The sequence below is a fragment of the Candoia aspera genome, chromosome 1 (assembly GCF_035149785.1).
Source record: "Candoia aspera isolate rCanAsp1 chromosome 1, rCanAsp1.hap2, whole genome shotgun sequence".
Taxonomy (NCBI): domain Eukaryota; kingdom Metazoa; phylum Chordata; class Lepidosauria; order Squamata; family Boidae; genus Candoia; species Candoia aspera.
This window is the reverse complement of record NC_086153.1, coordinates 342058160-342113345: the sequence shown is the minus strand read 5'-3', so window position 1 is coordinate 342113345 and position 55186 is coordinate 342058160. Positions and strand designations below refer to the sequence as shown.

The following is a 55186-nucleotide window of genomic DNA, read 5'->3' as shown; positions in this document are numbered from 1 at the left end:
TCCTCGCGCCAAAATGCGCGCCAACCGCCGGCTCCGCCCCGCGCCGCCCTCCTCCCCCCCGCCTCTCGATGCCGTCCGCGGCCGCCCAATCGGAGCGAGCCAAAGGGCCCGCCTGGAGGGCGTGGCCGCGCACGTCACGCGGCAGGCTAGCAACAGTTGCCTCGAAACCCCGCGCGAGGAGGCGCCATAGTGACCGTAGCCCTGGAGACGGTTACTTGCCAACGGGAGCCGCCGCCGGCGCCTCACGCACCCCCGGCCGCCGGAGCGCAGCGCAGCCCCGCGGGGAGCCCGGGAGCTCCGGGGAGGCCAGGTAAGCCGGGGGACGGGCGGGCTCCCTCCGGAGTCACTCCGCGTCCGGAACCGGAGTCACTCCGGGCCGCCGTGGTCGGGACGCCTGCGGGGTGCGGGCCGCTGTCCAGACAGGAGTTCCGGGGGTGGCGGGAGGCGCGCCGCGTCGATCCGGAGTGAGACCGGGGTAAGTTCCCCAGGAGGAGCCCCGGGAGGCGAGGCGAGGCGAGGCGAGGCGCAACAGGTGGCGGGGCGCTTCGCCGGAGTAAGAGCGCTGCTCGCGAGTCAGGCCCGGCGGGGCGGGAGGCGGCCCGCGGTGACCCCCTCGCCCGCCCCCCCTTGTTTACCTGCTCCCCCTTCGAGCTGTTATTGCCCCCTCCCCCTCCCTGTGACCTCAGTGCGAGGAGAGGTCAGAGGAAGCCCATCTGGGGCCGAGTTTGGGGTTTGGATCGCAGCCACGGTGGGGCAAGGGCCGGGTGGTTTCCATGGCAATGAGACTGAGATCGGTGGTCACCTAAAACAGTGTTTCTCAACCTCAGCAACTTTAAGTCGGTGGACTCCAACTCCCAGAATTCCCCAGCCAGCAAAATTTGCAAGGCTGGCTGAGGAATTCTGGGAGTTGAAGTCCACCATCTTAAAGTTGCTGAGGTTGAGAAACTCTAAAAGGTGTAATTGTGGTTCTCCGTCTGGGACCGACAGGAAACCTGTTTTTCCAAACTCGCTGGTGCTGTGGCCAAAACACCCCCTTGGGCTCCGTGAGCCTGTTGGCTTCAGTGGTTGGGCTTCTCCTCTTCCCTGCCCCCTTCCGGCCTCCACACCTTGGGACGGGTGGCAAAGGGGTTGGCAGCCTAGGTGGCATCCTTGCAATGTGAGCAGCTGCTGCTTGAGTCCTGTTGCTGTTGGCAGGGAAATGGCAAATCCTGGTTAAATTTGCAAGCTGTAAAAGTAAAATTATGCCATGTTGAAGGATTTCCCTACTTTTGTGCTAGGGCTGAACTCTGGGTGCATTGCGTGGAAGCCCAAACCTCCATCTGTTTTGTCTGTATATGTGTGAGTGACAGAGAAAGTAAATCCTCTGGCATCTTTGCATTGCTGTTTGTTGGGGGCTGGGGGCTCTTTCCTCACTTGGATTTATCATCTTGGAGCTCTTGAAGGGAGTGTGGAGAAACAGGACTGAAGTTGGGTGCTGTGCAGAGCCTGGCGTGATTCCTTCCTGGGCAGCCAAGGGGTCTTGGCCAGAGCTGCCGAGATCTATTTAAAACATCCCCTCCCCTTTCGAGACTCAAATGCCAGCACTGTTAAAGTCTGGCTGACATTCCTGCTGGAGCTGACTTCTGTCTGGTTGGCGTGCCAGGACTTGCTGCGGGGGAGCAGAGCCTCCTCCCTTGATTCAGTGTTTTAGAGATTAGGTTTCCGATAAGCAAAACCGGGCCTTCCTTTTCAATTTCATGCTGGGCTGCTTGAGACTGTCTGCAGCTCTCTAAAGCTTCGGGCAAAATTAACCCTAGAGAAGCAGGACTGCTCTCTGCAAAAGGGTGGGCCTGGTTGGCATCAGGTTTTGGGTAAGGGATGAGCTATAGATGAGTTTCAGGCCACTTTGGAAATGTTTGGACATGAACTTAGTGACACGGTGCAGATCTAAGTCATGCAAGGAGAAGAATGAGAATAAAGCCTGATGGTTTTAGTGTGCATTTACTGATAATGCCACTCTCAGTTGTGTGAAAAATAGAGTGTTTATGAAAGTGGAGCTTGTTTATCTGTTTACAAGACATTTCCACAGTCCCTACAGCAGATGGTCAAACTGAAGCTTAGATAACAGTCCTTTTTGCTGAATCTTCACTTCCCTAGAAAGTAGTAAATTGTAGTTCTTTTTCATCTGGACGGGGAAACTCTCACACATTGGGAGCAATCTGAAGGACAGACAAAGTTGAAGCCTAAACAGGCAGTTTTCCTGTGTGGGCATAAGGCTCGCTCCTATCTCAGCTTTTTGAGCCAAGATACAATTGGCCAGACACAACTGATTAGGGGTACCATTCTCAGCATGCAATAAGGAGGCCAATGGACGAGAGTTAAGAACAGACGTCCTAAAAATGGCAGCAAGTTAGCACCCACTTCAAAACCAGTAAGGGAAGTGTTGGATAAGTCGATTAAGTCTAAAGAGGACAGGAGAAAAGCACGGAAACTTCTTGATGCCCCACTGAAAAGTCAGCCCCCTCGCTATCACTCTTCTTTGCCTGGCCCCGCCTTATCCGGACCGCTGCTCACTTCCTGGCAGCTCTCCCTTCCCTTAAATGTCCAGTGCCCTCATTTCATAGCAGTGCCAGCTCAGCTCTTCCCTTCCTCCTTCGGCTGGCTGTCCGTGGCAAGCCTCTTCTGTGCAAAATGAGGAAGTGCCGTGGGGTTGCAACAGGAGTCCTCTTCTCCCTCCCTTGCTTTCTATAGTAAAGTTTCTTTCCAGGGCGTCAGGAAGTGTGTTCACTTCCCTAGACGGCCTGGAGGGCTAGCCTCTTCTAGCCCTCCTCGAACGGTTATCTTTATGCTTCCTGGCGGGTGGAGGTGCTGCATTTACTTTCACTTTGGAAAGCTCTGCCTGAACTGCGTCGGGATTGGAGCGCCAGGCCAGACCTCGAGGGCTGCAAGTTCAGACCCCACTCAGCCAGGAAGGTCCCTGGCTGGACTTTGGCTATTCACCCCATTCCCTCTTGGTCAAGCTACCTTGCAGGCTTCTTGGGGCGATAAAAGGGGCACCCGGCTGCACTGCCTTGAGGCTGCCTGTGAAGAAAAACATGCTAGGAGAAGATCTAAGTATACTCGGGAGGGTGGATTTCTGGAGCTCAGGGAATGGAGGCAGGGTGAACTACAGAGCTGGGCAAATAGATGAAGAGCGCGTTTCTGACCTCAGCTCTTCCCAGGCCTTTGGATGCCGGGGGAAAGGGGAGTTTGGCAAGAGCTCAGTCAACCTTCTGCAGGTTTTACATCAATCCTCCCTTTTTCCCATTAACTTTGCTGAGCCCCACCTGGAAACGTGTCCACAGCAGGGGGCACAGGAGGCACTGATAAAGTGCCGCTTTGGGTGGGCTTTGTTGCAAGTCCCTCTCACCCGCTCAGCGTGAGCGTCCCCAGGCCCTTTGCCGCAGCGCTGCAGGGGTGAGCCAGGTGGGGTCTTTTGGCACCTGCAGCCAGTGGCGTCAGCCCTCGAGGCGGGGCTTTTCTTCTAAACTGGGACGGTTCTCTTCTTTTCACTCCAGGGCATCTACCCAGAGCAAGCTATCGAATTTCTGTTGTTGTTTACCGATATAAGAAGTAAAATAGATACCGTACGCTTCCAAGAGAACCCAAATCTTTGTCTCTGCTCTCCCCAGCATGGCTCTGGGGCTGTCAGAGACCAAATCCTTATTGCCACGTCAGCAACCCAGGGCAGGGGTCCAGTCCTCACACTTCTGAACAGTGGGATGATTTCCGAGGAGCGCAAAATGTTCCTTCAGCACATTGGTTCTTGATCAGCACTGGCTGTCCAGGAGGTCCTGCAAAAGCCCGTCCTGCTCTCCCCTGGAGATGCTGTGCTATAAAAGCAAGCTCAACCGCTCACCTGGCGTGGTGCCAATGATGAAGCATCTCAAAGGCTGCCTCAGAAAGGCTGCTGAGTCAAAATCCCTTTTTTCTGCTGTTTTTCCCCCCCTCTGCTTGCATACATAGAGGTGAAAGGCTCTCCATCCCTACAACCAAGGCACTCATTCTTTCCGGTTTCTGTGTTTCGGTTTTCCGTTTCCCGTAACAGCCTTTGGAAACATCAACCAGTTGCTGTTAAGCGAGATTGGGAGTGATCCCCGTCTTGCCAACGCTGGATTCCAAGGGTCACTCTGACAGGGTTTATTCCTTCACTGATAGGCATCAGGTTTGCACTGCGCATTTTGCAGCCTTAAGGGTTAATAATGTTTATCGCTAAGAATGATTAAGAAACCCAGGCACACACCTGCCGCAGCCTAGTTCCATCAAAAGAGGAGTGCACTTTGTTTTAGGCCAATAGACCTTTGAGCTTGAATTTTATTACAGCTAAATTAACTAACTAAGCAAGTTAGTACATGGCACAAGGAGTGATCATATTAAATTATAATTATTTAATTATACTTCAATAATTATAGTTTAATAGGATCACTTCTCGTGCCATGTACTAACTTTTTCTTGTCTGTCATAGCAAACATTACAATCTGATGGCAGCATTTTAGGAAGCAGGCCTTGGGTTCTGCCTCTCTGCGTTCAAAAAAGTTGAGTACTTGAGGTTCCCTGCTTATACAAGAGCTGACTCTGTGCTTATCTCGCTTCCCAGTAGGTAGGTAGGTAGGTAGGTAGGTAGATGATAGACAGACAGACAGACAGATAGATTTTTCCTCCATATTAATTTCTTTTGAGCCAAACCTGCCGATGTACATCCAGACTCATACCCTGTGAAGAAGGCCTGAACACAGTCGTATAAATGGCAAACAAACATTTGCTTGGATCAGTTCTTCTCCCCTGAAAAGAAACTTGCCAGGTGAGGAGGAACAGGATTCAACTTGTTCCACCATCAACTTCTGAAGAGTCTCAGCACTTCAACAAAAATGCAAACCAAATGCCCAAAGGAGGTTAAGTTAAACCCCAAGTATTGCAAATACTTAAAAGAGCAAAGAGATCGGGGCCCTCAAATCTCCCGGATGGCATTCCTCCAGCACAGACTCAGGCAGCCCGGGGCATCTTAAGCAAACCCGTTCTGATTAACTGGGAGGAAAGAGAAAGTCATAACACAATCTGTGGGAGGAGAAGCTGTTATGTAACACATAGTGTGTGGCCAAGATGGTTGTAGATACCCAGTATCCTTTGAGTTATATTCTTTATTTTTATCACGATCAGTCCCTTTGAGTGATGTTCTGAGAGAAATGCTGCCCAATTGACCCTCCAGGTCCAGAGGCAGTCTCTACCTGAAAGACCAAGGCCCTTGGTGGGGGGCGTTGCCTTGGCCTCTTTTGGCTGTAAAAGGTGATACGTTTTTAAAAAGCAACAACCCAGTGGTGTCTTGAATTAGTTGCACAGGTGAAGATGCAACAGTTGCTCCTTGAAAGAACCCTCTCTTGATAAGCAAGGAGGAAAAGCTTTGTTTCTTTGTTTTTAGATAAGGCGCTTCTGGGCGAAGGCTGAAGCATCTCAGAAGGGGCCTTCCTATCCTTCCCTGTCCTGCTGTTCCAGTGCTTTGATTGCCAATAATTAACAATTAAGTCTGGGGCTAATGGCTGCTGGGAAGGAGGCAGCAGGTGGGCTCTTGGTTAGATACAGCCAATCTCTTCTGGGGAAAGTTTCCAGCCCCAGCATCTGCTTGGAAACAGTTTTGGAAAGATCTGGATTCTCTCTCAATTGCGTGAAGTTTTGATTGCTTTCTCTCTCTGCCTCTCTCTGAAAAGGATATGGAAAAATTAAAATGGGAAAAACAACATACCCTTACTGTTTGCTTTTATGCCGATGAAATCTTTCTGGCCTGAAAGCAACTCTTAATAGGTTCTTCAGTCTCGGGCCATAAAGCCTAAAATGTGGGTGTGCCCAAGCAGTTGCATTCCTCTAAGCTCACTTGGACATGGCTTCCTGGGGATGCACTTAGCACAATGTCTCACTGTAACCTTCTCTGTAATAACTTTGTGCCCTGCTCTGAATGAGTGTGGTTTCTTTCTGGCCAAGGTCTGGACTCTAAACAGAAGCAAGCCTGGACTGAAGACTACATTTGATTTAATTTCAGTGTAATTGATTGGAATCTATTTAAAGGCAGTTGATGGGATTGTTCCCCAAATATTTCTTTCCTCTTTTGTCACAATAAAATGTACAGTTTGGGGGTAACTTTTGGAAGTAGTCTGGAGGTTTTGAAGGGACAGGTGGTTGCTCATCCCTGGTCTGGAACCCCATAAAACCTAGCTGATGTGGAAAGCAGGAGATAAGCATGGCATCCTGTTTTTGGAGACTTAGCTCAAATTGTTTATAGAACATCTGTGGTTAAACCTTTCCTTCACCTTTCCAATTTATCAAGATCCTTATTAATTATTTAACAAGTAGCCCACCTTTTTCTAAGTTAAAACCAGAAGGGTCTGTAATGTTAAAATGCATCACAAAGGCTGCCATTAAAATTTCCCCAACAATCTCATTGCATTTCTCCACCCCCAGAGGACAAAACCTTAGCAGGGCTCAAAGATATACTATACTGATCTGGCCTCAGGGGTGCGCTCAGACCCATCTGCGAGCCCCTGGGGGTGGGGTGTTGTTCCTCTCCAGGGTTCAGCTTGCAGACCAGCTAGCACAGCAGCTGCAGTTGCTGTTTAGAGATTCACTGCCTCCTGGCAATGTTGGAAAGTTTACAAACAGGAGACAGAAGTGCCTCCCTGAATTCTAGCCACAGAGGTCAGTGTCCCGTGTCTTGTCTCCAAGATCTCCACCCTATAAACAGAAACCAATGCTTACTTTCTTGCTTGCTGGTTTTGTGGGTGTTGTCATCACCACCACAATCCTGCTTAGTCAGACTGCGACACTCAATGGAATAAAAGCAGTGTTTGGATCACTTCAGCGGAGCTGCAGGCAAGGCCAGTGAAAGTTATTTCTAGAGAGGAAACTTGGCATGCTTCTTCGAGTGTGTGAGACCCCGACGCCTGCTCATTTCACTGTTTGTCAGCAGGAGTGAGAATTAGCTGGAATAATCATGTGCGGTGATTTGAAAACATTAGTTTAGGTGGTACATGGAACTTTAGCTCTCTAGCCTAGAAGCTAAAAAACTAGTATTTCTGATGCAGGTAACACCAGAGTTGATATTATTTCCATTTAATTACAGGGAATTCTTGGGATGAAGGGTTTGTGCCAAATATTTCATGCAGAAAGCACTTCCCCTCCCCAGGAGAGGCTTCTGTCAGATGTGAAAACTCTGTGCCGTTTTAAAATTAGTCCCACCTGAAGCCATTCTTAAGAACTGGAGAAATGACATCCTGAACCCCATTGTGATTGTCTGCAGGGTGAAAAACTTATCCATGGCGATAAATAAGTGACTAGGGCCTGCTTGTTTAATTGTCTTTACTTTGCAGCCCCTTTATCTGTGTGTGTGTGGGGGGGGGCAAACGGTGGCAGTGTGCCTAAATGAGAGTTTTGAGTGTTGGTGTTGAGAATTGCCTTGTTCTTTCCAGGTAAGGTGCTCAAACACCCTTTTGGCCTGGTGACAAAGTGGCGTGGGGGGCGGTTATATCTTTCGCCTCCTGGGCACGAAAACTCTTGAGGAGGAAGAAGCTTTAAATTGTGATATTTAGCCTTAGCAGGAGAAGCCAAGACTCTAATGTAGGTTTTTTGAAGCCAAATCCCCACCCGGAAGCCTTTTCACTGAGGAAGACATTGAACCCAGTCCAACGGCACTTTGAGCCCTGAATTGGAATGCTTGAAAAAGTCAGCCTTTGGGAATTTTATGGCCAGTTTATCCAGTAATCATTTTTCCAGGCAATGTGTGGATTGGAGCATCCCAGTTTGCTGGAATGTGTAGGTCACCAGACTTGGTGACCTAGTTCTCAGCAGTTTGAATATGGCACGTTTCTCAGTAAAATACATGATCTTAGTGGGGAAATGTAAAGACATATCAAAAAGTGAAATGTTGTAGGATAGTAACAAAACAATGGCAGAGCATGGATTTATAGGGGGAAATGTGCAAAAGTCACAGCTTCGCAGTGTGATGCAAAAAACGAAAGGCAACCATAGGCGCCATCAACAGAAAGTCAAGATGAAGTCATCGTTCCTCTCCATTCAGTGCTGTTTGGACCACAGCACAGGTGGCCCAAATTTTGGGAAGGACATTGACAAATTGGAGCATGTCCAGAGTAGAGCGACCAATATACTAATGGGTTTGGAAGAAAAAGCTTATGAGGCTTGACTGGAGAAGAGAAGCTTGTGGGAAGATCTGACACCTGTCTCCAAGGATCTGATGGGGCAGAATGGTTCCAGAAGGCAGGGCTAGAAACCAGGGGTTTAAATTCCAAGGAAGTAGGTTTCAGTTGGACATCAAAAAAAAATTTCTATCTGTGAGAGCAATCAGATTGTCTTGGAAGATCATAAATCACTTCACTGGAGGTGTTCAAACAGAGACTGAATGGTCATCTTTCGGGGATGCTGTAGTCTTGGATTCTGGCCCTGGGCAGTGGGGTAGGACTAGATGGTCTCCAAGGTCCCTTCTAAGTTAATTCTGTGATTCTACCATTCTGATTCAAGCCCCAGCAGCTTCTCAAATACTGTGCATCCTGCCCACATTTTAACATCTTTTTGAAAGTGTTTTGTCAAAAGAAAGTAGCAGTAGCCTAGCTTACCTTGGTTCATTATGGAAAAGCTTAGCAGGTCAGATCTGTTAAGTCCTTGGAAGGGAGACCACCAGGAAATCCAAGGCTGCTGGCTAGACTGAGAAATCGAAAAGTGTCCTACAAGAAAGCAAGGAATACCCACTTTTGCACTCTTGCCAAAACAAAACAAAACCCTAGATGGCCATGTCCCTGATGTCAGCAGGATCTAAGTTCAATTTATGTACATGCTTTATGCTTCTCCTGTCTTTTCAAGGCCTGCACCAGACAAAACCAACCATTGTGCTTGACAGTGAAGCCTGGCCAGCAGGGGCTCACACACACACACACTCCTCTTAATGATGCTCCGTGAAAGGCCTGCTTGAACAAACTAGCTTTCTCTCCTTTCTTGAAATATATTATTTTAATTGCTATAGTTGTAATCGAAATTATTCAACCCCCATTGCAAATCAGGTTGATCGTCAAAATGTACAGACTTTCAGCTGCTTGCAGTGAACAAATCAAACAAAAGCAATTGAAATAGCTCAGCACAACCAATGCTTCAAGTGGTGTCCCCAAATTCAACTGAAAATGCAACTTATAATGACTTCTCCAGTCTCAAATTTATTCAACCCCCTGAGTAGAATCCGTCACAACAGCACACATACAGGATGCAAAACCGGTGTTGTCTCAAGCACACCTTGAGACAACTAATCTAGGGCTTCATTAGCTGCACCAGGTGTGCTTGAGCTGGAACACTCGAAATACCTAAAGTGGCTAGGGGTTGGGTGAGTGTCACGTTTGACTGCATGTTAGAAATAACAGTCTGGCTAAGTCAAAAGAATGGCCCAAAAAGGTAAGAGAAGAGATCATCGCCCTTCACAAACAAGGAGCAGGATACAAAGAGATAGCGAAGGCACTGAGTGTTTCTAGACACACTGTTGGAAGCATAGTTCGCAAGTTCAGAGTTAAAGGAACATGGTTACACTACCTGGACGGGGCAGAAAAAGGAAGCTGTCAATGGCTGCAAGCAGATTTCTGAGAAGGCTGGTGGAGAGGAACCCTCAAGTGACTGCAGAAGACCTGCAGCAAGACTTGGAGGCAGCAGGCACTGAGGTTTCAGTGAGCACAGTAAGGCATGTACTGAACACAGAAGGTTCCCATGCCAGGACTCCAAGACGTACACCACAACTGAACCAAAAGCACAAGAAAAGTCGGCTCCAATATGCTCAAAATCATATAAGCAAGCCACAGAAGTTTTGGGATTCTGTTCTGTGGAGCGATGAAACAAAACTGGAACTTTTCCGCCCGGTGTATCAGCGGTACGTCTGGAGGAAGAAGAATGAAGCATACGCTGAAAAGAACACTCTGCTACAGTTAAAGTGTGGTGGCTTGGTGATGCTCTGGGGCTGCTTTGCATCCTCTGGCAGTGGAAACCTGCAGCATGTGGACGGCGAGATAGATTCATTGAAGTATCAGGAAATCCTAGGAGAAAACGTCATGCCGTTTGTAAGGAAGCTGAAGCTTGGGCGTCATTGGACCTTCCAACAGGACAATGATCCCAAGCATACCTCAAATTCCAATAAGGCTTGGATGCAGAAGAAGTCCTGGCCTCCTGTGGCCATCACAGTCACCTGACTTGAACCCCACAGAAAATCCCACAGATTTGAAGAAGGCGGTTGCAGCACGCAAACCCAAGAATATTACTGAACTGGAGGCCATTGCTCATGAGGAATGGGCTAAGATTCCTCAGGAACGCTGCCAGAAGCTGGTGTCCGGCTATGCATCTCGTTTGAAGCAGGTCACAACAGCAAAAGGGTGCTCTGCTAAGTACTGAAGATGCTTGCCATGAAGGGGTTGAAAAACTTTGAGACTGGCGAAGTCATTGTAAGTTGCATTTTCAATTGACTTTGGGGACACCACTTGAAGCATTGGTTGTGTTGAGCTATTTCAATTGCTTTTGTTTGATTTGTTCACTGCAAGCAGCTGAAAGTCTGTACATTTTTGCAATCAACCTGATTCGCAATGGGGGTTGAATAATTTCGATCACAACTGTATATTCCAAATCTGCCCAATAACTAAAAATGTCTGGCTGCATTACAGAGTTATTAAAAATGTTATTCTGGAAGAAACAGTAAAGCAATGAAAAAATCAATAAGCAATCAATAAATAGAAGATATTTCAAAGCTACCATCTGTGTGTACAGTGGGGACACTCTAAGTGAGGGTGAGGAGGGATATCTTAGTCCAGTGCTGGGTCCTTCACTGGGGTGTCCAGAGAGTGTGGTAAAAAAAGTCAAAGTGGCAGCCACAACAGTACAATTGAAGCTCCACAACAGGCTCCCTTCCAAGAAGGCCCTCCTGCTGTAGCCCCTTGGGTTATTTCATTGGTCGGACCACCTAGAGCATGCTGGCTGGGGAATTCTGGGAGTTGAAGTCCACATGCCTTAAAGCTGCCAAGGATGAAAAACACTGGCCTAGAGGGAATACGACTGAAGGATCCTTGGAAGAAGGGCTGTTCAGCCATTCATCAGTTCAAGCATCAGCACCAAGATTTTGACTGGGGCCGCAAACGGCCCAGCAGCTGTAGGATCATCACTGCTCACCCTGGTTCAAAACTTTGCAGTTCTGATTCAGACTCCTTGAACTTTCTAAAGCAGCTTAAAAACAGTGAACCCTGTGTACTGCTCATTCCTATCATCCAGCCCAAAGTCTCTCAGAACATGGATTTCTGATGCCAGGCCATGTCTGCCAGGCCATGTCTGTCCATCCAAGTTGCAAAGTTCCCCTTAGTCCCCAAAGCCCAGCTCTTGAGGCGCCCCAGACAGGGCACCCTTCTCTCCAGGAGACTGCGACTTTGCATAACCTGTCAAGCACCTGTGCAGTGGACAACCCACCCATCTTCCTCCATCTTAGCTGGACGGAGTTTTGATCAAATGACTATTGTCCAGGCCCTATGCAAGACTGCCACTTTCTCACCTGAAAGATGAAAAGGGGAAGAAAGGTGGGATGTCATCTGAATATTGGTGGCATCTCGGTTTATATTTGTGGATAATCCCCTCCTGTGGTGATGCTCTTCGGATCTTAAGTGGTAACGAGGGTAAAACTCAGTCCTCAGGAACTGGCCCGGAGCAGAACCATAATCCTCAAGACTACTTTCTGGAAATTTGCCACTTGAGTAAGCGTGGAGCCACTATAAATATTGTTCCTGCAACTTCCACTTCAGAAGGACACCTCAATCAACGCTCCTGAAAGCCACTGAGTATCCAAGGGCATCATTGGGGTTGCTTGTGTGCCCCGTTTCTCTCTCTTGGCCAAGATTGCCCCAAAGGCTGACTGAGGGAGGTTATGTCTTGAAAGTGGGACTGAAGCTGGATTGCAGTGCATCTGCAAAATGAGTATCTTCCCCAAGGGCAGCCTCTCATTCAAGCATCCCTAATGGGGCAGGATTCAAGGCTCATGTGAGCAAGAATCCCCCACCCCACCCCACAGCACAAGCAGAGGGGAGTCTGCAAGGAAGTAGCCCTCCGGGGTGCTGAAGAACAGTTGGCTATCAACTCCCTGCCCTTTACTGCTACGGGTGTTGCCACTCTGCATATGCTCAGAGGAGTGTTTCCCAACCTTGGCCACGTTCAAGATGCGAGGACTTCAACTCCCAGAATTCCCCAGCCAGCCTGCCTGCTCTGGCTGTTGAAGTCCACAGGGCTGGCTGGGAAATTCTGGGAGTTGAAGTCCTCGCATCTTGAACGTGGCCAAGGTTGGGAAGCTGTGGCACAGAGGCATCGTTTTAATTAGCGTTACTTATCCCTTAAGGCGTAGCACTGAAGGTGACGTCTTGTGCATTATAATATTCCCAGAAATGCCTCTGGAAGACTCCGGAGGACTTCTGCGACCCCCTGCACGCCCTTCCCTCCTCGAGAGATCGCCCGGCACAGCAGGGCCCTTCTTCCAAGGAGCTCATCCCCGTCGAGGTCGCCGAGGTCCGCGGGTCTCGCTTGGTGGGGCGGGGGCGCAAGAGGGCGAGGCGGGGCTGGGATTCCCTCTCCTTCGGCGGCCCCGCTCGGGGGCGATCCGGGCAGCGGGAAACTTTTGGGGGCCGATGAGCGGAGCAGTTGCACGCGAGCTGCCCTGCCCTGCCCTGCCCTGCTCCCCTGCTCGATCTTGCCGGGGATTACCGGGCCCTCCTGGAACCTCCCCGCGCCCCCACCCGGCGCAACTTTTGCGCTCCAGGACGGGACCGGGCTGCCCTCGGTTTGCGCAGCGGCGAAAAGCACCACCTCCGACCCGCTCGGGGCCGGCTCGGTCTCCCTCCGGTGCCGTCGTGGCCTGCGGGGGGGCTGGGAGGAAGGGGGCGGCAGGAGCGAGGCCTGCAGATGTGCAATTAATCCCGGGAGCCCGCCGGCTTCGGCGGCTGCCTGTGCGCCGGCCCGCGTTGTTGATGGGGCAACAACGGTTGCCCCGGGCGACGCGGTCAGCTCCCGGTTGGTTCCAGGCGCTGGTTGCCCCGGCGACGGGGAGAAAGCTTCCCAAACTAAACAATGCCGTTCCGTTCCCCTCCCTTCGCCCCCCTCCCGGCGGCTCCCCTGAAGCGGGGTGGAAGCCGGGCTGTTCTGCCAGGCCTTCCCGGGCGGTGGAGAGGCAGGGAGGCGGGCGGGGGGCGCGGAAGCCGGGCGCTCCTTCGGTCTGCTTATCGAGAAGCGCCGGGCACCTTGCAGTACCCGCCCCTGTCCAGCCCGTCTTGCTGGAAACGAAAGCGGGAGGGCGATGTTTCTGTTCTCTCCAAACTAAGGACGAAATGATTTGCACTTTTTGGAGCCAAGAACAGCTGCTCTGCAAGGGACTGCACCCCCCCCCCCTTTGCCTTTGCACCGCGCTAAGTGACATTTCTTCGCAGAGGCTGCTGTCTTCGCAGAGGGGGGGGCGTGTTCCGCACGCCAAAACGGCCTTCTGGAATGGGGTGCGAGGCTTTCAGAGTGGTTTGAAATGAAATGTCTTTCATAATAGCGGAAGGCCTGGCTGTTTTTTTTAGCGCGTCTGGTTTTGTAAAAGCTGTACATCGTTTTCCACATAACCCAAGCTGTGAAAAAGTCCGAAAATGTGCTCAGCCGGAGGAAATTATATAATAACAGCAACAGATGTTCCAGATGCTTGGGAAATTTGAACTGGTTGTAATCTTTGCTACAGGCTTGTCAGGTGACCTGGTACTGAATCTCCAAATCACAGATGGAGAAGTTGAGGCTTCCTCCAGGCAGAAATAGGATTCAAACAGTGAAAAAAACAACCCAGTTTTCAGGATTCCTCTACCTGGGTTCTTGACGAATTTAAACTATAATTAATTTTTATTTGCTCTCTTTGAGCCACTGGTTGCCAGGTGCTTGTGAACTAAAAGTGCAGTTGCCTCAATTAGCCCCATTGGCTGGGTTCACACAACCGAACCAAATGAGCCTCAGTCAACTCCCCCACAGGCTGGCTGGGGGATTCTGGAAGGCCACTTCTCTTAAAGTCACCAAGGCCGAGAAACACTGGCCTGACTTAACTCTGCTTGGCCGCCCATGGCCCCCCCTCGCTGGCTTGAGGCAGCCAGGCCAACTGGTTTTTTTCTCATTTCGCCTTGCAGGGAGGGAGGGATGGTGACTCACCGAAATCTCTGTCGCGGCCACCCAGCAATGGCGGGCAGGGGAGGGGAGTTTTTAGCACCGCTGCCTGATGTGGCGCTTTCTCTCTGCCTGGTCATCCCACATCCTTCCTGGCACAGGCACAGGCCCAAGCACAAGCACGCACCCCAGCGGCCAGAGCCGAAGGACCGTGGCTGGAAAGCTTGGGCTGAGGGCTTTGTGAAATTAGCCGACCAAGGCCTCCCTTGCCCTTGGACCACAGGCTCCTTGCCAGCTTTAAGGCTTTTGGGGAAACCAGGTTTCCTTTAGCTTGACCGAACAAACAGGGAGGAATTTATTCCTCTCCCTCGGCTTGCAGAGTTCTTCAGAAAGTTGGCTGTGTTCATTTCCAGTGAGGTGAGAGCAACTCCTGCTTTGGCCCCCTGGGACTTCTCGAGTCAGAGGTGCCCCGGGGTGGGCCGAGACAACTCCGGCAAGCGGCTTGGACTTCCTGCGGTTCCCTGCTGCCACCAGCTCTGCAAACCAAACCGTTGCTGGCTTTAGAAGCGCTTTGTGGAAAAAACAGCAGCTGCTCTGAAGGGTCAGCCCCACCTCTGTGGAGTGGCCGGTAGGGCTGGTCTGCCCCCAGTTGGTCCCTGATGTGGGTTTAGTTTACTGCAGTGTTTGAGGAAATGAAGCAGAGATCCAATCTCAGAAAAAGGAGGAATTTCCAGGCAGGGAGAGGAATGAAGTAGAGGAACGGCTGCCTCCTGGGCATCGTGGGGGCTCCATCACGGGCCGTTTTCAAGCCAAGGTGGGACAGCCATTTGTCTGGGTGGTCTGAGGATTCCTCCTCTGGGTGGGGGGTGGGGTGGACTAGAAGACCTCCAAGGCCCCTTCCAGCTCCTGATTCTAAGATTCCTTCTAAGGACAGACCATCCCCACTTCCATCTGCATCTCCACATACATTTTCTTGCCTGAAACCTGTTGCCTGCTGTGAACATCCAAGGCTGTGTTTGGCCTGACACAAAGCAACTCCCAACGTTTCTATCTAAATCAGAACCAGGAGGGCTAAAATAAGGCGTCATTTTTAGAGAAAGGGTGGAGCTCTACTTCCAACCTGCTGCTCTCTTAAACTGCCTGCATTTTCCTCCCCTTTCCTGAGGATCTCTAAGTGCAAAGGGAAAACCCGCTCCTGAGTGTAACAGCTGCAGTCATTTTATTTGGTTTTATTTTAAACACGGGTAGGCCGACTTTCCAAAAAGAAAAGTTTAGTCTCAAAAGAGCCACTTCCTACCACAGCTAAGGACTGCAGCAATTTAAAAACTATTTTTATTGGACAGAAAGGTGCCACGGCTTTGCCTTTCGTTCACATTTTTAAAAGGTGGTCTATTTTTAATATAAGCCCATATAAAGATATCCAGCATCATGGATGGGTTAGTGGTAGGAGTGTTGAATCAAGACCGAAGAGTTGCAGATTCAAAGCAGCCCCCCCCCCCCCCCGATGCTGGCTGGCTGATTATGGGCCCATCTCTCAGCCCAGCCTACCTTGCAGGGTTGTTGTGAGGATAAAATGAGGAGGGAGAGCCAAGCACCCCATCTGGAGTGCATGGAGGAAAGGTGGGAAGTTGGTGTGATAAATAAAGGTCCAAACTGCAGGCAGGGAGGGAGGGAGGGAGAGAGGGGGCTCCTCTTCTAAGGAACTTTGCCAGTTTCTCATTGGCTGTTTGGACGGGCCCAGCAGCAAGGCTGGCTTGTGGTTCTTGTATGGACTCAGCTCGTTGGGCTAATTGCTGACATGTTGTGGGAAGCCAGTCCCTGCTTGCTGGAACGCTTGTGGCCAGACTCTCCTTCCTGTCCACCACTCAAAATAAAGGTTTAGGCTTTGATCCTAATCTCCAGTCTGCTCTGCTTTTCTCCCCTTTAATAATAAATAACGCCGCAGTGCCATCACCCCCGCAGGAACAGACCTTAGACCCACTGCCGTTTGCGACTTTGCCGTGGGATCCTCTTGGTTCAGAGGCATTAGAGATCCCAAACGCAGCGTGGAAAGGGGAGAAGAGAAGCCATTTCCTTTCCTGTCTTGTCTTTTTGTCTCTTTTTTAAGGAAGGGCTTCATTTTCCTGTTGCACGCTCTCTGCTTGGAAACCGAGCCAGTTCATGGTAAACAGAGACCGTTTCCAGGGACTCCATCTGTCCCACGCGCCTCGGCTTGTCAGGGTTTGCCTGGCGTCGTGAGGCGAGCGGCAGGGGTGGCTCACGGCTCTTCTTTCAGCCAGCTCTCCAGCTTACGAAGCCCCACTGTGCACGTCACCCCTGGACCTGCCCAGAAGGGCAGGAAAGGGGGCTTTTGAAAAGGGGCAGGGGCAGGGGTGGTGTTTCTGGCCACAAAGGTAACCCGGCTTGGCCTATGCAGAAAGCCCATCAGCTGGGCTGTTTCCCACAGCTCGGGTGGTGCAAGCCAAGCCCCACGCGGACCTCCAGGCCTCACCTGTGAAACGGGAGAGGGGTCCAAGCTGTAAAGGTAAAGTATAGAGAAGATTGTCCCAGCCTTTGCCAATGGGAAGGTTCTGGGTGGATAAATAAAAGTGCATAAGCAGCTTTTCAAATTTCCATTTCAGTTTTGAAAAGCCTCCCTTCCCCCTCAGCCTGCGTTCTGTGGTCCCCATGAATGGTCCTGCTCGAGGGGTCTGCCAAGTCCACTTTGGCCCCGCCACTCTCTGTTGTCACTGCCACCACAGTGAAGGGCAAAACTCACCCCCTTTTCACCTTCAATTTTTTTATTTTTGGGGGGTTCCTTGAGTCAGTCCTGGATCCTGGCAACTGCCTGGACAAACCCCTGTAGCATTCATGGCGGGATTTCGGAAGTGGCTTGCCATTGCCTCCTTCCTAGGGCTGAGAGAGGATGACTGGCCCAAGGTCACCCAGCTGGCTTTGTGCCTAAGGTGGGACGATCTCATGGTCTCCCGGTTTCTAGCCTGGTACCTTAACCGTGACACCAGACTGGCTCTCAGTTATTGATTTACCTATCGTATTTTAAAACACAAATACTTGGTCCTGGGGAAAAAATCCCTCCCCTTGAACCTGCACCTCCTTGGTCACCGGATACCACAGGGCATTGATCATTCTGGGCAGTTTGGCAAGGGTAAAGAGCCCAGGGGCCCTGCAGCTGGACCTGCCCAACCTCCTGGTTCCCCAGATGTCCACCCACAGGACAGAGGGGCAGGGAAGAGCCCTCAAGAGGCTGGAGGCAAACACCCCTGAAGAGAGAGGTTGCCCTGCCAGCCAGGCCCATGCCCACTTGGCTCTCTGCAACTGGGCCAGTAGCCAACCCAAGTCCAAAGGTGGTGCCTGGCCAACACTCACTCTCTATCATCCATCCATCCATCCATCCATCCATCATCTGTCTGTATTGTGTTTCTAATCCACTGCAATCAAACAACTTTTGGGGGATTGCAGTCTAAATTTTTAATAGAACAGTACACAGCATTCACAGCACAGCTGACATAAAGGAAAAAAAAAACAGGGAGTCATTTCAGTTAGCACATCCAGCTAACTGGTTAACAAAGTAAAACGCCTTCCCCTTCCCTGCCTTTAACTTCTTCCAGATCAAATGTCCTTTTGGATGCAAGGAAATGCAATTTGGAGGGGGCACCCATGCTTTGCTGGCAGCAGGGCCAGGCGGGACCCCTGCAGCCCCTCCAGGGAGGTCTGGGGGAAATGCGAGGAGCCGCTGCTGCCTCAGCCAGGGCCTTCCTCGGCAGGGCGGTCTGAGTTGATGGGAGTCCTTCTGCAGGGCCCGGGCAGGAAGGAAAGGCTGCTTCTGGGTTTGTGCCAGTCTGACAACATCCGGGATCCGTTGGGGAGACCCACTGAAAAGGAGGGAGGGTTTTGAGCTTTTCTCCCTGGGTGGCTGAGTATTGGACCAGGGAGGGGCATTATTATTTCCTTTCATTTTCACAAAAATAATTCTCACAGCATTCTTAGTTGTGTCACTGGTTCTTTTTTAAAAAGAATTGTGGATTAATAGTTCACATTTGCCAAGGAACACTCTGCATTATTGCGTTTCTTTGCATTTTTAAAGGTTTTAGTTTTCACATACTGTAGTTGTATATGTATATGTAACAATTGAACTAATGATTGCTTCAAATGGTTGGCTGGTGAGTTTCCCAAAAAACTAATTTCAGACTTTTGAACCTGGCTTGCCTGTGATGCCCACCCACCCGCAGCTCCAGGCCAAGCACCGTCTTTGGAGGCTGCTGTTCTGGAAGATGGTGAAATTAGCTTTGGCAGTGAATGAGGAGTTCTCTCTCTCCCCCCCTCCCCCCGCAATCCCCATTTTCCTCTCCCAGAGCCAAGCATGCAGGCTTCAGAGGAGGGCTCCAATCCTGCCACCCCTGTGGCACTGCGCACATCGGCCTCAGTCCAAGCCCCGGTGGTTCAGCCTGTGCCAGCATCCCAGCAGGTAAGGCCTCCACTCCTATGGCCAGAGAAAATCCACCTGCTTCCCTGAACTTCCTCCTTTGTGAGAAATTGTGTGCCCAGCGCTTGTCTTCTCGTGTCCTTTTCAAGGTGGCGGCTTGGGCTCCTGGGTTTTCAGTTCCCCCCAAATCAGGCGTAAAATCGCCAAACTGCTGAGTTGGAAGGGGCAACCAGGTTCATCAAGGTCAACCCTCTGCAGCAATTGTCAGAGGAGAGCCATGCTAGTCTATGGCAGCAAAAAGCCAGAAGGCACCTGGGAGCATCTTTTCCAATTCACAAATTTTATTCAGAGGCAGTGCTCACAAAAGCTTCTGCCTTTGAATAAAATGCATGAGTCAGAAAGGTGTTTCTGGATTTCTTCGTTTTCTTTCCCTCTGAGATGAAAATGATGGAGGGCTTCTCGCTGGTGGCACATGACTTCCACTTACATGGAGTTTGAGTTGCCCCATGTTAAAAAAAGCATCTCACATATAAATCATAGAACTGAGAAAGTGCAGGGAGAGGTCACCAAAATGGGAAGTGTAGGAATGGGGAACCTACAAACAATATTTGCAAAGGGAGCAAAGGAAAGCACAGAGAATGGTAGAAATGGGGCCAAGCAAATGTAATCGGGGCAAGATCAAAAACGGTCTGTTTCACGCAGCTTGACGTAGTTTCCTTCTGGAAGTCAAAGCCACCAGATACGGTGATGCTGGGGTGGCTTTAAGGGAGACTTGGAGAAAGGTTGGCCAGCTTTCAGCCAAGTGGTTGCGTGGCACTGCTCAGTGAGGGGCTTCCCATTGGAGTGCCCGCTTGGAGAGGCAGCCCTGAACTACCAGACAGATCCCTTTTGGGTGGGACCCACCCGGGTGGGACCCACCCTGGCACCTCTTAGTAGAACGAGGGTGGGTAAACTCTTCCTTGTGAACCACCAGGAGTCTGAATAAGTTTAATCAATCAGTCAATCAGTAAATGTACTCACAGGGAAAGAGAAACAATCAAGTCAAGACAGAGTGTTACTGAGCAGGGAAGCGCTCTTCCATGTCTTTTGTGGTGTTTGCTGGCTGGCTGGCTGGCTTGATGTCGCTGCCTTTCTTCAAGAGCTGGAGGAGGCCGGGGGGTGATAGCACTGAGGACTCTGCTCACGGCAGCCCTGCGGTAGGGCCATGGCGGGTTTGAGTGGCCGCGTCAGAAACAGGGTGGGAGGACTGGGGGGGCACTTTGAGCAGGGAGCTGCTCTCTCTGCTTCAGTTGTTGTTCCTCATTCCTGAAGACAGGGAGATCGGCTTCCCTCGCAGGGTTGGCATAAGGGTAACACCTGGTATGCGCCCATCAGGCACTCCGAAAGCATTAGACGCATGGCTGGTTAATTTAGGCCAAAGGGACAGGTGAATTAAGAATTAAGGCCAAGCCCTGGTAGTCCAAACTGATAAACTGGATTTAGCAATCACCCGGGAAGTCAGGTTTAGGAACTACGATCTGTTTCACACATCATGCTTGCCACTGGGCATTTCTTAGAAGGCTGTTTGATGCCTACTGGATGCTGGCTGAAACGCTGCTAGTCAAGAGGCAAACGTGTCGTTCCCCAGACCTCCCCCAGCTGACCCTCTTTTCTTTTCCTTTCTTTGTTCCTTTTCCCAGCGAGTTTTGGTCCAAGCCACGAGCTCCATGCCCAAAGGGGTACAGATGCCTCAGCTGACTCTCCCCAGGGCCCAGCAGGTAAAGTCTTGGCGTGGCACAAAGGCTGAGCTACTCCCACCTTCCCTGGAACAGGGGCTCAGCCCAGGAACTGGGAACAGGGAGGAACACTGGAGCACTTGCACCCTGGCAGGGTTTGCTTTCAAAATGTGGGGAAAAACGTGTAGCTGTAAACCTAACCCTAATGATCGCGTCTAAATCGACCTGATTTAGATGGGTAAGTGACTACACTGCCTTCTGGCAGCAAACGAAATTTGTACATATCAAATGAGTGAAATTCTCAGGGGAGCCAATCTGTGGCTGATTTGTAAACCAGGCAGGCCTTCCATTGTCCCCCACCCTTTAAGGTGGCAGGCCGGCTGAAGCGATTATTCTTTAAGAACAAGCCCACAAAACCTACAGAAGCGATTCCAGCAAAAGATTTTGAGTCCGATGTGCAGATCTCTTACCAGGTACATGCTTTCCAAACTAGCATCCTCTGCAGAGTGAATGTGGCACCTGCACACAGGAGGTGGAACTGCCCCATCGTCCACTGGTCAATGTCTCTCAGCTCAAATGGGGGGGGCAACCTTTTTCCAGCTTTTTTTGTGCCACTGGGCGTATTCTGGGGCCAACCTCTAAAAGAGTGGGTGGGGATGGGTGACTAATAGGATGAGGATGATACTTCAGATGAACAAGAGGGAAGATTCAAAATGATCTAGACCAGTGTTCTTCAACCTCGGCAACTTTAAGATGGGTGGACTTCAGCTCCCAGAATTCCCCAGCCAGCATGAGAAGACGAGACATCTCAAAGTTGCCAAGGCTGAGAAACACTGCTGTATCAGTGTTCTTCAACCGTGGCAGCTTTAAGATGTGTGACTTCAACTCCTGGAATTCTGGGAGTTGAAGTCCACCCATCTTAAAGTTGCCAAGGTTGAAGAACACTGGTCTAGGCAGATTTGAGCAGAGGACTGAAATGAACAGGGTGGAATTACAGTAATCAGGGAGAAATGGCAAGTTGTACATTGGGCTGAGAAAATGAAAGGCCCGTGACTAGGAGGGGAGACCTGGCTTGGCAGCCGCAGACGCAAACAAGTGTTCTAAAGGTTGTAAGTGGAAGATAAGCCAGTAGTGTGACACAGCTGCTAAACAGGCCAGTGCACTCTTGGGGTGCCTCAACAGGAGCACAGAGTCCAAATCACGTGAACGAATGGTGCCCCTCTACTCTGCCCTGGTCAGCCCCCATTTGGAGTCCGGTTCTGGGTGCCGCAGGGCAGAAAGCCCAGTGACAAATTGGAGAGCTCCTAGGAGGACTACCCAGGGGGTGAAGGGTCTGGAACACCCCGTGAGAAACCGTTGAAGGACCTGGGCAGGCTGAGCCCAGAAAGAGAAGGCGGAGGGGAGACAGGAGGACCACCCAGCCGCAGAGAAGAGGGACGGACGTATTCTCTGTTGGCCTGGGGGCAGGAGTCGGACAGGTGGGTTAAAACTACAAGGAAGTCCTGGCTGTGTGAGCTGTAAGCCAGCAGAACTTGCTGCCACTTGGAGTCGTGTGTGCTCTTCAGGAGAGGTCTTCAAACAGGCTGGGTGGTCATTTGTCTGAAATGCAGCAGTGAATCCTGCACTGAGCAGGGGGTTGGGCTAGATGACCTCTAAGACCCCTCCCAACTCTATGTTTCTATTATTCCCCAAATTTTAAATAGGTCTCCTATCCTATACCTACTTACCTGCAAATCAACTACATGGAAAATAGGGACAGTTTCTTCTGAGTCAGCGTCTGGGGTTCTGTTCTAGAAATGGTTGGTTTCTCCAAGTGAGGACCTCCAGATGTGTCAGACTACAATTCCCAGAATGTCCAGCCAGGACAGCGTACCTCTGCAGAGAACTTCCTCTGCCTTTGATCATTTAGCAAATAGTAGAATGTCCCCTTTGTACAGCCCAGTTTCACCTTGACAGGATGTTCCAACCTTAAATACTGTAAATACTGCAACCTAAGAGACGGCTTCATACATGGACTTCCCCAGATGGACAACATCGAAATCAGATTGACTACATCCTTTGCAGCCAAAGGTGGCGGACATCTGTACAGTCGGTAAAAACAAGACCTGGAGCTGACTGTAGTTCAGATCATGAACTTCTTCTTGCACAATTTAGGATCAGGCTAAAGAGATTAGGGAACACCCACAGATCAGCTAGATATGAGCTCACTAATATCCCTAAGGAATATGCAGTGGAGGTGAAGAATAGATTTAAGGGACTGGACTTAGTAGATAGGGTCCCGGAAGAACTCTGGACAGAAGTTCGCAACGCTGTTCAGGAGGTGGCAACAAAATACATCCCAAAGAAAGAGAAAACCAAGAAGGCAAAGTGGCTGTCTGCTGAGACACTAGAAGTAGCTCAAGAAAGAAGGAAAGCAAAAGGCAACAGTGATAGGGGGAGATATGCCCAATTAAAGGCAAAATTCCAGAGGTTAGCCAGGAGAGATAAGGAATTATTTTTAAACAAGCAATGCGCGGAAGTGGAAGAAGACAATAGAATAGGAAGGACAAGAGATCTCTTCCATAAAATTAGGAACATCGGAGGTAAATTCCAGGCAAAAATGGGTATGATCAAAAACAAAGATGGCAAGGACCTAACAGAAGAAGAAGAGATCAAGAAAAGGTGGCAAGAATATACGGAAGACCTGTATAGGAAGGATAACATTATCGGGGATAGCTTTGACGGTGTGGTCAGTGAGCTAGAGCCAGACATCCTGAAGAGTGAGGTTGAGTGGGCCTTAAGAAGCATTGCTAATAACAAGGCAGCAGGAGATGACGGCATCCCAGCTGAACTGTTCAAAATCTTGCAAGATGATGCTGTCAAGGTAATGCAAGCTATATGCCAGCAAATTTGGAAAACACAGGAATGGCCATCAGATTGGAAACAATCAACTTATATCCCCATACCAAAAAAGGGAAACACGAAAGAATGTTCAAACTATCGAACAGTGGCACTCATCTCACATGCCAGTAAGGTAATGCTCAAGATCCTGCAAGGTGGACTTCAGCAATTCATGGAGTGAGAATTGCCAGATGTACAAGCTGGGTTTAGAAAAGGCAGAGGAACCAGGGACCAAATTGCCAAGATCTGCTGGATAATGGAAAAAGCCAGGGAGTTTCAGAAAAACATCTATTTCTGTTTTATTGACTATTCTAAAGCCTTTGACTGTGTGGACCATAACAAATTGTGGCAAGTTCTTAGCGGTATGGGGATACCAAGTCATCTTGTCTGCCTCCTGAAGAATCTGTATAACGACCAAGTAGCAACAGTAAGAACAGACCATGGAACAATGAACTGGTTTAAGATTGGGGAAGGAGTACGGCAGGGCTGTATCCTCTCACCCTACCTATTCAGCTTGTACGCAGAACACATCATGCAACATGCTGGACTTGAGGAATCCAAGGCTGGAGTTAAAATCTCTGGAAGAAACATTAACAATCTCAGATATGCAGATGATACCACTTTGATGGCTGAAAGCGAAGAGGAACTGAGGGGCCTCATAACGAAGGTGAAAGAAGGAAGTGCAAAAGCTGGCTTGCAGCTAAACCTCAAAAAAACCAAGATTATGACAACCAGCTTGATTGATAACTGGCAAATAGAGGGAGAAAATGTAGAGGCAGTGAAAGACTTTGTATTTCTAGGTGCGAAGATTACTGCAGATGCTGACTGCAGTCAGGAAATCAGAAGACGCTTAATCCTTGGGAGAAGAGCAATGACAAATCTCAATAAAATAGTTAAGAGCAGAGACATCACACTGACAACAAAGGTCCGCATAGTTAAAGCAATGGTGTTCCCCGTAGTAACATATGGCTGCGAGAGCTGGACCACAGGGAAGGCTGAGAGAAGGAAGATCGATGCTTTTGAACTGTGGTGTTGGAGGAAAATCCTGAGAGTGCCTTGGACTGCAAGAAGATCAAACCAGTCCATCCTCCAGGAAATCAAGCCAGACTGCTCACTTGAGGGAATGATATGAAAGGCAAAACTGAAATACTTTGGCCACATCATGAGACAGGACACCCTGGAGAAGATGCTGATGCTAGGGAGAGTGGAAGGCAAAAGGAAGAGGGGCCGACCAAGGGCAAGGTGGATGGATGACATTCTAGAGGTGACGGACTCGTCCCTGGGGTTGCTGGGGGTGTTGACGACCGACAGGAAGCTCTGGCGTGGGCTGGTCCATGAAGTCACGAAGAGTCGGAAGCGACTGAACGAATAAACAACAACAACAAATACTGTAAATACAGGCATGCCTTTTCACATTATTCATTCTCCTTTTACCCTTTCAGTCCACTGCTGACCACATGCAACTTCAAGGGGTGGGAGGGCCAGAGCCCAGGAGAGGCCATTTCAATTATTAAAGAACACCAGCTCACACAAAAGCCAGTCTGGGATGGACCACATCTGCTCCTGCTCTAAGAGGGATCCAGTTCTGGATCTGTTACATCATGATTGATTAGAATCTGTTTCCAGAGCTTGAGATCCACCATTAAACAAACTGGTTTAACGTTACGGACTCTGAACACAGACTCTTGATTCCATTATACAGCCTGGTTTCTAATGCCACCCTGTGGCCAGGAAAGGCTGTTTGTAATTGTTTTCTAAACACACACACACATGCGCGCGTGCACACACCAGGCACCTCTAAACATGCGCATGTTGTGTTTGCTTTATGTCAAAAAGCAAATGAGACAATTCTGTCTTCAAATATAAGCTTTAGGTTGCAAGCTTTTAGAAAGCCTGTTGGCTCTTCTCCAGGGGAGGATTTAAGGGAAAAAAAAACAATTATTGCAAAGCTGGAACTACAAAACACCCATTGGCCCTATCTTGGCTGCGAGATCCTGGCTTCTAACTTTAATTTTGAACGTTTGCAGGCGCATTCAGATAACTTTATGGTTCTGTCTCCTCCCCTTGGAACAAAGCAAGCTGAGGGCAAGGTGGGGGATCAAGCATCCCCATTAAACAGTCTGTGCCTTCGGTGGTGAACACATTTCCAGACACTATTCCTTCAAATGTGCGGATTGCCAAAGGTATCCCCAAATCTGCCTTGTCCCTTTCCGCAGAGATAGATGCGCGTAGCTTTCCATGACCACGATTGCTTTCCCAGCTAGAATTATGGGGAAAGGACCAGAGTTTTAAATTCCAGAGTTTTAAGGTTTGGCTGCTGCTCAGACATCTGTCAAAGTCCCAACATTATTTTAAAGACAAGTCCATTGTTTGGACTCTTGCGGGAACAGGTTTAAGCTGGCCGGTGCTAACATTTCACTACTAATGAGTTAAGTAATATATGCTAAAGACCTATCAGAAGAATACTGGAGGGAGGAGGGGAGGGAGGGAGCTTGGAGTCCCCAGGAGTGGACTGAGGTCTGGAGGGATCAAAATGTTTTCATTTTTATGGCATTTGTGCTTGGTTTCATGGGATGGATCCTGCCAAGCTGATGTCTGCCTACGCCTGCCACAGCTGGGAATATTTTTGCTTGTTTCAGGCTGTCTCTGTGCTACATCCCAGCCTGAAACGGGTCCAGATAATCATAGTCTTATATCTTACATCCCTCTTTTCAGTAGATTGCTCTGAGGATGTTTGCAGATGATTTTAAGTGGGCTTTGTGCATTTGAGGCTGGGTTTGGGTGGTGGGCCAAGCGCTGGGGAGTCCTCAGCTCTCTGTCAGCTGCTTCAGTCCCATCTGTGATTAAACCATCCAATCTTTACAGTTTTTGCAGGGATACCCGGCTTTTCAGGCAGGCTTCCCTTTTCCTGAGATATCCCCAAGCGGGTGCCCCGAAATTCACGACAGCCTCTTGAAGCTGAGCGGAGCACCCAAGTCCCCGCTTCAGGCATCCTGGGATGGGGAAGGATCCATTTTCTCCCTTGCCCCGCAGCTACAGCTTCCCTGTGCAGTCTGGCTCCCGCGCGTGCCCGTCGTATCTCCTTCCATTTCCGTCCACAGAAAACACCCCACAGAAAGCTAAGCCTGGTTCCCAGCTTCTCGCCGGCCCACCTCGTTTTCCTAGCAGGGCCACGTCAGTTCCAGGGTGGCTTCCTGAGGCTGCCCAGTTTCACCTGCAAGAAGAGAATGCGGTAGGGACTGGTGCAGGGTGATGCACTCTGTGGCTTGCAACTATGCGGGAGTGTCTGCAGGGTGCGGTCCAAAAAGTCAAGATGGCAGCCACGATGACGCAGTCGAAGCTCCGCCTGTTTTTCATGTGCGACCCAGGGCTTCCATCGCACCGTTGTGGCAGCCATCCTGACTTTTTGGGCCGCGTTCTGTGGACACCCATGCCCACGTCCAGCCACCCACAGGAACAGGAGGAGATCCCCTCCTCTGCAACCCGAGGGGGCATCGCCACATTTTAAGACAAGGAAAAGCAGGCACGGACCAAGCGGCAAGCAGCCTCGCCCACGGATGTGGGGGAAGTCCAGATCTGCCACAGATGTCCCAGGCTTTGGCTGTAGAAGCTGGTCGCCTGCTCCGTTTGTGCAGCTGTATCTTTTACAGTGATTTTTTTTCTTTTTTTGCACTGGATAAAAATCCAGATTCCTTTCCAGAGCAAGATCTAGAGCCTGTCCAGCGTCTTTTACCCCCCCCTCCCTCCCCCATTTGAAAATGCTGTGTTTCCTCCAGGTGCAAACAGTGCAGCACATCTACCCAGCTGAAGTCCAGTATATCGAGGGAGGAGAGGCCGTCTACACCAACGGGACTCTGTAGGTGCCCTTCTCTCTCTCTCTCTCTCTCTCTCTCTCTCTCTCTCTCTCTCTCTCTCCCTCCCCACCTCCAATTTTGTTCCCAGTAGAAGTTCAGAGACTGAAGCCAAGATCCAGGAACCATTAGATGAGTAAAGGCGGGGAGGCGGGGGGCTGAGCCATCCCTTAAGTCCTGGGCAGGGAGGCTGTGTTCAGAGGAGGCTGGGGGGGCCCACTCCCCACTCCCCACTCCCCACTCCCCAGGCATGAGAGGGAGGGCAGGGGAGGGCTGCACTGGCAAGAGTCTCAATAAAGCAGAGTTCGGTTTTTCCAGTGGAGCCTGCTTCCGGGTCTGGTCCTCGTGCAGCTGGCATGGGGGGGGGGGCTGCAAGAGGGCTTCCAGGGCCCCTCACTGCTTCTTCCAAGGGGGGCCCATGTCGGCGAGAGAGATGGAGAACGAGGAATGGAAGGCTTTGAGGGCTCGTTCAGAGCAAGAGGGAAGGGGGGTCCTGCCCATCTGGTGGGACTAGGAGAAGTGTTCCCTCCTGGAGAATTGTGGGGGGGCCTTTGGACCTCTTCTGATCCTGGACAAGAAAGGGCATTGCCCTTGGACCTGCGGAGACCTCTTGGGGGTCTGCCCCCCCACTCCACGCTAACCCAGCCGCTTCCCTCCTTGGCAGGCGCGCCGCCTACGCCTACAACCCCGAGGCCCAGATCTACGCCCCCAGCAGCGCCTCTGCCTACTTTGAGCCACAGGGGGGCAGCTCCCAGGTGAGCCCGGGGGCATCCTCTCCCACCGCCCTCCCCTCCCACAGCATGGTGGGCCTCGCCCTGGACAGCGGGGGCAGCAGCCAGATCATCTCCAGCTCGGGGGCCTATCTCATCCATGGCGGGATGGAGAACACCCGGCACACCTTGGCGCACACCTCCCGGTCCTCTCCTGCCACGGTAGGTCAGGGCCAAGCCCGGGGTGGGGGCAGAGGGGCCAGGTCTCCCATTGGGCGTTGGGGAGTGGACAGGGCATATATTCTCGCTTGCATGTCCCACTGGGGGATGTCCTTTCTCAGCATGGTTTTCTGTTTTGCTCTTCCTCCGGAGCAGGGTTGCTCAACCTCAGCAACTTTAAGCCGTGTGGACTTCAGCTCCCAGAATTCCCCAGCCAGCCAGTTGAAGTCCACACAGCTTAAAGTTGCTGAGGTTGAGAAACCCTGCTCCGGAGAGTTCAGGACAGCAAGCGTGCTCCCACCTCTTGCATTTTATCTTCACTTCAGCCTTGCAGGGGAGTTAAACTGGGGAGGTCACTCACCAAGCCTCAAAAAGCCCGGAAGCTCCTTTTCCCAAATCTGTAGGAGGAGAGTTGTGTTAGTCTGTGGTGGCAACATTTCAGGAGGAGCCTGGAAGCTCCTTTTCCGACTCCCAAATTTTACGAAAAGGCAGAAGCTTTCGTGAGCTCAGGGAAGAGGACGAGGCAGAGACGTGGCCATGCGGTTCAGATTGGCTCCCAGCTGAGGTTGCGTCGTGGGCAGCGCAGTTAAGGGCACCCTGACCTGAGGCTTGAAGCTTCGCTTCCGGGAGCCCCCCGTCTCCTCTCCCAGCCGCCTGAGCCAGGGCTGTGTGTTTTGCTTTGCTTCTTTGTGGGGCCCTGAAGCTCTTCCTAGCAGCTAAGAGAGAAGCCCATTGTGGAGGGGGCTCCTCAAATTGGGCCCAGGCACAGATACGGAAGGAGAAGAAGGGGCGGGTGGGACAGGGGGCTGGAACGTTGGTCTGGCCTCCCCTGGTTGCACCCTCCACCCTCCTTGAGCTGCTTGGCCCCAGTGAGAGCCAGCTCTGCCCCTCTCCCCAGAGAACCAGGGCTCCAGGCTTCCTAAGAGGAGGCAAAGGTTTGTCCTCGGTTGAGCTGGAGAGCAGACTAGATCTTGCAGGGGTGGGCAGGGAGAGAGGCGGGGGCAGGACTTATCTGAACATCAGGACAGATTGGTCAGGGATAAAAGCAGCTCAGCCAAGTCTGTGGCTGCGGTTAGGATTCACTTTATTAGAACAGCAGTTAAGCCATCCAGGGCCATCGTGCGCGTGGCTCACTAGCGGCAAATTGCCGCTCACCGAAGGGGCTGGTTGAGCAGTGCAGAGAGGCTCTCCCCACAGTCCAATTAGCAAGGGCCAGAGGTTTCAGGATGGAAGGGCAACGCCGGCAGAAGTGTGACTAAGCCACCGTCTCATAAAAACGTCGTCTTCAGGAGCGCAAGACTCCTAAACTAATTTTGTAGCCCTGCCAGACTAAGGATGGTACGCTGCCAGGAGATACTGCAACTCACCAATGCGTTGAGTCAGGGCTGGCAGCTAAAGGAAGACACGGGCGTTTAAAAGAAGTTGCACGGCGGGATGTTGTGCCTGTTAAACTCTGAAATCCCTTGATGGAAAAAACATCAAGACGTGCTTAACAAATCACCAGTGCGTGGGTCTGTTCGGGTGAATTCCTCTTGCACATGATTCGATCTGATGGATTTAAATCACCTGCATCTGCGGATGGGACTAAAAAAATCCTGCAAGGCAGAAGCAATCCTGCCTTCTTGGAAGACGACAGGGAGGTCTCTTGGCCTGATTCAGGTTCAGTTCCCCTTTGCTGGCAGTGCTTGAAGTTTCCACAAGCTCCTATTAGAAACTGGTACCATAAAAAGAAATAAACCAGCTGGTTCGTCGATCGCCTGCCCCAAGTGGCAGGATGCGGCTGGTCTCAAAAAAGCTGATGACCATCAGGCCCAGCTAGTCCTTGCATAAGCGACCGTAAGGAATCCCAGGTCTGTTGGCTAAACTGGGATGGTGAGGAAGTGGTGGAGGACCATTTCTGTTCAGCGGCCAAGAGAACCACAGACGTGTATGTACAGGACGCCATCCCCAGGAGTCAGGCTTGACTCATGGGAAATGTTACCTTTGACATCACTGAGGGCTAGAAACTTGGTGCTCTGGGCAAGTTGTAAGTGGGTGCCACCCTTCCTGTTCCAATCCCCCTCCCCCCGCGTCTGCTGCTGTGCTGCGTGGCTCCCTTTGCATGCCATCCGACGCAGTTCCCTTGCACCCCTGCCACGCTAACACTCTCCTGCCTTCCAAAGTTTCGCTCAGCCTGTTTGGGGAAAGACCTGGATGGCGGTTCGGGTGCCAGCGGCATCAGCGGAGCCTCAGCTGGAGCGCCGTGTCTGATTTGCCTTCTCTTCCTTTTCTCTTCCTTTCCGGCTGGCTTCTTTCTGTAGCTCGAAATGGCCATTGAAAACCTCCAAAAAAATGAAGGCATAACATCGCACAAAAGCACCCTGCTGAACAGCCATGTAAGTTTTGATTTCCCCCCTCCTCCCTCCCCCTGGCTTTGGGCGCTGCCTTCTTCCAGCGGGATCCTGGGGAGGAGAAGCGTCCCCCGGGGGGCTGGCATGGGCCGGGGGCCACGGCCACCCTTGGCTCAGGCGGATGTCCACAAAACGTTCCTGTTTGGGTGCCCAGGCTCTGTCGGGCAGACTCATCCAGGCAGGGTCAAAGGCGAACCCACCTGCGGGGCCAGGCCAAACGGGCCTTGCAGCGGAAGGTTGCAGGCCCCCGAGAGACCCAGAAGAGGAAGCCACCTTCGGCCAAGCCAGTCCCTGGGTCTGCTGGGTCCACACTGCTGGGCGCGGGTCCCCAGTCCTTCCCCACCCTTCCCGAGCTGCCAGCTTCCACATTGGGGCCTCTTGCAAGAAAGAGATTCCTTTCTTGGGGCACCTGAACAAAGGGCAGACAGGAGGCTGGGCCAACCCAGGGCTTGGGCTCTCCCACTGTGCTGACGGGCAGCCTTCTCTGGGCCGTCCTTTCCACGTCCGCTGAAGAACCCAGCCTCTCTCCTGAGCCTGGCCCAAGGATATGCTGTGCCTCAGATCCTGGGACCAGGAGCAGCAGGATGATGTGCGTCCAAGCCCTTGTCTCTTCTCTTCTGCCACCAAACACCCTCCTGGAGAGCCTCCCGCTTCTGGCCTTTTCTCTCTCTCTGGCCTTCTGCCTCATTCTCTGTGTTGCACTCGCCTCTCTGCTCCCTCCCCTTCTCCTCTGGGGCCGTGCTCCTAGCTCCTGGGGCAGGGTGGGGGTGATTCATTGGGGGACAGATGCAAGATACGAGTCGGGGTTTTCCTCCGTGTAGGAGCCCTAGAATCCTGGAACTGTGGGGTGGAAGGATCACCTGGTCCCACCCTCTGCAGCATGCAGGAGGACCAATGTCCACCCTGAGCTTTCTGTCAGCTCTCTTGCATCAGGATGGACTTTCCCAGCGTTGTCCAAACCGGCTCTACGTGCCCTCCAGAGTGCAAGGGGAGAGGGCAAAAGTTGTTGTCTCCAGGGGGAGCCCAGAAAGTGACCCCCCTCCCCAGAAGGCTGAGCAGCCTTCTCCATCCACGCCCTGTTCTCCCTTTCTTGGTGCATCCAGGGCCCCCAAGAGACCTGGGCAAATCCTCCTTGGGGTGGTCCAGACTCTGACTCCACCTTGTCTTCTCTTCTCTTCTCTTCCCCCCCATCCCTCCCCGCTTCCTCCAAGCAGCTGCAGTGGCTGCTGGACAACTATGAAACAGCTGAAGGGGTCAGCCTGCCCCGCAGTTCCCTCTACAGCCACTACCTGCGTCACTGCCAGGAGCACAAGCTGGATCCAGTCAACGCAGCCTCTTTTGGGAAGCTGATCCGTTCGGTCTTCATGGGCCTGAGGACACGTCGGCTAGGCACCAGGTCTGCAAGGGGTGGGGGAGAGCTGGAATATTTTGGATCCCCTTCCTCTCTGTTCAACTGAAACCCTGCCCCTTTTCTACACGCATCAGTCGCAGCTGTCATCTCACCCTTTTCTTTGACACACACACACAGCCCTGGCAGGGCATTGGATATCTAGCAGCTCAGAGCCAAGAAAGGCTGTCTTTGGATGCAGGAGGTCCACTGGGCTTGGGATCCCCTTTGCACAGCATTAAGGATGCATTCTTGCCCCAAAGCCCTTCCTCCACTATATCCAGCACCTATTTTAGCCTTTTTCTATGGAATCTGAGCTGTTTTTCAAGGATTTCTCTCCCTTTGGTGCTGATCCTCCAGGGAACTGCGGGGGGGGGGGGGATTAAGTAGAAGGGAGAGGTCCATGGAGGAGGCCCCTGAGCCCTGGTGGTGCCTTTCTCCTGAACCCGAGTCATAGGCATCTGGGGGAGGCCATAGTGCCATTGCACACATCATGCGAACAGGGTGAACCACACAATGGGCTTACGAGTGAGCATTTGCTCCATCCACACAATAATGTTGTGGGGTTCATGAGGTCTCCCCTACCTCTTGACCCCCCTGCGACCCCAGTTTCCATCCTTCGAGGATCCTATGCTTAGTCAAAGTTGCATCACAGCTTTCCCCAAGCCGGCGACCTCCATGGGGCTGGGGTTGCAATTCCCAGACTTTGTGGGCTGGGGAAAGCTGGTGCATAAGAGAACTGCTTCCCCACCCCGCCTCCCACGTTTGGAGCTGCTTTGAACACGCCCTCCCCAAATGGCACGGAAGTGGGAGCTACGAGCGTCTGCCTGGCTCGGAAGGGGAAGGTTCCTGGCAGCCCCCCTGAATTTCCTGCTTTTTCTTCCTGGAAACTGGAATTTATCTTGGAACCTTTCCAAGTGGCTTCTGGTCTGGCTCGGTATGAATTTGCAATCCGTCCTTGATGACCACCCTCAAAGGTGGCCTCGAAATGTCACTACTACTCATTCACTCCCAACATCTGCGAGGATTAGAATTGCTGCTTTGGCAAAAGGATTCTCTCTCCACGGGGGGGGGGGTCCCATCTTGGCATGACAAAGGCTCACCCCTGACACCCTGGGTTCAACCGTGTGTGTGTGCGTACATCAGCTCCCCACCACTTACTTAGACAATATGGGGCACGAAGGGTAAATCCTCCTAATCGGCTGCAGAGGGTCTCGTCAGGGATGCCAGCCTGTTGCCCAGTAGGTCTAGCCAAATTTCGGGAAGCATTTTCGTTGGGGGATTTGCAGAGCCCCTTCCACTCCTGTAAAGCCCCAAAGGTCCTTTCTCGGGGAGGGGCTGCAAATGGGATGGCTGCCCACCCATCTTGGGAATGAGCAGCAGCCTGTTTCCCTTTGCAGGGGGAACTCCAAGTACCATTACTACGGGATCCGCCTCAAGCCAGAGTCCCCCCTGAATCGCCTGCAGGAAGATGCTCAGTACATGGCCATGCGGCAGCAGCCAGCCCACCAGAAGCAAAGGTAGGACCCCAGCCCTTAGCGACATTTGCAACATCTTGGGCAGGGACTTTTTTTTTTAAAATAAAAGGCACTTTACTTGTCCTCATGGAACTGCCTGGTGGAAGTTCAGAGAGATGGAAAGCATTTTAAAGAAGAAACCTTGAAGAAAAGTAATTTAATTGATTTAGTGTGGTCTGGCTTCCTCAAAATTTAATACTAAGCCAGTGTGGAACTACAGCCCCCATCACTCCAGCCAGAAAGCCTCAGGGGCTGAACGCCCTGCTTCCCTCAAGGAGGCTGGGAGCTCACAGAAGCCCACCTCACCTGCTCCCCCCACCCAACTCTTCCCTGAAAGGCTTGGCGGCTTCTCCTAAGCGTAAAGGAAGCCTGTCTGAGCAGCTGCAGTCTCTCCCCCTCCTGTTCTGCAGGTACAGACCTTCCCAGAAGTCAGAGGGTGCAGCTGAAGGGGGGCCCATCAGCACCCCACACACCAGCCCCGAAGAGTCCGTGGCTGCCCAGTGTCAGCACCACCAGCAGTACATCAGTGAGCGAATGTTCCAGATAATAGTCCGCGCATGTCGGTGTTGGTGCTTCTGGAGCTCAGCGGCCTTTGCAACCTGATCTTTCATAATGCGAAGTCCCCAAGAGCCAGAACACCAAGATCTGAGGAGAAACCCTGTAGCTTTGGGAGCAGCGTCCGGTGGTGGGGAGGGTGTGGAAAGTGCAGACATGGGAGGTAAATTCACACAACTTGCTCAAACCCAGTTACTCCATTTTTCTGGATTCACGCAGTGCTTTGAAGTATAAACTAACAAAAAACAGACTGACTTCCTGCAACGGGCTAAGTCACGGAAATAAAAATAAGGCCCAGCAGGATTAAAGCAAACGAAGCACGGTTAAAGCAAACGAAGCGGGTCTGTCTCTGACCCGGGTTAACCGGACTGGGCGGGTCAGGTGCACGTGCACAAGAACCAGCTAGACCCGTGGAAGTCACGGCAGCAGGAACGGCTTCTGACCACGTTGCCTCCAGACTGTACTCCGAGATTGGCCTCCCATTTCTTCCCTTTTGGCCAAGGTCCCCCACACGCCGTAGTCAACATTCTGCCCCCATCAGCAAGCCACATCTTGAGGAAGAGGGGGTATTCACTGGCGGGGAGGGGGGTCGCTGACATCTCTTAGAAAGCAAAGCAGCCACCTTTGAATGAAATTTGGGAGTCGGAAGAGGTGCTGCCCGCCCCCGCCCCCGGGTGTTCTGCCCCCTCGACTGACTAACCCCGTTCCCCCCAGGCAGCGGCAGCTTCTCCTGCTCACACACGCTTTCCTTCCTGCCCCGTAGATGTCACCCACGTCCTTCCCGAATTCCCAGTCCTGAACCTGGAAAATGTCCTCCTGCAGGAGGGAATCGAGGCGGACGACCTCCAGACCCTTCAGCTCTTCTACCGACAGCACTGTGAGGTGATTCCCACACCGGGGGCTGTAATTAAGGGGGCCTGCCTGGGAGCCCCGCCAGCATTTGCATCGTTGGGGGCACCTGTGGGGCGACCTCAGGGGCGCGTCTCCCTGGAAAGCCCGCTGTCCCCACCGAGGGGAGGCCTCATGGGCGTCTGTCCCCGCAGGCCAACGTCGAGGTCGTCATGAGCCTCCAGCTGCCGTTCCTCGAGAAGCTCTGGCAGTCCTTCTGGAATTCCGAGTCCCTTCCCGGCCGAACGGGCGCCGGCCCCACCGGGGCCTCCAGGTAAAGCTGTCAGCAGGCAGCCTCTCCGCAACCGGGACAGTCGACCTCAGAACGGACGGCGCAAAGGCCTCCGGCTTGTCTGTTCCCCAGTGGCACCCAAACCTTAGAACGTCCCTGAAAGAGTTCCTCTCAGAAACATCTGCCCCTGCCAGGAAACGTCTGGGAGGGAGAGGCTGCGGTTTCCTGCAGCAGCTGGTTCCACGGTGAACTCTTCTCGCTGGTCAAGTATTTAGCTGAATCGGAACCGGCTTCTGGGCAAGGCAACTCCATTCTTGGGAAGAGGGCTTGCTCTTCGCTGGCTGACTTCCTCCCCAGGCACCTTCTGGCTCCTTCCCACCCTCTTCCTTGGTGTCTGGTCCAGGGAACCGCCTCCTCCAGGCCTGTCCCAGCCTTTGCACCCTCAGCCAACGGGCGCCCCACCACTTCTCCAGAATCCTGCCAGGCTCCTGTAGAGTCCAGCCAGCCTCGGAGTCAGCTTATCAGGCAGCTGGGAAGGGCCATCTGACCCAGCATCAGTGTTCCCGTTGGTCATCAGATCCATTCCTTTCTGCCCTTCCTTCTGCGCTTCACCACTGCCTGGTGGAAGACACGTCCTCCTCTTGGGGGAGACTGAGCCCAGATGGGAGCAGATAGGCCTGCCTCTCCTCAGTTAGCTCTCTGTCTGCCTTAGGATCTTCCTGGGGATTGATGTGGGACCGACTGGCCTGCAGTTCCAGAGGTCCTCTCTCCCCTGCTCTTCTGGGCAGCATCAGCCCTCCATCACTGTGGTACTCACCCAGTCCTCAGGACTTCTCAGAAATAATGACAGAAGGTTGGCCAGACCATCAGCAGGCTCCTTCAGTAGCCCAGAGTGCAGCCATTCTCACCTTGGGAAGTAAGTTCCTCAGGATCAGTTGGTACGCCTGAGCCGAGCTGGAATCCTGCTCCTTCAGCCAGCTGTTCACAGCTGCCTGGTGAAATGCCTGTCTTGGCCCCAGAGGAGATTCAACCGCAGTTGTTCAATTGTTCTGCCATTTCCTCGTTTCCTGCCACCACCCTCCGGCCGCCTTCGCTGGGCGGCCGATCTGCTGCTGCTTTTCCTCTGATGCTCAGCCTCTCTGGAGAAGCCCTTTTGGCCCTTCTGACATCCTCCTTGAACCTTTGCCCCCCAACAGCGTCTCCCCCTCCCGGCCCAGGCTGTCGGCTTCTCGGTGACCCATGACCCGATCCCCTCTCCGGTCCCTGGACAATCGGATGTTCGGCGGGTCACTAAGTTGCGGGTGGCCGCACGATTCTTCTTCTGCCGCCCTCCATTTCTTCCCTGCTTAGAATTGTCTGCCGTGGTGCTTTTCCGGTCTCCTTTTTGAGGATCCTCCCCCCCTTCCCGGAGTCCTTGGGCTTCTCCTGCCAGGGGGTCCTGCGTGGAGCGTTCCGAGTTTCAGGAAATCCGCTTTTCTGAAATCCAAGGCGTGTATCTCACTCAGTCAGTTCTCGTCTCCCTTCAAGTCGAGAATTCCAGGACTCCGGGGCGACTTTCCCCCAACGGTCCCGCTGCCGCCACTCCTCAGCCCCGCCGTCCCCACCGCCGAGTGTCAAGGGAGGAGAGCCGACCCCTCGCGCCCCCTCCCCACCCCTGGGAGAAAGTGGGCGGTGCGAGAGGCCAGCCGCGAACTCCCGGCAGGGCCCGCCTCCCCAGCGCCGTCGGGCGAGGTCCCGCCCCCGCTCGCTTCCCTTCCCTTCGAGAGATGCGCCGCTTGCCCTGAAGGCGCCGCCCGCCTCTTCTCCTGGGTGGGGCGGGCACGAGGAGGCATCGGCGGGACTCCTGCGCTGGTTTGTTTCCCTGCTGAACTTCAGCCCAGGTGCCTTCGGGGGACGGCCGAGGACCTCCGCTCGGGTCTCTGAGCAGGGTGGGGATTTCCGGCACACCCGCCCTGCGCCGCCTCACCCGCTCCTGTTGCCTCTGCAAATGCGGCATGAAGACCAGGCACTGCTAATCTTTCATTGAGTGGTTTCGGAGGCATCGTGAAAGCGACATGTCCTCTTCCTTTGGCAGCACGCCAAGTCTTTCCCCGAAGGGCTTGTTTTAAGCGTCCCGCCTTACAGCTCCACAGGTGACATCTCAGGCCTTCCTCATCAGTGAAAGCCTCGTTATGCTGCTCTTCCACCAAGCACGCTTTTGTCCCGTGTCTTTGGGGAGCCGTATTTCCTCTGTCAGCTTCTCACACAACATAGACAGACCTTTGTTCGCTCACAGCTCCAAGCAGCTCATTTCCTTTCTTCAAGCCCTGCTGTCAGCTTGTGCTTGTTGCAAACAGTGCCAGGTGGCTTTGGGAGAGAAATATAAACCGGCTACGAGCACTGCACGTCATGACAGAAGCGTCACTTCCATCCGTTTTCTTCTTCTTCCTCTTTTGCTCCTTACCCTGTCCACCTGCAGGGAAAGTTTGCTGGAGGCTTCTCTTTTGGCCCGCGCTCTGCTAAATGCCACTGCTGACCTCCACTGTTACCTGCTGCCGGACCTCCCTGTCCCCTTGCTTCTGCCTGTCCCTGCAGAACTTGGAGCAAATGGCATCCAGGTTTGAATGAGAGGACTGCCAGCTCACTGGAGTTTTGCCTAGCGTGGACTCCCTTCTCTGGGCAGTTTATTTGAGTAGAGAACGGTGAATAGCCAGAACAGTTCTGACTGAGTGGCCTGTGTATTTTTAACCAGTTATGCCCCAATTTTCTTTAAAATACCATTTTTTTAAGGGAGAATCTATACGGGGTTGAAGATGCTCCATTGCTATGCTCAGAGGAGCATTAACTGTTGATCCCTTTCGGTTTTATTTATTTGCCCTTTGCTCCTCAACCCGCCTCTGAGATTGGATTATCTGCGGATAAGTAACACGCTGATCAGAGTAATCAAAGCAGCACAGGAAAGTCTTGCTTCACACACATGGATCTGCATAAACAGGCTTCCCTGGTCTGTCCTGGGCTTAGGAGATTTGGCAGGTTGCCTTCCCAAGACAGCTAGAGAGCCCCAGGCTAGTGCTTGGAGGTTTCCACCTCCCATTAAAGCAGCTTCTCAGCCTCGGCCACTTCAAGAAGGCTTCAGCTCCCAGAAGGCTGGCTGGGCAATCCTGGGCACTGAAGTCCACACGTCTTGAAGTGGCCGAGGCTGAGAAGCTGCTTCAAAGGAATACATCACTGGCTGCAAGGCAAACCCTGATCAGGAGAGCAAGATTCAAGGGTGGAAACAAGGTGAACCTCAGCTCTTTTGCAGATTGCTGGGCAAGCAGGAGCCGTGTCGAAAGCTGTTCGCCCCCTTCCCAGTCCTCTGGAGGTACTCAGTTCGGATGTCTACCTGTTTGTTAAAATATTTCTAAGCTATCCTCTAGCTGTTGGCCCTGAATGCAGAGTGGGGACCCCGAATAGGCTTTTAGGAGCGGTTTGCTCTCTGGGCAAGCTTGGGGGCCTTTCACCTGAGCAGCACGCCTTGCTCAAGAGCCTGCTGTTGTGCCTTCCCCATGCAGCGAAGAGCCATACGAAGCCGTCATTCCGCAACACAAGCTGATCGCCCTGTGCAAATGCGAGCCCGTCGTGACGTGGATGCGGGGCTGCGACCACCTCCTATACCAAGCCCTCGTGGAGATTCTCATCCCGGATGTTCTCCGGCCTGTTCCCGGTGTGTGAAAGGGAAGGAGCCCTTTCGAAAGGAAGACTCTGCACAGCCTCCCTCTTGCTTTTCCATACCCATGTCAAACTCTTTAGTAAATGATGTAGTTTCCTATTCTATTCGCGCTCTGCAAGGCCACGGTGGTTTTTAAGCCTCCCGTTCCTGAGGGAATGGGCCACAGGCCATTGGCAGAGAACTTTTTAAAAATAAAGTTCAAGTTTCTGTCCATGGGATTTCCAGCCTGAAAAACCTCAGGGTTGTTCCAGAGGGCAGGACAAGAAACAGTGGGTTTAAATGACAAGGAAGCAGGGAAGGAGAAAGAAAAAAGCAGTTCATCAGTGGAAGGAACTGCCTTGGGAGGTGGTGGGCTCTCCTTTGCTGGAGGGGTTTCAACAAAGGCTGGGTGGCCACCTATCAGGGATGCTGAAATGCAGATTCCTGCCCTGGCAGGGGTTGGACTCGATGGAGACCAAGTCTAGTCCCTTCCAAGTCTTCCATTCTGGGATTCCATGGTCTGAAGGGTTGCGATTCTCACCGAGAAGGAGGGCCCCATAGTTGGGCTACATATGCGGCAGGTTCCTCTGTCCTAATATAAATCCACCACAAGGGCTACCGTCTTAATTTTGTGGCTGGGGAATTCTGGGAGCTGAAGTCCACACATCTTAAAGCGCCTGAGGGTGGGAAGCACCAGTTTAGGCCCTTGCCCAGTGGCAGAGCAGGCAGTGTGCCCTCAGAAGGTCCCAGGTTTCTCTTCCACATCTCCAGCTGAAAGGGTCGCTGGTAGCCAAAAGCGAGTTCAAGCTCGCCAAGCGACCCCTCTTGGTTCCCCCAGTCTGCCAAGCAGCCAGCCTTCCCCGGGAAGCGAGCCATGTCAGGAGGAGTCCCCGCCCTCTGTCGTGCTCAGAATCATCCAGAGAAACACTGCTAAAATGTGCTGGGGACGGGGTGCCTTCCCTCCCCGGCCACAGCAGCCTCTTTCTTAATCTCCTGCCTTTCCATCGCAAGCCACCCGCCCCTCAGCTGCTTCAAGAACCAGGGCCTCTCCGTCTTGGGAGAGTTTGGCGGCTTTGTTTGATTCCCGTCATCCATTGACTTCCATCCTGCCTTTTCTGTCCACACAAGATGCGACCGTTCATTGCTCTCCAGCCGTTTTGGCCCCAGAGGCACCTGTTGACCCTACGGGAATTCCCCATCTGGTGAGCACCAGGTTAGGGAGGATCAGTACGCTCCTGTGCTCTGGCCATAGAAAGGTAGCACGTCAGGACAGGGAGCCAGGGTCAGATACCTCTCTTAGGCAGTTGGCTTCCGATCTGCCAGGACTTCTTCTCTCCCTCTGCCTTGTGCCCAGGTCAGGGCCTGTGTCTGGAGGCCCACCTTGAATCTGGCTGGCGTTGCAACAAACCAGGATTTGGGTGCTGGCTGGATCATGAGTGTAGGAGTCCAGTTCAGAACTTCCTCTTTCCGCAGCACCTGCTGCTTGCCAGTTTACTCTTCAACGTCCAAGATGGTAGACTTGAAGCTTAAGTCAAGGTTGGAAGGAGGTCTCCTAGTCCAACCCCATTCCCCAGGCAGGAATCCTCAGACCATTCCAGACAGGCGGCCCTCCAACCTTTGTTTGAAAACCTCCAGCGATGGAGCCTTCACGGCTCCGGGAGGCAGGCTGGTCCCACGTGATCTTCATGACAGCCCTGTGAGGGTAGGCTGAGAGATACCGGGGGTCTTCCGGTGCCTACACAGCGATTCAGAGTGAGTCTTGCTGATGCTGTCCCTCTTAGTGTCCTGCTAGCTTGCTTTTTTGTTGTCTGTTGACCTTCTGCAGTTTAAAAGAATTGGGAGGTGCGGGGGGGGGGGGGACCGTTCATTTCCCATTAAAAAAATCTGCAGGAGGGAGAAAGCCGAGTGGCTCTGCCCAGCTCCCAGATGCTGCTGAGGCCACTCTGTCCTCTTCCCCTGCAGGCACTTTGACCCAAGCCATCCGCAATTTTGCCAAGAGTTTGGAGGGCTGGCTGATCAGCGCCATGAGCGAGTTCCCCCAGCCTGTGGTCCAAAGCAAGGTGAGCTGGTGGATCCCTCACGGGTCAGGGTGGAGGACAGGTTCAAATCTGGAGAGCAAACCACTTATGGGGCGGGGACAAAGGCAGAGCCCTCCCCCCCGCAGGGGGCTGCGTCTCCCCGGAATCAAGCCAGACGGACAAGTCCGCAGTCTGCTGGACCTTTCTCTTCCCCCTTTTGGGAGGGGGAGGCCCTTTCTTCTCTGGGCCTCTGGCACTTCTGCCGTCCTCTGGGTTTTTCTCAAAGGCTACCCCTAAAGGTGGGCCAGACCCCTCACCTTGGCCCCCTCAGGTGCAGTTTGGCTGGTCCTGGGTGGTTTCACTAATTGTTCCAGTTCTGGAGTTGGACCTCATTTCTGTCTGTCCCCAGCTTCTGCTTTGCTCCTTTCTCTGCTCTTTGCAGGGGTGTCTGTAGGGTGGGGTCAAAAAAGTCAAGATGGTGGCAGTGGTGATGCAATAGAAGCTCTGCCTGCAGTCTTGCAATGGTGCAAGTTTTTTGACCACAAATTTATATTTATTGTTTCGCTTTGCTAAGCTTGTATGCCACTCCAGTCTGAACTGATCGGTCCTCAGCCCTGCATGCATTAATGTTGTTAGTAATTTGGAATCATGGAGTTGGAAGGGATCTCAGAGGTCATCTAGTTCAGCCCCCTGCTCAGTGCAAGGATGGCATGGGTTTGGCTCCTGCCAACCTGAAAAAGGCCATCCTTATTACCCTAGTCTCCCTTGGGGTGGACCGTGGCATCGTGCCCAGTCCTGACATCATTGTGCAAATGACAGGATGGTGCCATCTGCATCCGTCGTGGAACTCCATGGCAGAGTCCTGTCATTTGCACGCTGATGTCACGCCACCTGTGGCATCCTTGGGAGATCACTCTGGCCTCTAACGAATGCCTCTCTCTGCCTCCCCCATTTCCTTTCTCTTCCTTATGCTCTGCCAGCTCTTAGTCAGCCCCTTGGACCACCTTGCTAAGGGCTCGCGTGGGCCTCTTGGGCACCTCTTTGCTCTCCTGGGGGCTCCATGTGCATGGGATCTGGTCCCTCTGCAGGGTTTTTCTTACCTCGGTTTATTTACACTCAGACAGAAAGCTCCTTAGGGTCAGGAATAGCTCCCATGCACCCTGGCTTTTATCCTGTAAGTATCTGGGGGTGGTTTTATGGGGACCCCATTGCTTGCTGGAAAGAGGCCCCGGTGCCCATCTGTGCCCCCAGGCTCCTATCTGGGGAGCCTCACTCTCTCTCTCCCCCCAGGTGGGCGTGGTGAGCGCCTTTGCCCAGACCCTGCGCAGGTACACGTCGCTGAACCACTTGGCCCAGGCTGCGCGGGCCGTCCTCCAGAACACGTCCCAGATCAACCAAATGCTCAGCGACCTCAACCGTGTGGACTTCGCCAACGTCCAGGTCAGTTCAGGTCCAAGTCTCTTGCGGCGGGGGGAGCTGGGGGTGCCTCGTGGCCACGGGCACGCTGGTTGATGGGACCTGTAGCCCAGCACTTCCACAGGGTGCCATCTGACCCTTTTGGGCAGGTGGAGGATTCCAGCCCCGCATCTCTGAGTTGTCCAGTGAAATTAATGTTTGGCATGAATATCTAGAATTTTGAAATTAGTGCAGTTTGAACCAGCTCTGCCTTAAGAGGGGCATCAAAAGCTAATAGCCCAGGCTGAACCCTTCTTGTACTCAGGGGGATCGGAAAACCTTGGAGACCGAGGTTCTGGATAGGATTTCAAAGGGCAGGTGTGCGTGGGGCTTTCCTTACATGCATCATGGCTCTGAAAGGAACGTAGCGAGCGATCCTCCTCCTCCTCCATACTATTAATTTAAATTTCCATAGATATACTTACAACCTGGAAGACACGTCACAAGAGGCAGGTTTCAGACATCCGGTAATACTTCTGCTAGTTTCATTCAGAGCAACCTCTACTTTCCCATCATGTGCTGGTTTATACCAACCTGGGCAGGTGTATTCGCCTGCCAAGTAGCAAAGGGCTACTGCTGTCGCTTTAAGGGCCCTTGCTTTGGCACCCCAAGTAGAGCTCGTTAGTTTCCTGAGAACGTTGTTCCTTCCACGGACCTTGGGTTTAGTATTGACACCATGTTGTTTGTACGTGAGGGCCCTGTCTGAAGTAACCCCTAAGCATTTAGGGTTACGGCAATGCTCCAGTATCACTCCTTTCCACGTAATTTTCAGCTTCCTAGCGGCCTGCCTATTGCGAAGATGGAAGGCACATACCTGAGCCTTTGCTGGGTTTGGCCTTGGCTGGTTATCGCGATAGCACCAATCCAGCTCTTCCACAGCTTCAGTGAGGCGCTGTTCTACCTCCTCAAATGTTTTTTCCCGTACAGCCATTGCTCGATCATCAGCGTATATATAGTTGTTAGTGCCTGCAGGAAGCGGCTGATCATTGGTGTAAATATTGAAAAGGGTTGGGGCCGATACACTACCCTGTGGTAAGCCATTCCTAGTTTCTCTTCCCTGGAACTCCACTTAAACTCCACTTGAGAGGCTTAAATCGTGAATATCCAAGCGACACCCTCTGTATGGCCTACAACCGGCTCCTCAGAGACTAAAATCCAGGAAAGGTTTCCTTAGGTCGACGGAAGATTTCGATGAATTTAAAAGCAGAGCGGACCTATGGAAGCTACAAAGAACCAGCGCTGGGTGGAACCAGCAGAGGAGCTGGCACCCGGGCCTGGCGAAAGTTGGGAAGTATGGAAATCGCTGAACAGACTGCTCACGGGCCTAACAAGATCCAGAGATACTCTGAGCAAATGGGGCTGTCCAGGGCCTCTGCCCTTGGTGACTGTGGAGACACACAGACAACCACACACTTGTACACTGGTCCTCTGCGCCCTGATCAGTGCACGTTTGAGGACCTCATGACAGCGCGACAGAACGCGATTAATGTTGCCAGTTTCTGGGCAAGATCTGCTTAACTTTTATATATTTTATATGAAGTATAAAAGCTAAATTCTGTGTTTTGCAGTGTGCCTTATTTAATTGTGATGCTTCTGACATGAATAAAAAAAATGTCACAAGAGGAAAAGCAAATGCAAAGGGAAGAGGAAAACTCTGTCCCAATCCTGAAATTACAAAGTTCTTCTAAATTCCACTCTCCCTTCAGAGGGAGGAAAAGCAGAATGGTATCTCCCCCCCCCCACGCCCCCCCCACGCCCCCCCACACCACTCTCCCATTTCTTGAGCTGGAATGATGGGGAGGGAGCACCTCCCACTTCTTCCAGTTCTCCCCCTTTGCCCTGCTGACCTGCCAGCAGCAAACTGAAGTGGATGCTTAAGGTTTCAGAAAGGTCCCTGAAGCCAGAGCACACCAGTATCTCTTCTGTCCCCAGCATCCTCTGTTGTCCACAGACAGACTGCCTCTGGACCGAAAGGTTCCACCTAGCCATTGTGATCATTAGCCACCGGGAGCCTTCTCCCCTCTCCCTTCGTCGTAGGGGTGGAGAGACCTGTGCAGGGCCCCAAATCCTGAAGCATCCGTTGGCAGGTGTGTCTCTTTCTCTCCCCCTGGCCAGGAGCAAGCCTCGTGGGTCTGCCAGTGCGAAGAGGGCCTGGTGCAAAAGCTGGAGCAGGATTTCAAGCTGACCCTGCAGCAGCAGAGCTCTTTGGACCAGTGGGCCAGCTGGCTGGACGACGTGGTCACCCAGGTCCTGAAGCCGCACGAGGGCGGGGCCGGCTTCCCCAAGGCAGCCCGGCAGTTCCTGCTGAAGTGGTCCTTCTACAGGTAAGGCCTCTGCCCCGCCCCTCCCTGCAGGCCAAGAACTGGCGAAAACTGGACAGGCCCAGAGGCCCATGTGCCACTGCAGGGGAACCGGGCACAGGCATTGGGGAAGCTGATTGGCGCTGCGGTCTGATGTGCTAGCTTTCTACTTGGAGAGACTTCTCTTACCTGGAGGAGTGCGCAGTTATACAATCCAGTTGGAATGTCTGCCCACACGCACGGATGCACGCGTATAAACACACACACACACACACACAGGCTTGTGTCTTTGCTTGCTAAGAACCTTTCCGAGACCACGAACCACTAGATTTCCTCCTGAGGCCAGGCAGGCTTCCCAGGGTCTCGGGCTGAGCTGCTGAGCAGCCACGTCTTTCTTCCCCAGCTCCATGGTGATTCGGGACCTCACCTTGCGCAGCGCCGTCAGTTTTGGCTCCTTCCACCTGATCCGCCTTCTCTACGACGAATACATGTTCTACCTGGTGGAGCATCGGGTGGCTGAAGCCACAGGGGAGACGCCCATCGCCGTGATGGGAGAGGTAAGGGCCAGTTGTGGCCTGCCTTCAGCCCTGCAGGAAGCCACCCAACACCCGCCCGTGGCTTGGTGCAGGGAGGCCACCTTCTCTTTCCTGCTCTCGTGGGGCTGCCACTGGGTGGGTTTGCGGAGTGTCTTGCAAAACACTAAACCCGGTGGGCAGGTGGCCCCCTTTGGTGGCATGCCCATTTGCGCAGGGGGAAGTCCCAGAGCCTGGGCTGCTGGAAACCCAGAGAAAGGTCGCCAGTGCAGGTGGACAAAACTCACATGGACAGCCAGCCAGATGAGTCTCCCTGCTGAAAAGTACCCAGGCAGAGGGACTGGAAAAGCCCAAGGCCTCAGAGAGTCCTGGTTAGTCCAGGCAGACCCACTTGGCTCCCTCCAGAGGCCCCCAGGTCACCCTCCTGTTCAGCGTGTTGGCTTTGCATTTGGACTGCAGCCTGGAAGTTTCGGGGGCAGAAGGGCCGCAGCAGAGTCCCATGCTGAGCGTTAGACTGTATGGGACCTCGGCGCCAGCCAAGCCGACTGGGCTGTAGGTTCCGATGCTCCTGCATTCACCGCATGCCCCCGATGGCAGGGAGAGGGGGGGTGAGGGGCGGGCCCCGCCTTGTCTCTGGAGCCACACGGAACAACCCCTCTTCTCTTCCCCAGCTCAGCGACCTCACGTCCATGTCTCCGGCTGTGCTTGAGAAAGGTACGGTTCATCCCTCCTGCCCCCACGGGAGGCATCTCCAAGCCCAGCTTCGGTGGCCTTCCCCCCAGGCTAAGGCTGGGTCCGTGTCTCTCCTTCCTGCAGACGGCTTCAGCCACCTGGGGGACGAGGCAGAGGCAGAGGCCCGGTGTGCCGGCAAGCCCCGGGTGAAGCGCGAACACAGCGACCCCGGCCCGTCCTTGCAGCAGATCTAGCCTCGGAGCAGGCAGGCCGTGCGCACTTTGCTCCTTACGCTGCTGAGAGTGCCAAAGCTTTCCAGAATGCCCGCGGGGACACGCAGGTCCCCCACGATGGCATCGTGCCTCTTAGTTCCTCCTCACGTGTACGTGTCGTCGCCGAAGACGGGCCGGCGTCCAGCCAGGCGGTTGACTGGAAAGAGAGAAGGCCCCCATCTCAGCCGTCAGCCAGTCCCTCTTTGCAGGGCCCCCGGCCCCCTCCTGTCCACCCTCCTGCTCTTTCGCTCTGCCTTAACTGACTCAATCAACCGAGGGAAAAGCATGCCGAGGTGGGCCTCAAGGCGCCCCTGTGACCCGGGTCTGCTGGTGGATTCTGCGCCTGGTGGGGGGTATCCGGTTTCCTCCCCTGCTCCAACTTGCTAAATAAATTTACACTGTGGCCAATAGTGGGGCTCCGTCATAATTTCTCAATTTCTCTTTACCGGCCGTCTCACGCAGCTAAATGCCGCCTCCTCCGGGCCCTTGGGGGCCGCCAGAGTTCAGTAGGGATTTGGGGCAAGTGGGGCTGGTTGGAGCAGAGAAAGCCAGTAGCACCACACTGCAGATGAGCCCCGGGCTCTGTGAGGGCATTAGGCTGAGCCCCCTGCCCTTCCTCTGATAACCCCCAGGCTAGCCTCGCTGCCAGGCTGGGGACAGGCCAGGCCCTCTGGAGGATGGATGCCTCTGGGTGCTCTAGCCCATCAATTGGCAGAATGGCAAGTTGTCTCCCAGCAGGCAGTTCCCAGAATCCCCCAGGTTGTAATTGAAGCACATCCAGGGGGCGCCAGGGAGCTCCCCCAGACTTCCGCCATCCTTGCTGGTCAAGCTGGAAACACCAACCTCGTGTGCAAAGATTAATGTGGGTATATGTGCACGTCTGTGTGTGTGTGTGTGTGTGTGTGTGTGTATTGACGGGCTGTTTTGAGTTTGGATACCTGTTCTGCAGACTTTATTTAACCAAAATGGGGGCACTGAAGTTATGAGCTGGGCTATAAATGCGAGGAGAAAGCGGCGCGCAAAACGTTCGTTCGTTCGTTCGATTTAATAAATCTTATACAGCGCAACCCTGGGCGGCTCCCATCAGCGACACAGAAAACGAAACGAGCCCAGAGAATTAAAACCACCACGCGCCCCCAAGGCGCCAGAGCTCTCCCGTGCCGAAGGCAGACGCGTTGGGCGCAACTCCCATCCGGTCCCGGCGCCTGGGGGAGCAGCCGGTCGGAGCCAGGCGTTCGGCTTGCAACGAGTCTGCGGTCAAAACGCGCGCCTCCCCCCGGTGTGAAGCGCGCTGCTCCGGGCCCGTCAGGGGCGTGCCGTTCCGCTCCGCGAAGTAGCAGAACTCTCGCGCCGGGCCGGGGCGGCCGCCGCGCACCTCCCTCCAAGAGAGGGACTCGCTCCCTCCTTGCGCCTGAAGCGACGCCGAAGAGGAAGGCGGCGGCCGCCCACCCCAGGCGGGGCGGCTGCTGTTTCTGGAGCCGCGCAGGCAGCGTGAAGCGGGTGGAAAGGCGCGTTCCGCGTCTGCCGTCAAACCCGCGTCTCAGATTACCTGGCCATCAGCACCAGTTGCACAGGCCATTCCCACCTGGCACAGTTACTTCCCCATCTTTTAAGAGGCGATTTCTGACGGAATCGCACTCCTCGCCCCGCGATGCGGTGCTTTAGCAAAATCGCCGGCAAGGGACGCCTCTGAATCGGCCCCGGAGATGCCGCCCGTTCCAGGCTCCAGAGCTGAACCTCCTGGGGGACCTTTTTCCTCCTTCCCCCTTTGTCCCTGAATCTACAAACTACGGACTGCAAGCTCCCGGGCAGCCCGAAGGGATGTTGCTTGACCGGCCGAGTTTGACTGGAGAAGGGAGGGAAATGCCCTCGGTCACCCCGCACCCGACGCGGCATTGACGGGTGGATGTGCCTCTCCAGGGAGAAGAACGCCTCGGCGAAATGGGAGGTGGCTGTGCACGCTTCAGCGCGTGTGCGCGCGGACGTCCAGCCCTCCTCCAGCGGCCTCTCCGGCTTCCCAGCTTCTGTCCTATCATCTCAAGAGAATGATGGAAAGACCTTGGTCAGAAAATACGCCCCGCAGCCTCCGCTCCAGCAATGCAGGAAGCAACGAACAGTCTCCCGGAGAGCTGTGAAGGGAACCGCGAGCGCCCTGAAACTGTGGTGGAAAAACGGAAGCCTGGTTCTTCGGGGCAGTGTTCCTCAACCTTGGCCACTTTAAGAAGGGTGGACTTCATCTTAATGTGGCCAAGGTTGAGGAACACTGTTCTGGGCAATTGGAAGGCTTGGGGCCGGCAAGAGCAAAAGCACCCGTCCGCCCACCCAAGGCCTCGGCGACCTACAGCAGGCCAGACCGGGCCAAACTGCTCTCGAGGCTGAGAGGGACCCGTGGGCCGCCCAGGAGGATGGGCGCTGTAGTCCCGCAACCCCCAGCCCAGGCCTCTGCAGACCGCACCAGCCCAGGCTCTGCCCCCACCCCCCCGAGTAGCTCCTTGCATTGCTCCCGCCGGAGGCACCGCAGGACGACCGGTTCTGGTCGGAGGCTTCCGTTAGCTCTCCGCACGAGTCGCTGCTCGGGAGGATGCCCGCCTCTAAGCCGCAGCTTGCTCAGTGCCAGTTTGGCAGCAAATGAAGGCGCTGGCAGGCTTTGCCCCTGCACAGGCAGGCAGGGCTGACTCACAACACGTGGAAACGAGTCGACTTGTGAGTAGCCTCCAGCGACATCACTTCAAGCAGCTGGAGAAAGGCCCCCCTGCTCATCCCCCCCCCCCAACGTTCTTCGAAGCTGCCTCTGAATGTTAAATACCCCCTTCCCGACCCAAAGAAGTGGCCGACGCCCTTCCCCAGACGTGCTCAGTCAGGGGCTGGGCAGCCATCTCTCACAGAGGCTTCCATCGGCGTCCCGGTGCTGGCCACGGGGTTGGACTGGAGAGCCTCAAGGGGTCCTTCCGACTCCAGGATTCGAGGACAACTGCAGTTCCCACGGTTCTCAGAGGAGGGGCGGGGGTGGGGGGCAGGGATGCTCTGAGTGAGCGCTGGTTCCCGTCGGTACGGCAGCGTTTCTCCACCTTTGGCAACTTTGAGATGGGAGTTGAAGTCCAGACATCTCAAAGTTGCCAAGGTGGAGAAACGCTGCCGTACGGATTCCAGAGCTGAATCCCGAGAGAGAAAGGGCGAGTCACACACCGGAGGAGGCTGCCTAGTTTCAGGGTACGTTTTTTTAATAGACAAAACGGCCGGGTCCACCCATTCCCCGCCGTGGGTCGAGTCACGTCCGCGCCGCCCGCGCGCCCGTCAGACGGCCGGCAGGGCAGGGTCCGCCTCGGGAGTTTCCCCGCCGCCCCGCTGCCCGGCTGCGGGCTCGGGCTTCCCGGCCCCGGCCTTGCCCCTCTTGGCGGCCGGGGCGGCGGCGTCCTTCCTCCTCTCCTCCGCGTCCGGAGGGGAGCCGCGCCTGGGGAGCGGCTGGGAGGGCGGCCGGCTGTCCCACGAGGCTTCCTCCCCGAAGGCGTTCACGTCGTAGAGGTAATCCAGGCTGGTCACGGCGCTGAGGATCTCCGGGACGCTGTAGTCGAAGGAGAGCAGCTCGTCCGGGAGGTTGAGGGAGCGGATGTCGCTGGACGAGTCCTCGCCCGATAAGCAGCCCTCCCGCCCGCTCTCCGCCCCCGGAGGGGCGCCCAGGCCGCCCTGGCCCAGCTCCTCGAGGGAGGCCTCGGTGTCGGAGTTGGCGGGCGAGCAGTCGAAGAGCTTCATGGCATCCTCCAGGGGGACCTGGTCCAGCAGGTGGAAGGCCTCCTCCGGCTCCTCCAGCAAGGGGGGCTCCCGGGGGACGATGCCCTCCAGGCTCAGGCAAGGCCCCAGCGCCCCCGCCCCCTCGCAGGCCGCTGCCGGGTCTTCGGGGTGGGCGCCAGGGGCCAGAGCGGGCTCCCCGATCTCCACCGGCGCCTCACCGCCCTTAAAGTCTGCCTCTTCTGCCGGGAAGCTCGCCAAGGCCCGGAAGGCCAGGCCAGGGCCAGGGCCGGGGTCAAGAGGCTGGTAAGGGCCCGCTTGGCCACGCTGCTGCTCCTTCAGACTCGAACCTGGGACCGCCGCAAGCAGTTTGTGGTCTTCCACGTGCACCAGGCTCTCACCCGGGAGACGGGGCACCTCCACGAACGGAGGGCCGTGGGCCAGGTTGGCGACAAAGCCGACGTGGTCCGTAAGCTTGGCAGGGGACCCCTCAGGCTTGAAGAAGGGCATGGCAAAGGGGGGGTTGCTGGCCACGGGCTGGTAGGGGGGGTAGGGGAGCGGCTGGACCGGCCCCTTGAGGTACTTCTGGTTGTCCAGAAGGTACGAGCTTTGCTGGCCGGGCCCGCTGGAGAGTTTATACACCGAGGGCTGGACAAAATTGGCCGTGGCCCACTCGATGCGGTAGATTCTGGGGTCAAAGAAGCAGCCGCAGGGCGCCATGTGGAAGCCTGTCAAGAGAGAAAACACGCTGTGAATGGCTGGAGGTGCCCTGTCCAAGGAGGGTTCAGGATCAGAACTGGGTCTGAGCCCCACCAGGAGGTGCCCGGTGCCATTCGCTCGGAGCAGTGGCCGAGCACAGGGGGGCTCTCCTTAGGGCAGGGACGGGTTGTGTGGCCAAATGCCCTGAGATCTGGGGGAGGCCCGTCCCTGCACGTCCAAAGCAAGCCACAGGTGCCGCATGCGGGATGAGCAAACGCTTTACATGCAAGAAGCCATTCCCAACATATTGTGCGCTGGGTTGACAAGGAGGAGAGGTTGGCGTAGGATGGATGGACAGATAGAAAGATAGACCATGTAATTGCAGGAGCAATCCATTATCCAGTCCAGGGATTGTGCATTGAGCACAGGAGCGCTGTGGTGTCCATGAAGCTGTTGCTGGTCTTTTCCCCTTGAGGGGGAGCAGCCTGTTTCCCCGCCCTCCCAACCCACGTCCAGGACCACTGCAAGATCCCTGTCCAGCTACCAACATTTTCCTCTCAAGAGCCTTTAAAATAAAGGGTCCAACTTCCCCCCTGCCCAGTTCCAAATCAGGATTTAAAATAATGGCTCTTGTTCCCTTTTTGCCCGCCAGGGAGTTTTGCGCACCAATCAATTACATCTGCCACTTTGGGCTCTTCCCTCCTCTCCTGCCGCCAAAGGGTGAGGATTGTCGATTAATGGTTGACAGTGAGCTCTGTGAATTTATGTACCCACTCCATAATCTCAACAAATGGATTGCGTCCACGGTGGATCGAAACTTTTCGGAGATGAGATGTTAACAGCAGTGGCAGGCAGAAAAGGAACAAGCCACAATAATTGTGCCCAGTGAATGCCACTCTGCCCTGATGGGTACTTTCTACACACCACAGAAGATTTACCTGCGGGGGGCGTTGCGCAAAGATCTTGACTGGGCGGGTGGTACAAACTGGGTGCCCCTGTAACAGTAACACAAGAAAATTCAGGCACTTTCTGTGGCTCTCAAATTAGGCCAGGTTGGCTTGGTTCTCCTCTTTTACTGCTTCTGGCTAAGCTCTGAAACCCCAGATTGCACAATGGCTCCTGTTTTCAGCACTGTAGGTTTTGCGTGAGGGGCTGCAGCAAGCTTTACGGGGCCTTGAGCCCTCGTTTAGCCTGACCTTGCCTTGTTAAGTTAATTTTTAACCAGTTTCTTCATTTTGCCCCCTTGGATATATGTGCTGGATGGAGTTTTAGTTTAGAGTTTAGTTTAGTTTGGTTTAGTTTTTAGTTTAAGGTGAAGGTTGCAATTGCTATTCCAAATTTCTCATCCCAGTATCCTTCATGAATAGATTGAAAAATAGAAGAAAAGGCAGCAGCATCTAACGGCTTCCAACCGCTGCAGAAGTTTACAAGAAGTTTTGAGTCTACTTACAAGACTGAATTGCCGGGGAGGGGGAGGGGTAGAAAACCAGCTACATCCTGTGTGAAATGGCATTTCCCACCCTCATCCCAATAGGGAATTTCAACACTTGACACTTTTTTTAGAGAATTGCACCAGAATCCAATCTTCCTCTGCAGAAATAGTGCACTTCCACTAGCTCGGGCCCACTGGGGAATTTCACCTGTCCATTTATTTGTCCCCTTGCGGTCCAGCTGGCGAAAGGGTGGGATTGCACCCCGTTCCCCTCAGAGGGCAGGAAAACAGAGATGCCCTGTCAAGAACGGACCAAGGAGGGAGGTAACCGAAAAGGCCGGATTGATTCCTTCACTCTAGCAGTGGCCAAGAGCTACTGGGGGAAGCCCGCTGGGTCTCTCGCGGGTCAAGGACGTTGCAGCAGGGACCTCTGCCCTCCTCGAAGAGGGGCCGAGCCCAGGGCTGTGTGGGGGAGCCCTCCCTCCGTAGGGCTCCACTGGTGGTGCCTGTCTGGACACGGGTAGGGCAAGAGGGGAAATGCAGCAGCTTCGACGTCGCCTACCTACAGAGGCAAGACTTTCTGGGAGGACAAAAGCCGGAAAGGCGCGGCTGGGCTGGCCGTCGGGTCGCTCTAAAGGCCGGGAGGCGTAGGTCTCGTGTGGTGGGTAGAAGAGTTTCGGCTGCTGCATGCTCCTTCTGGGGGCTGCAGGACAGCCTTCCCATCTGGACCCCCTCTGAGGGGCGTAGCTTCCTGGAGTCAGTTGCCGTGGTCACCCTCTTCTGTTTTCATGGTTACTCAGGAACGGGTTCCAGGTTGGTCCTTTAAGGTTCTGGAGCCCTTGCAGATGTGGGACAGATGGACAGACAGACAGCAGGGAGGGAAAGGAGCCGGGGGGGGGGGCGCGGCGGGAGAAAAGTAGTTGAAACAATTGAGATGGAGCAAAGGGTGTTGCGGGGTGGAAGGTCTTCAGCACAAGTTGACCTCCTGTTCCTCCTCTTAGAACTTCCTTTGGGCATTCGAAGAGCTGAGCCTCTTGTTAGAGAAGAAATAAACAGTAATATGGGCACCTAGGCACCGAGATGGACCTTCCCCCAAATCTGATGTCCCCCTCCCCCCGATGTCTGCAGGGGCAGTCAAACAAGGCAAGATGGCAGCCATGGCTGCATAATGGAAGCCCCCCCTCTGTTTTTACATGTGTGGCAGCTATGATCTGCACTTGTTTGTCCCCTTCTGGGTGTCCCTGGTCCCCCCCCCCAATGTCTTCAACTCCAGCTCCAACTAGGGCCCAGCTATCTGGGGGACAGGATGTCTGTGGAGGTGGCGTGTGTCTTCCTCAGCCTCGGATCCTCTACCAAGGCCTGGGGGTTTGAGGGTTCTGCACAGGATCTCAGCCATTCCTGGCACTGCACCCTTCTGGACAGAGAGCTCTGATGTTGTTCCTGGGATCTGTTGGAGCCCCTCTCCCCGCTTGGGGGTCACAGCCCCAAGTGGCCCTCCCACCACCGGGACCCCTTTGGCCTTCCCTTTCCAAATCCGCTCCAGTTCCTCCTCCAGGCCCTGGGACCTCTCCAGCTTCTCAACTTCTCCTTCCTGAAGCTTCTGTCTCTTGGCACCGCCACATCGATCACCACCACCGTCTTCTGGTCCTTGTCTACCACCACGATGTCCGGTTGTGTGCTGGACTGTCTCTGAGGCCTCCCTGCACAGTCTGTACCTCGGATCCTGTCCAGTTGATCATAGCAGCTCAAGAAGAGCACTAATATACAATTCTGCTGTCTTCCTTTATTTTTTTTCCTTTTCACTTTTCACTTTTTGCTATTTTATTTTTTCCTCTGGTATTTTAAATAAATATACACGCACCCCGCCCCAGTTATATATAAAACAACTTGGCTGGGATGGGCATCATAGTGCAAGGCTTCTGGGTGGCACTAAATTGGTGTCAGTTTGTCCTGGATTGCACCAGAAGTGGCTTTGCTTCAGGGGCAAAGCAACCCACATCTGGGAGGGTGCATGGGACCCCTGCTCTCTTCTGACTGTGGGCTGTGGCTGAGATGCTGCAACTGAATGTTGTGGGAGTGGGATTTTCTGTCCAGTTTTGGACAACAAGCAAACGAAAGCAGGGCTATGAAGCTTCAGATGTCCTCAAAGCCTGAAAGGGTCAAAATATCTAACAGCCTAGGACACCCACAGTTGCCCCCCCAAGTCTGAATATTCAAGGAGAGGGTACCCCCTCCGTGCCCACCAAAGTAGCCCACCCCTCCTCAATCAGCTTTGAGCACCGCAGAATCGGTGCCCAGCACATTTGGGCCTGGCCCAGCTGGAGAAACTGGGCACCTGGAATCTGTGAGGCTGCAGCTGAACAGGCAACTCCCAATGCAGGAAACGAGGGGTCTGGGAGCACTTTTTCCAACAAGCCCATTTTATTCAGCAGCAGCAGCAGCTTTCGTGAGCTGCGGTTTGCTTTATCCGAGGCGCAGGGCAGCTGGACTGATGCAGGATTTAAGTAGGGGTGAGGCAGGGACAGGTTGGTTATGCAGGTGCAGGTAACTCAGGAGACAGGGTACCAGTACCTGATGTGTTCAAACCCCACAGTGTTTGTTGAGACTTTCTGAGACAGCCTGATATCCTTTGACGCACGTTCAGTTTCTCACTCGATGGGGCGGTTCAAGTCCCGCTTTTGTAGAACAGCCACTTTGAAGTCTGCTCCGGGTGTCCGTCCAGGAGGCTGAAATACTCCGCAGAGACAGTCTCTTCCCTGCCCGCCCCCTCAACCCCCAGTGCCGCACCAAATTGCTTGGATGCAATTCTTCCGGCTGTCTCAGAAGAGGAAGGAAGGTTCTCCCTGTGCCACAGCCTTGCGCTTCCTCCCTTTCCTGGGTCACCAACTGGAAGCCAAGCCACTTAAGAAGTCGCTACCCCTTCCCAGATTTCAGCCCCTTCCTCAGCTTGGGTGATGGCCCAGTGTTTTCTCTGGACCCCATTGGCGGATTGCCCTGCTTCTCCACCCCTCTTGGATTGCGGGAAGAAAAGAAGGGAAAAACCACGATTGTACCATTTTCCCTTCATGTGGACTAGAAGAGAGAGCGGGAGAAGGCTTGTCCCATTCATCTGTTTGTTTAGGAAAGCCTGTCTGTGCCTTGTTCCATTGCTGAACTTGCCAGAAACTCCGCCACCCAAGCCCTTCTCTCCCAAAGTCCAACCTGCCTCAGTTCCACGGGTCAACTGGTAAATAAGTTGGCCCCAGAGGGCAGTGAGCAATGCCTGGTGGGGAGGGGAAGGAGCACCCCTGGCACAGGGCACAGGAGCCTGTTGGGAGGGAGGGAGGGGTTGCCCGCCATTAAATTGAGCATGGCCAGTAAACACAAGTCAGGAAACATTGGTCCTGGTGAGGGCAGGGGGGAACCTCCACCCTGGCATGCTGGAGGCAGCAGAGGAGAACACTGCGCAC

The 55186-nt window shown here is 53.7% G+C and overlaps 2 protein-coding genes across 3 annotated transcripts; one reads left to right on the top strand and one right to left on the bottom strand.

The window, feature by feature from the left end:
• The first annotated feature begins 18547 nt into the window (after positions 1-18547).
• Positions 18548-46043, top strand: RFX2 (regulatory factor X2). Of its 2 annotated transcripts, XM_063290984.1 has the most exons (17): positions 18548-18658; positions 20296-20373; positions 26988-27067; positions 27727-27994; positions 30292-30366; positions 31596-31777; positions 33169-33288; positions 33696-33811; positions 34604-34722; positions 34884-35002; positions 38494-38645; positions 40593-40690; positions 41939-42088; positions 44219-44427; positions 44807-44960; positions 45608-45650; positions 45753-46043. In XM_063290984.1, the coding sequence occupies exons 1-17, from the start codon at positions 18554-18556 to the stop codon at positions 45860-45862; spliced, it is 2178 nt and encodes a 725-aa protein (XP_063147054.1). In that variant the 5' UTR covers positions 18548-18553; the 3' UTR covers positions 45863-46043. The 2 variants fall into 2 exon arrangements, with proteins under 2 accessions (XP_063147054.1, XP_063147055.1); XM_063290985.1 differs by lacking the exon at positions 30292-30366.
• A 3131-nt stretch (positions 46044-49174) lies between these two features.
• PRR22 (proline rich 22) lies at positions 49175-52426 on the bottom strand. Its single transcript, XM_063289494.1, has 3 exons — positions 52300-52426; positions 51244-51300; positions 49175-50334 (listed from the first exon to the last, which is right to left on the bottom strand). The coding sequence occupies exons 1-3, from the start codon at positions 52424-52426 to the stop codon at positions 49175-49177; spliced, it is 1344 nt and encodes a 447-aa protein (XP_063145564.1).
• Between the last annotated feature and the right edge of the window lie 2760 nt (positions 52427-55186).

Coding starts and splice junctions, on each gene's coding strand:
- PRR22 (XM_063289494.1), bottom strand. CDS start 52,426: ATGCAGCAGCCGAAACTCTTCTACCCACCACACGAGACCTACGCCTCC. Junction 51,301..52,299: donor AGAAAGTCTTGCCTCTGTAG/GTAGGCGACGTC, acceptor TTACTGTTACAG/GGGCACCCAGTTTGTACCAC. Junction 50,335..51,243: donor TTGCGCAACGCCCCCCGCAG/GTAAATCTTCTG, acceptor CTCTCTTGACAG/GCTTCCACATGGCGCCCTGC.
- RFX2 (XM_063290984.1), top strand. CDS start 18,554: ATGCAGGCTTCAGAGGAGGGCTCCAATCCTGCCACCCCTGTGGCACTG. Junction 27,995..30,291: donor CCCGGTCCTCTCCTGCCACG/GTAGGTCAGGGC, acceptor TTCTTTCTGTAG/CTCGAAATGGCCATTGAAAA. Junction 38,646..40,592: donor TGTTCTCCGGCCTGTTCCCG/GTGTGTGAAAGG, acceptor CTTCCCCTGCAG/GCACTTTGACCCAAGCCATC.